We start from the raw sequence: 71,417 nt of genomic DNA on the forward strand, positions 1-71,417 counted from the left end.
CAATGAGGGAATTTCCAATTTCTCAACCGATCCTAACGGGCAGTAGCTGCAAACGTGTCCTGTAGGAGGTTAAGTAGGAGGTGCTCCAGACTGTGGGGCCACACCTGTTCACTGCCGTTCAGCCGCTGTAGCAGCAAGCAGCCACACTGCCCGGCCACGCATCAAGGACAGAGCGTGAGCTGGACAGTCACTGGTCACCAGGAAATGGACAATGGTCTGCAATTACCCTTGGAGCACCTGGGTGGCTCACTTGCTTAAGTGTCCAGACTTCCACTCAGGTCATGATCTCACGGTTTGTGAGTTCGAGCCCCGCGTCAGGCTCTGTGCTAACAGCTCAGAGCCTGGAGCCTGCTTCAGATTCTGTGTCTCCCTCTCTCTCTCTGCCCCTCACCCACTCGTGCTCTGTCTCTGTCTCTCTGTCTCTCAAAAACAAATAAAACATTTAAATAAATACATAAATGGGGCACCTGGGTGGCTCAGTTGGTTAAGCCTCTGACTTCAGCTCAGGTCATGATCTCATGGTTCATGAGTTCAAGTCCTGCGTCGGGCTCTGTGCTGATGGCTCAGAGCCCGGAGCCTGCTTTGGATTCCGTGTCTCTCTCTCTTTCTGCCCTTCCCCTGCTCACTCTCTCTCAAAAAAATGAATAAACATTAAAAAAAAATTTTTTTTTTTAATTTTTTTGTTAACGTTTATTTATTTTTGAGACAGAGAGAGACAGAACATGAACGGGGGAAGGTCAGAGAGAGAGGGAGACACAGAATCTGAAACAGGCTCCAGGCTCTGAGCTGTCAGCACAGAGCCCAACGCGGGGCCTGAACTCACGAGCCGTGAGATCATGACCTGAGCCGAAGTTGGACGCTTAACCGACTGAGCCACCCAGGCGCCCCCTAAAACATTTTGTTAAATAAATAAACGTTTGGAATTACCCTTAACCAGGGTCCCAGAGTTCTTGTCTGTGGCCTGACATGTAAATTAGCTCAAACCCTTTCTTTAGATGTCAGTGGAAGTTTATCAGTTGTGTTTGTTAGAATATCACAGGAAGGTGGTGCCTTATAAAATTGTTTTAAGCCGTGCAAGTAAAATGAAGCAGAAGCCCACACTCAGTTGGCTGAGGTTAAGATGAACATCTCCCCTCGCTGAGTGAGCCCGATGGGTGGTCTCCTATGTGGGAGCAGATGTCTTAGGTAATTGCTGGCCGCCCCCTTCTCCCCCCCACACACTCCCTTTTGGCTTTGACTTGGTGTTTTTAGCTTAAGTCTCCCTCTGAGGAGAACAATGTGGCATTAGGGAGATTAACACGAAATGCTAAATGCTTGGGACTTGTTGAGACCCGTTCTCAGTAGATGAAGGGACTCATCCAACTTGCCCAGGAAGCGCCGGGCGGGGACAGAAATTCTAGCATCTTTTTGGCACGTGTGCGCTTGTGCCCTGTGTCCAAAGAAAGCTGTGCCGACCATGAGATGGTTCGTGGTTCTCCTTGCGTCCCCGGCCTCCTCCCGAGGGAGATGCAGTGATGCTAGAACAGACAAAAGGGGAAAGACACTTGGCTCCCTGCCCGAACAGAGAAACTAACACTCAGAGGAAGAGAATCTGAAAGCAGGCTGAGATACATACACACCCACCACACCATCTTTGAGCCAAATACGGAAACACAGCGACGTGGTGAGAACATTATGGTAACATTAACACATAATGAGAAAATTATGGAAGAGATGCTCCTCTCCTTGGAATAGGGAACCGAGAAAAACCAAGGGGAGATCGAGGATTGTATACGCATCTGGGCAGACGAGTGAGTCATGGCAGATGGTTCTCAGTCCTGCAGTTAATTGCTGTACACAAGCGTGAGGGCTTTGTCCTTTAAAATTTTAAATTCTGTCTTGTAACCTCCATATGGTCGCCTGTCATGTGCACAGTTTTCTGTTAAGTCCTGCCTTATTTATTACACTCCAAACAATATTTGCAGAGCGTGTAACGAATTGGTACCAGGAAACATACTCATTAGAATCTTGTTTCTGAAAGCGATTGCTGAGTGTCCCAGAGCATCACCCCGCATTCCTGAAACCCCGACACTCACAAAATACAGATGTGCCACCGAGCAGATTCGCTCTCATTTCCCAACATCACACGATGATGACGCTCTGCGCTCGTTCAGGCACACCTCGTTTTATGGCTTCGCCTTATTGTGCTTGGCGGAGCACGTGCTTTTTACAAATCGCAGGTTTGTGGCAACCCTGAGTCCAACAAGTCTGTTGGCACCATTTTTTCCAACAGCGTCTGCTCACTTCGTGTGTCTGTGTCACATCGTGGTAATTCTCACAATATCCCAAAGGTTCTCGCTCTCGCTATATTTGGCGTAAGGATCTGTGATCAGGAATCTTCGATGTTATCACTGCAGGTGTTTTGGGGGCATCACAAAGTATGCACGTGTGACAGCAAAGCGGGTGGATAAATGCGTGTGTGTTCTGACGGCAGACGTGTGGCAACAGGAGAGCCGGAAGCAGAAGGGGGGCCTGAAGACGGCAGGGAGCTGGGCCACCTCAGGATAGAACTCCAACGGATGGGGACTTGCTTCCCGTGGATGAACAAAGAAAGTGGTTTCCTGAGACGGAGTGTGCTCCTGGTGACGATGCTGTGAAGAGTGTCAAAATGACAACACAGAATTGAGAATATCACACGAACTTAGCTGACAGAGCAGTGGACAGGGTGTGACAAGATAGACTCCGGGTTTGAAGGAAGTTCTGTGTGTAAAATGCCAAACAGCATCACGTGCTACAGAGAAATCGTTCTGAGAGAAGAGTCAGTCAACGTGGCAAACATCACAGTTGTCTTATTTCTAGAGATGGCCACAGCCACCACTGCCCTGAGGGGTCAGCAGCCTTCAACACTGAGGGAAGACCCTCCACCAGCAAAAAAGATCGTGGCTCGCTGAAAACCCAGACAGATGATGGCTAGTCCTTCTTAACAGTAGAGTATTTATTTATTTTTGTTTTTTTAAGTGTATTTATTTATTTTTGAGAGAGAGAGAGAGAATTCCAAGCAGGCTCTGCCCTGTCAGCACAGAGCCCAAATTGGGGCTCAATCCCACAACTGTGAGATCATGACCTGAGACGAAATCAAGAGTCAGATGCTCAACCGACTGAGCCACCCAGGCGGCCTAACAATAGAGTATTTTTAAATGTTTTTTTTTTTTAATTTGTTAAAAAATGTTTATTTATTTTTGAAAGAGACATAGACAGAATGCAAGAGGGTTAGGGGCAGAGAGAGAGGGAGACGCAGAATCCAAAGCAGGTTCCAGGCTCCGAGCTGGCAGCACAGAGCCCGACGCAGGGCTTGAACCCAGGAACCATGACATCATGACCTGAGCCGAAGTCGGACGCTCAACCGACTGAGCCACCCAGGCGCCCCTGTTTGTTTGTTTGTTTTTTAAGTAGGCTTCACACCCAGCGTGGGGCCTTACACAGGGCCCAACATGGGGCTTGAACTCACAATCCCGGGATCAAGACCTGAGCCGAGATCAAGAGTTGGACATTTAACCAACTGAGCCACCCAGGCGCCCCAACAATGGATTATTTTTATTTTTTATTTTTAAATTTATTTTTACTTGTTTTTTATTTTTTGGAATATTTTTAAATTAAGCTATGAACACTGTGTCGTTAGACATAATGCTATTGCCCATTTCACAGACTACAGTACGGTGTAAACATAACTTTATGTGCACCAGGAAAGCAAAAAGTTCACTTGACTCTCTTTATTTCAATATTCACTTTATCCCAATGGACTGAACCAGATCCACAACATTTCCAACGTGTGCCCACCATTTTTCCCAATTTTGCACACATTGTAAAAAAGCTTTGCAACATCATTATAACTTACGTCATCTCACCAACGGCAGCCCCGCACACAAGTTCCTATTGGTGAATCTTTGCTTGTGGTTCCGCTGGTTGCCTCGGCCCCACAGAGGGCAGCGTGGCTCCAGAGAAACTGCCTTCTTCTGTTCCCACAGCATGGTGCCCACAGCTCTGTTCTTGTTTCCTGTTGCTTCTTTAGACTGGTAGTTTGTGAGAATCAGGGTCCTCCTTGATAAGACCCACAGCAAGGCTGTGCCTCTCCCATGAGTCACTGCACTGCAATTTAAAACAAAAACAAAAATTTTTTAATTTAACTTTATTTTTTATTTTTAAAAATTTACATCCAAATTAGTTAGTATATAATGAAGCAATGATTTCAGGAATAGATTCCTTAATGCCCCTTACCCATTTAGCCCATCCCCCCCCCGACAACCCCTCCAGCAACCCTCAGTTTGTTCTCCATATTTATGAGTCTCTTCTGTTTTGTCCCCCTCCCTGTTTTTATATTATTTTTCTTTCCCTTCCTTTATGTTCATTTGTTTTGTCTCTTAAAGTCCTCATATGAGTGAAGTCATATGGTTTTTGTCTTTCTCTGACTAATTCCACTTAGCATAATACCCTCTAGTTCCATCCACATAGTTGCAAATGGCAAGATTTCATTTTCTGATTCCTGAGTTATACTCCATTGTATATATATATGCCACATCTTCTTTATCCATTCATCCATCGATGGACATTTGGGCTCTTTCCATACTTTGGCTATTGTTGATAGTGCTGCTATAAACATGGGGGTGCATGTGTCCCTTCAAAACAGCACACCTGTATCCCTTGGACAAATGCTGAGTAATGCAATTGCTGGGTCATAGGGTAGTTCTATTTTTAGTTTTTTGAGAAACCTCCATACTGTTTTCCAGAGTGGCTGCACCAGCTTGCATTCCCATCAACAATGCAAAAGAGATCCTCTTTCTCTGCATCCTTGCCAACATCTGTTGTTGCCTGAGTTGTTGATGTTAGCCATTCTGACAGGTGTAAGGTAATATCTCATTGTGGTTTTGATTTGTACTTCCCTGATGATGAGTGATGTTGAGCATTTTTTCATGTGTTGGTTGGCCATCTGGATGTCTTCTTTGGAGAACTGTCTATTCCTGTCTTTTGCCCATTTCTTCACTGGATTATTTGTTTTTTGGGTGTTGAGTTTGATAAGTTCTTTGTAGATTTTGGATACTAACCTTTCATCTGATATGTCATTTGAAAATATCTTCTCCCATTCTGTCGGTTGCCTTTTAGTTTTGCTGGTTGTTTCCTTCACTGTGCAGAAGCTTTTTATTTTGATGAGGTCCCAGTAATTCATTTTTGCTTTTGTTTCCCTTGCCTCTGGAGATGTGTTGAGTAAGAAATTGCTGCAGGCAAGATCAAAGGGGTTTTTGCCTGCTTTCTCCTTGAGGATTTTGATGGCTTCCTGTCTTACATTGAGGTCTTTCATCCACTTTGAGTTTATTTTTGTGTATGGTATAAGAAAGTGGTCCAGGTTCATTCTTCTGCATGTTGCTGTCCAGTTTTCCCAGCACCACTTGCTGAAGAGACCGTCTTTATTCCATTGGATATTCTTTCCTGCTTTGTCAAAGATTAGTTGCCCATATGTTTGTGGGTCCTTTTCTGGGTTCTCTATTCTATTCCATTGATCGGAGTGTCTGTTCTTGTGCCAGTACCATACTGTCTTGATGATTACAGCTTTGTAGTATAACTTGAAGTCTGGGATTGTGATGCCTCCTGCTTTGATTTTCTTTTTCAAGATTGCTTTGGCTATTCGGGGTCTTTTCAGGTTCCATACAGGATTATTTGTTCTAGCTCTGTGAAGAATGCTGGTGTTACTTTGATAGGGATTGCGCTGAATATGTAGATTGCTTTGGGTAGTATTGACATTTTAACAATATTTGTTCTTCCTATCCAAAAACAAAATTTTTTTTTAATGTTTATTATTCACTTTTTGAGAGAGACAGAGTGTGAGTAGGGGAGGGGCAGAGAAAGAGGGAGACACAGAATCCCAAGCAGGCTCCAGGCTCTGAGCTGTCGGCACAGAGCCCGACACGGGGCTCGAACTCACAAACCGTGAGATCGTGACCGGAGCCCAAGTCAGACGCTTAACCGACTGAGCCACCAAGGAGCCCCAACGATATTTAAAGTGAGCTCAGAGTTACGTGACCCCAATTTGATAGCAAGATGCAGAGAAAGCTACTTAGAAACGTGACCCAGGCAATTCCTGGTGTGGCTCACTTTCCTCCCAGGGGTCTTACCAAGCAGGGCTCCCTCCCTCTGCGGCAGTGCTGACTCACTTTGCCTACAGTCTCCTGCTGCATAATTTTCCTTTGAGGAGGGGTGAGGAAGGCGGGAGAGTGGGAGAAGAAGGGAAGGAGAGGAAGTCACACCATGTTGCTTGTCTCTCATGTTGGGCATGAGGATGGTCCTGCCCAGGACATGACTTATTTTACATCTTGGGTGTGGGTGCTACCCCGAGCCTCCTCCGTGGGCTGGAACGTCACCATGGCACTTCTGGAAAAGAGATTCGATGTCGCCTCTGATGGCAAGTAAGCGAGAAACACAAGGGCAAAGATGATCATCAGGCAGACGATGAGGACAAAGGGCACGGGAAGCCATCATTTCTGAAGTGATGCTCAGAGAAAGAAATGAGGTTCTAACCTCAGAACACCCCCAAACAAGGGGGGAGGGTTGGTGAACAAGTCCCTGTTCCCATCACGTGCTGTTGAGAAAGGGCGTGAAAGAGCGGAAGACACAAAGGAAGGGAAGAGAAGAGAAGCCTGAGCTCTGCTGCAGGGGGAGGGCGGGAAGGGGTCCCTGGGGCCTCCAAGCTCAACCGCTTGTGTCTTCAAGCTGAGAAAAAAGTAGAGAAAAGGCAAAAATCTATGAAGTCTCATGAATAAATAGACGCTTAACGGGAGGGAAGAGAAAAGAGAGACTCCCAGACTTCTCCCTGGAAGAAGGAGGGATGGGGGAGAAGGAGAGAGCCCCACTGGCAGGAATGAGGTTCAGCCCCAGTCCAGGATGAAGTGAACCCCAGAAGCCAAGGCAGGCGGAAGTGAGGGATCCCCAAGCAGGGGGAGTGGAGGGTACCAACCCCCAAGCCAAGGATGAACTGGCTTTGGCATTCAATTTAACTTGAATGTGAGCCGAGCTGCCCCACGTCCACGTGGCCACAGCCCAGGAAGGCAAGGACACAGAGGTGGCCATGCCCCGTGGTCTGGGGGTGGGGAGGGATCCTGGGGTCCTTTCAGAGATGAGGGCTGTCTCGGGGCAGCAAGACTTTAAGATGGCAAAGTGGAGGCTTCTCAGACCTCTCTTTTCTCTTCACCCTTAAGAAAATGGTCAGGCAATTAGGAACAGAAACGGAAATCCCATCACATAAATAACATAAGAGAACTGAAATAACGGAAGAGAACACCTCTACTGCCACACCCTGACGTCCTTGAGGCAGGGCGGCCAGAGGCAGGGGAGCTCAGACACCATGAGAACACGACAAGCGCAGGGGAGTGGGGAAACGGCCCAGACAAGCCGCGTTCCTGTGGTATGCCACCCAGCGAGGCTTGTTGAGTTTCAGAGTATTTGATGAGAAACCTTGGGGTAAATAGCTATACTGATGTAAGTCCTTTGGAAGCAAATGCTGTGATGGCTACTAGGAGCGTGAGCAGAAAGGAAGGAGAGCGGTTGCCATGGGAGCGCTAGGAGCCAAGAAGAAGCCTTGGGGCCTGGGCTCACGCACATCTAATTAGTCTTATCTTTAGTGGCTGCAGGCAGAGCTCCCAGGTCAGGGGCTTTCAACTTGTTTGTTCTGGACCATCAACAAGAAATACATTTTTTTAAAGTTTATTTATTTATTTTGAGAGAGACAGAGAGAGAGAGAGAGAGAGAGAGAGCGAGCGCACACAAGCAGGGGACGGGCAGAGAGAGAGGGAGAGAGAATCCCAAGCAGGCTCTGCACTGTCAGCACAGAGCCCGACACAGGGCTCAAACTCAGGAACCATGAAGATTTATGACCTGAGCCGAAGTTGGACACTTAACTGAGCCCCCCAGGAGCCCCTAAAAGTGCACACTCTTATGACATAAGATTCATTCTGATGTTTTCTACATAGTTTCATTGTGCTTTATTTTTCAAACACAGCTGTGGTGATAAGACGATCCCCAGTGATCTCCACCTCCTGGAGTCCACACCTTTTGATAATCCCCTGCCCTGACTGAGGGCAGCACCTGCAACTCAACATCTCTAACCATTGGAAACACAAACCAAAAGCACAATGAGATACCACCTTTCACCCATTAAGAGGGCTATCATCAATACACTACAAAGTACCAAGTATTGGCAAGGATATGGAGAATGGGGACACTTTGCACTGTTAATGGAAACGAAAATGGTTTAAAAACTTCTTACCAGACACGTCACCAGAGGCAAGGGAAACAAAAGCAAAAGTGAACTACTGGGACCTCATCAAAATAAAAAGCTTCTGCACAGAGAAGGAAACAATCAGCAAAACTAAAAGGCAACCAACGGAATGGGATAACATATTTGCAAATGATATATATGATAAAGGGTTAGTATCCAAAATATGTAAAAAATTTATACAACTCAACACCCCAAAAACAGATAATCCAGGTTTAAAATGGGCAGAAGACATGAATAGACGCTTTTCCAAACAAGACATCCAGATGGCCAACAGACACATGAAATGATGCTCAACATCACTCATTGTCAGGAAAATACAAATAAAAACCACACTGAGATACCACCTCACACCTATCAAAATGGCTACAATTAACAACACAAGAAACAATAGGTGTTGGTGAGGATGTGGAGAAAGGGGAACCATCTTGCACTGTTTGTGGGAATGCAAACTGGTGCAGCCACTCTGGAAAACAGTATGGACTTTCCTCAAAAAATTAAAAATAGACCTGCCCTACAACCCAGCAATTGCACTACTAGGTATTTACTCAAAGAACGTAAAAATACTAATTCAAAGGGATACGTGCACCTCAATATATATAGCAGCATTATCAACAATAGCCAGATTATAGAAGCAGCCTGTGTCCATCGACTGATGAATGGGTAAAGGAGATGTGGTATATATACACAATGGAATATTACTCACCCATCAAAAAGAATGAAATCTTGCCATTTGCAATGGCATGGACAGAGCTAGAGAGTATTATGCTAAGTGAAATAAGTCAGTCATAGAAAGACAAATACCATATATTTTCACTTATATGTGGAATTTAAGAACAAAACAAATGAGCAAAGGTGGGGGGCGGAGAGAAAGAGAAACCAACCAAGAAACAGACTCTTAACTGTAGAGAACACAAGGATGGTTACCAGAGGGGGGTGGGGGCTGAATTAAATAGATGTGGGGCTTAAGGAGGACACACGTGATGAGCACCAGGTGATGTGTGAAAGTGTTGAATTGATATATTGTATACTGAATCTCATATTACATTGTTTGTTGACTGGAATTTAAACGAAAACTTAAAAATATATTTATTAAAAATGGCTGAGATATTAAAATTTGTGTCTATGTATTTCACTGTAATTTAAAACAATTTTTAAAAACTCTGATAGAGCCACTCACCTGGGAGGCTCAGTCGGCTGAGTGTTCAAGTCTTGATTGTAGCTCAGGTCATGATCCCAGGTCGTGAGATCGAGCCCTGTGTTGGGTGGGCTCCTTGCTGGACATGAAGCCTCCTGAAGATTCTCTTTCGCCTTCTGCTCCTCTCCCACTCATGCTCTCCTCTCTAAAAACAAAACAAAACGAAAACAAACTCAGATGGAATCACAAAGCAAAACCCAATGTGTATGTCCCATAAAAGAGATTGGCCTAAAATAAAGTAACTAACATACTGCAGTAAAGGATGGGAAAAGTCACACCAGACAAATGAAAATAAAGAGAAAGCAGAGGTTACAATGCCACCGTCAGAGGTGGTTGCATTTAGGACAAAGAGTGCTCACTGTGATGAAGGAAGGCCATTTGTAAATGACAAAGTAGCCCAGCATCAGAAAATATTATTCAAATGCTCCAAGAAAGACAAGAAGCCACTGACAGAAATGTTTTGGAAGTAGGAGGCTTTCATTTACTCCTCTTGGTCCATGGTAAATCAGATAGGGAAAAATAATAATTAAATCTAAAAGACCCTGAAGGATATAAAGAATAAGGTAGACCTGGGGTGCCTGGTTCTACCAGTCAGTTATGCGTTTGACCTTGGTTTCTGCTCAGGTCACGATCTTAGATTCACGTGATGGAGCCCTGCGTCAGGCTCTGCGCTGACAGCATGGAGCCTGCTTGGGATTCTCTCTCTGTTCCTCTCCTTCTCTCTCCCTCTCTCTCTAAAAATAGATAAATAAACTTAAAAAAAAAAAGGTAGACCTAATTGATTCACATAAACTCCATTCACTATTAACAAAGAATACTTCTTGTTAAGTGCTTATAAGACAGTCAAGCACGTTAACCATATATTTGGCTAGTCCATCAATTAGAAGTCTTTTCTCACAATTTATAACTACTTGTTCATAAATAAGGTAATTGTACTATTGACAGTTTTTAATTATTAAAGTAAATACAGGGGTGCCTGCCGGCTCAGTCGGTAGAGCCTGCAGCTCTTGGTCTCGGGGTTGTGAGTGTGAGCCCCATGTTGGGTGTAGAGATTGCTTAAATAAATAAACTTAAACAATTTTTTAACACAAAAAGTTTTAATCCTTTCTTTTTGCTTCCTGAGAACACATCTTTTGCATCCTTCTGTGAAAGCTTACGCGCTGAACACAAAGATTCATCAAAAACATCAAAAACCTCAAGAGATGGCCTCAGGAAAAAGACAAAGGCTACACATGGCTTTCTCTGATCTCAGGTCAGGACAATTAGAATTAATTTTAAAAATTAGGAAAAAAAAGTGTTACCTGTATATTTTCTAAAATCTCTTAACACATTCGGGCCAAAGAAGAAATTGTGATAGTTGATAACAATAGCCCTGATACTAAAGCTAAAGCATTACTCAGAACAATTCATAGTCAAGTATTAATTTTAATAAGTGAAAAATAATTTAAACATTCAACTCTAGGAGTTAGAAAAAGAACAATATTTTAAAACTAAAGAAACTAAAGGGTGACTGGCTGGATCAGTTGGTACAGCATTTAACTCTTGATCTTGGGGTGTGAGTTTGAGCCTACAATGGGTGTACAGGCTACTTAAAAATAAAATCTTTAAAAAAAATGAAAATAATCAAAACAACTAAAGAAACTAGAAGGAATAAATTAATACATATGGAAAAGAGGAAAATGGTAAAACTAATAAATCTAATATCAGCTAAAGTATATAAAAGAATACTCATAAATAAAACAGATTATTTCTAAAAATGAAACCCTAGCCTTTCTCTCCTGCTTTAGGGAAGAGCCTCAGCTCTGTGTCCTGTGCGTTTCTGCCCTGGGGACCTCCTGACTCACACCTCCAGTTGCCAGATGTGTGGACATTTCCCCCACACCAACAAACAATTCTCAGACACCAGCAGGGTGTCCTAAAATTCAACTCAATTCTGTCACCATCTACCCCAAGGTGGCATCAGATCCCACAGCCTAAGGGCTCCCCATCCCCTACATCAGACGCCAGAGTAGGTCCAGGTTGTCACCTGAGCTTCTGACCGACAGGATATAAATCAGAGGTTCCCATGAGCCCCCTCCTCAGGTTCCATTAATTTGCTAGAGGGACTCACAGAACTCAGGGGAACACCTACATTCACCAGCTTATTAAAGGCTCTGATAAAGGATACAGATGAACAGCCAGATGAAGAGATACTTAGGGTGGGGTGAGGTCTGGGAGGGTCCTGTGCACAGGATCTTCAGTGCTGTGTTCACCAGCCCAGAAGCCCTCTGAACCCTGTACTACTGGGGTGTTATGCAGGGTTTCTCATGTAGGCATAATGGATCATTAACTCCATTTTCAGTCCTTTTTCCTTCTCAAGAGAATGGAGGGCAAGACTGAAGATCCCAAGCTCTGATCATGGGGACCAACCTAGGAGACACCCAAGAGCCCACCCAAAGTCAACTCATTAGAACAAAAGATGCTCCAATCACCCAGGAAATTACAAGAATTTCAGAAGCCCTGCGTCAGGAACCCGGGTCAAAGACCAAACATTAGAACAAAAGATGTTCCTACTATTCTTATCACTTAGGAAATTACAAGAGTTTAGGAACTCTGTGCCAGGAACCAGGAGCAGAGACCAGTATACATTTTCCATTATGTCTCAGTTTCCTAGGAAAAAAATAAATAAATGGAAACTAGAGAATATAAACTATTCAAATGTCAAGAAAAAATGAGAGAATGGTTTCAGGGGGCTATCCCTTGGGGAGAAAAGGGCAGAGATGGTTTCACAAGTGAAGTCTACAGACCTAAGGAACAGATAAACCAAAGATATGCAAATGTGTCTCAATTCGGGAGGTGGGGGGAAAACATTATAACAGTGTTATGTAGTCAGCGTCATGCAGATACCAAAATCTGAAGTGGATAGCACCAAGAAATATCACAAGCAATCTCATGTAGAATTACTAATGCAGAAATTCGAAGGAAAATACTAGCAAATGCAATCAAGCAGCATCTGAGAGCATGATCAATTGTTTTCATAACTGGAATATACAAGAATGACTCAATATGGAAAAACCTACGAACGAAATTAATTGCCTGTATGGATAAAATTGGAAAAACAAGACCATCTCCATAGATGTTGGAATGAGATTGGATAGTTTCAAAATCTATTCCTTAAAACCTTTTCATAAAAGATGGAAAGAAGAATAATTAACCTAAAACCCAATACCATAGTTAGCAGAGAAATAATGAAAGTTTGTTAATAAGGTGAAACAAGACAAGGATGTCCACCATATTTCAGTGTTGTTCTGAAGTATTTGAAGACGAAAGAATTTTCAGCATAGAGGAAAGGAGATACAGATTTAAGATGGCAGTTAAATGAGAACTTTATTGCCCCCAATTTGAATTGTAAATATAAACTTATGACTTATGTTTTCTTAAGAAACAAGAACAACTAAACTTATCTCTTAGCTCTGTCCACTGATAAATCTGGAAACAATGACCAAGCCAGAAGCAAGGAGCTTCCCCAGCCCCCAGGCTGTGGTTGCTATGACCAATTCCCACCTTGGGGAACTAGAACTTCTGCAGAGGGCAGATCCCTCGTCAGGGGTGGGATGACCTGAAATGTCTCGTCACATCAGATAGCGAAGAAGTGAGGTTGTGTCGAAAGGACTCAGAAGACAATCTGAGGAAACTCTCACTGGCCAGCAAGAGGACAACCGGATCAATAACGCAGTGGAGGGCTGCCTGGGTGGCTCAGTCAGTTGAGCATCCGACTCCTGATTTCAGCTCAGGTCATGATCTCACGGTCACGGGATTGCGCCCCTCGTGGGGCCCACGCCCAGCGTAGAGCCTTCTCGGGATTCTCTCTCTCTGCCCCTCCCTCACACGTTCTCTCTCTCAAAATAAATAAATAAACGTTAAGAAAAATAACACAGTGTATTGAAGCACACCAAATATGTTTAAAATGTTAGTTCATAATAATACTAGATAATACTAAACACACCCAACACCACCCCCACACCTAAAAAAGAGGAAAGAAATCAAGAAAGCAGAAAGCACATTGGTTACCTCTGGAAGATGATGAAGGGGAAAAAAATTGGGCTTCCAAGCTTTTATTTCACCTTTTCTTTATAAAGATGAGAAGCTAGTATTCCGGCTCGTAAATGAAGATAAAGGCTGAGAGAATATCACTATTCTGCAATCCCTAATGAATTAGAGGATCTAAGCAGCGGGCATCAGTGGCTGCTGACACCACAAGAAGAGAGAGATAGCCAGAGATAATAGGCTTTCCAGTGGAGGAGCATCGCCCTTATGACACACGCCTGTCCAAATAATCAAGCCAGAATCCAATTAAGTCCCTAGATCCTACTTACTAGTCATCTGTGGGAAATGCAGAGAGTAGAGGAAGGTGTTGAAAAGGATCAAGAGAACAACAGACTGATCCCACCTAAAATATTAATGCAAAGTCTTAGTAAGATATTAATTGTTAGCAGAGTTCATCAGTACATTATAAAACCATAGCCAAGTAGAGAATTGCCACATTGATTCAAAGATGGTTCAGTATCAGGAAATCTACCAGTGTAAATAACCGTATTAAAAGTCAAAGAGAAAAACCAAATGATCATTTCAAAATTTATTCTTGATTGAAGTCACAAGTGCATAGGAATGGAAGAATATTTCAATTACCCACTAAGATAAATGTATGAATATATACTACTTAATGGTGAAATGTGACATTAAAATTGGGCACATGTGGTATGCACTTTTTCCATTATTTAATATCATTTTTATTATTAAATTATTAATAACTATTAGACAAAAGAAAGAAAATATAATCATAGGAAAGAAGAAGGCAAGAATATGCTTATTTGGACGTGATAAGATTATACGCCTAGAGAGCCTAAAAGAATACAAATTTTATTATAAGGAAAAAGAAGTCAGCAAGATGGCTGGATCATGACTGTCATGTAATTGTTAACCGTGTGCCAGGCACCGTGCCCAGTACTTCTTATATAGGAACTGGTTTCATTGTCATAACAATCTGTGAGGTAGACATGGTTCTCACCATCCCGGCTTTACAGAACAGGAAACGGGGGCACAAAGAAGTTAGTAATTTGCCCACAGCTGGTAAGTGGTGCAGCCAAAATAAGAATCGTTGATGTCTTTATTTGCCAGCAACACCCACTTTTGAACATGTCCCATTGATTATAACCTAATTAGAAACATCTAGAAATGTGCTTATCAAGAAATGAAGACGCCCCAGGGGTGCCTGGGTGGCTCAGTGGGTTGAGCCTCCTGCTCTTGATTTTGGCTCAGGTCACGATCTCATGGTGGTGGCATCGAGCCCCACATCAGGCTCCACACTGAGAGGAGCCTGCTTGGGATTCTCTCCCTCTTTCTTTGCTCTTCCCCTGCTCGTGCTCTCTCTCTCTCTCTCTCAAAATAAATAAATAAACATTAAAAAAAAAAAAAAGAAATGAAGAAGACCTGTATGAACAAAACTTTAAAAGAGAAGAAGAAAGATGATAAAGGGCAGAAGAGCTGAATTTTTGGTGACCTCTAACCTGACTGGTGTCTAGACCACTGGTCTCCAAAGTCACATGTGAATACCAGACCTTCCCATTGGGATAAGTGTTGATGTGTCTGGGTCACTGTAAGGCAGTGGGCATGTCCAGAAAAATAAACAGAAGCTCCCTAACGAGAGCATTACCCCCTCCCTTCACACACTTGCTTTTAGCTCATTGTAGCTCAGTACGCTTTGCCTCCACCCAAGTAAGTAAATATATGGGTTCTATTATTAAATTGAGAGTGTTTTTATTGCAAATCATTGCAATGAGATGGAGAACAACCAGGAAAGTCTTATGTCATTTATGGCAATTTTCAGATGATCGCATAATAAAATACTTAAATGAGGTTTTTAGCTTAGACATTACAGCAAAGAGTTAAAAATGTTGTTAAGTTTCTCAATGCCTAGAAGTGTCTCAGAGTAGTTACCTAGCAGATACTCTCAAAAAAGGATTAGGCATAATCTACTCCTTCCTGGTAAGTTTCAGGTTTTAACACTAGGATGTTCAAAAGAAAAGTGTTGGGATGAGAGCATTTTTGCTGCTGTAATTTTGTGTCGTGAGAATTCTTACAACATTCTTAAAAATTGGGGAATTTTTTTTAACTTGTTTTGAAATCTTCCAAAAGAAGAATCCACTTGATAAAAATATGAAAAGTAAAACATCTTCTAATTAATATGCAAAATTTCCTGACCCACATCAGGAAAGATGAAACTGACTCCCTTAAAATCTTTCTAGAATGAGTGTAAATTCTTGAATTACTGAGACACAACCCAGGAGAGCAGCCCAGGTCCTACCTGCTCCACCTGGATTCATGCTTATTCTGGAGAATCATTTCATCAATGATGGATGGAAAACCAAGGGTCAAAATAAATGGAATCTAGAGCCAGACTTCACATGTCTGCATCAAAAGCTACAAAACAGATTAAAAAAAAAAATGATGCATGGGGCGCCTGGGTGGTTCAGTCAGTTGAGGGTCCAACTTCAGCTCAGGTCATGACCTCACCATTTGTGGGTTTAAGCCCCGTGTCAGGCTCTGGGCTGACAGCTCGGAGCCTGCAGCCTGCTTCGGATTCCATGTTTCCCTCTCTCTCTGCCCCTTCCCTGCTCATGCTCTGTCTCTCTCTCACAAAATAAATAAACATTAAGAATATTTTTTAAAAACAAAAAAAAAATGATGCATAGCCTATCACACTGCTCTATTACTAATATTTTCTACTAATATTTTTGTATCATTAAATAACATGAAAATATTTTAAAATAGTGTTTATTTCCTCTTCCACTTATCATTTTAACTTCTATTTTTGCATATGTGTGATAATATACATGATAGATTAATGCAGTTACATATCTACATACCTTAAAAATAAATCTATATAAACCCATAATTAAGAGAAATAAATATACTGGGGGCACATGCTGGCCTAAGGTACATGTTACAACTTGGAGACTCCTATATTGACTTTCCAAAGTTGCAATAATTTGATGATTGAATAATCTGCCTTTTTTGGCTGCTTAGCAGAAAGTTCTTCAAAGTCTGCCCCAGCGAGACTTTTCACTCTTATGTGGATCCTGAGAAACTTAACAGAAGACCATGGGGGAGGGGAAGAAAAAAAAAAAGAGAGAGGGAGGGAGCCGAACCATAAGAGACTCTTAAAAACTGAGAATAAACAGGGTTGATGGGGGGTTGGGAGGGAGGGGAAAGTGGGTGATGGGCATGGAGGAGGGCACCTGTTGGGATGAGCACTGGGTGTTGGATGGAAACCAATTGGACAATAAATTTCATATTAAAAAAAAAATTTCTACCTGTTGGTTCAGTGGATAAAAGCAAAGTGAGGCCTTAAACACACACAGCGAGGCTCTGCTGAGACGTTTGCGTTTGATGATAGGAAAAAAGATCTAGCTGATCTCCTGTCAGTGTTTTAAAGGAGAATTTAAATTAGTAGTTAATGGTCTGAAAAATCAATTTCTTTATGTATTTTTTTTCTGATTCCCAATACGGAAAGTAACTGGATTCCTGTGTGAGGCCGCCTGACTCCACCTGTTACTGGTACTGTCACTTACCTTTGCCGCTTGCGGCCAGTAGAGTGGCGGCTCCCCAAGTCACCCAGTTGGCCATTTCTGTCAGGAGAGATTATTCACCAGCAGGACAATCACGTCATCAGGAACTATCTTCTGTGAAGGGACAGTTTAAGTCATGGCTCTCTACCTCAGCTGCATGGCACAATCCCTGGGGGTCTTCAGGAAGGTCTGAGGCTCCGGTCACCCCAGCCCCTGGGGGTCTGAGGTCACTGGTCTGGGAATTGGGTTTTCAGAACCCCCTCGGCTAACAGGAGTCAGAGCCCCAGGGCCTGCCGTGACCCCGGGAGCAAAGGTTGCAAAGGCTGAAGGCCGAAGCGCGTGTGTCCCTGTGGGAGCTGAGGCCCCACCCCTGCCAATGGCTCGGGGGTCCCCGGCACCTGCCACACGGGCAGGGGCCCCATCTCGCTTCCGCCGCTATTTTCAGACGTTGTTATTTTTTATCTCAGGGCTAAGCTCTTCCCAGAGTTTAAAAGAGTTGTGCAGAGTTGCCCTTTTCTTCAATAAAGTGGGAAACATATCATGAGATGCTTCCCGCAGGCGGCAGAGGTCATAAAATGGACTTGGACGTTGGACACACAGAGATCCTTGTCAGTGGATAAAGAACAAAAGATCTGTTGCCTCCATCTCCGTACAAATAGTCAGCAGGTAAGACCTTGGAAACACAGATGGAAGCACAGAGGAAAACCTGGCCGAGGAACACGGGTGCCTCGAATCACTTCAGTTTGGAACCCGGCAGGATTTTCAGGAAGATGCAAAAGGGAATCGAGACGGTGACAAGCTGTGATTTGCCCATTTTTACATGTGTAGCTAATAAAGCAAACGCTCTACGAGAGTGTCACCTCTTGAAGTCTCACCACTTGGACACTCTTGTAAGTTGGACACGTGGAACAGGGGGCGCTGATGTGACCGGTCCGGGCGGACGTTTGCAGAACCACCGACCAGAGATCAGTGCGACCATCCAGCGGCGAGAAGACAACCCGAAGGCAGGCAGCTGGTAGGCGGGACACAACTGCGGGGTACCCAGCTATCACAGTTCATGCGACTGCAGGATGAAGCTGAGGCTGGAGAGTGGGTTCCCGGGGTTTCCCCTCGAGTGACCTGGTGGCAAAGGCCCAAACCGGGGATCTCAGGTGCGCAGAGGGAGTCTGGGGGGGAGACGCAGGTCCTGCTCCAGGAGAACATGGCTTTGAGCAGCAAAGGGGACACCTGCCCTGGGGACCGGGAAGCCGTGTGCAGACGGGTGTGGAGCGCTCCAGAGAGATCGTTCTAGAGACAAGCCTGGCAGCGTCTGCGTGTGGGCTGGCCGAGGCCGGGACGTGGGCCAGACTGTCCAGGGAGAGAGAAAGACCACAGGAAATATTGGAAGTTCAGGTGATGACAGAGACACGGGGAGTGGGGACCTTCCCTCCTGCAGACCCAGCAGTCTGAACAGCACCAGCAGGGAGAGCGAGAGTGGGGCAGGACGTGTCCAAGGACTTATTACGTCCAGTGATATTGGGGTCCGGTGACCGGTGGCTTCCCACAGGGAGGCTGATTCCAGGAGGGCTGAGCCAGACGGAGGATAGAGGGCCATGAAAGAGGGGAAGACGGCCAGAAGCGTGTCTGTGAGGAGAGGAGGATGGGACAAGTCTCTGTAATTCTGCAGATGAAACGATGTGATCACGTGTAACCTGCCAGCGAGAAGCTGCTGGGGGAGGACAGAGGAAGTACCGAGAGGACCCACACTGCTCCAGCCGAGGACAAGCAGGTCCCTGCCGGGGACACGGCCGCTTGGGCTCTGGAGAGACGGGATGTGGAGGAGCCTTCGGCGGAGTGGGAGCACCTGCACCCTGCTGCTGGGGAGGAGGATGGCAGTGAGGTCAAGGGGGGAGAGAGAGGGACACCGGAGAGGGTGTAACAGAGAACATGGGAGGCTGCGGGAGGGGTGGTGAACACCCCCAAAATAGGAAACTTAAGTGACATTACTTCATGTGGTACCAGGGTCCATGGAGGGTCCAGGAGGAGGGTCTGGTGAGGGTCCGGGAGGAGGGGGTTCCATGGAGGGTCCAGGAGGAGGGTCTGGTGAGGGTCCGGGAGGAGGGGGTTCCATGGAGGGTCCAGGAGGAGGGTCTGGTGAGGGTCCGGGAGGAGGGTCTGGTGAGGGTCCGGGAGGAGGGGGTTCCATGGAGGGTCCAGGAGGAGGGTCTGGTGAGGGTCCGGGAGGAGGGGGTTCCATGGAGGGTCCAGGAGGAGGGTCTGGTGAGGGTCCGGGAGGAGGGGGTTCCATGGAGGGTCCAGGAGGAGGGTTCATGTGGTTGCAGCAGGTGTGTTGATGAGGGTACAGGCCAGGTCTATTCCAGGAGCTGTGGCTGTGGAGAGAATGTGAGCATTTGCCAGAACAGGGAGAAAATGCATAACGTCTGGAGAAGAGTTGAGCCACGGAAGAAGATCCGCTGGGGGTCCTGTGGGTAGTTGTTGGGGCAGCCCTGAAGGCAGGCCCGGGCTGTGGGGTTCACCACCCCCCTCAATACAGGACAGAGCATAGGACCTTCTCAAGGGCTTGCCCAGATGTGCGGGCACAGGGAGGGGAGGAAGCTGCGGGCAGCCAGATACCAAGTAAGAGATCAGACTGAGGTCACATCAGAGAGATCAGATAAGTCTCTCAGCCCATGAATTTTATTTTTCCTCAAACCTCAAAACAATGTCTCATCAGAAAAGTAGATGAATGACATCACTGGGACGTTTGAAGAATCATATCCAAAGCTACCGTGAACCTGGATACCTTCAGAACAAAGGGTAGCCACGTGTGTAATCATTAGGTGCCGATCATCATTATCTGGCTTGTAGAACAGCCACCTTCCGGGACTTGTTCCCTGGTGGCGGACGGGCCCGGCAGACATAGTCTCTGAAAGTGTGGGTCTCAGCGCAATAAGAATGTCCCCAGCCGTCTGACAAACCAACAAGGTGTTGGCGATGGTATCACAATTTATCCCTATCCCTATTGCTATTCTAATTTATAAAAAAGAAGAGCGAGAGAGACAGTACCCGAGAGCCAGGTCCACAGTCGTCATCTCGACGCCCACGCCAGGCAAGGACCATTATCAGCCTCAAATGTCTTAGTCAGACTTTTGTGGATGGAGTCCAGATGCGTGTGCCCCTCTCCCCTTGATCATATTCGCCAGCTAGGAGAGGAAGAGGGACAGGAGCAGGCTGTAAAATACTACTCAATGCGGCTGAGGGACACCCCAGCCCCGATGACCACACGGGAGCAGAGAGCAGTGAGCACGAGAGGCAGAGTGTGCAATGACGTGCAAGGGCACACCTGCGTGATTCATCCCATGGGGCTTGGGGTTGCTGGGGAATTGAAGGCCTGGTGCCTGGAAGGCGGGAGTAAGAGGCATAGACAGGAAAACAGTGGAAATCCGGGTGAAAATCTGCCAGGACCCCCAGACCTGCATGTGCACCGAGGGAAGCCGTGCACCTTCCCTTTGGTGGGAGGCATGTTCCCCAAAGGCTGTAACCGCTTCCCAAGCCCGGGTCTGCCTGGAGACTTGCTTTAACCTGTAGAATGTGGAATTGGTGATGGGCCAAGTCTGGGCTCAGGACCTGAGGCCTCCTTTAGCGCCTGCTCCTGGCTCCCTGGAAACCCCACTGGGCTGCCACGTGACCCAGCCGGGCCACCCCCAGGATGAGGCAGACAGAGGGTGCCCCCGCCCCACTGGCCAGTCTTGGCTACAGATTCGTGAGTGAGCGGGATGAACTGCCCAGCAGAGCCTGTCCTCGATTGCTGACCCACAGCATCTCAGGCCTAATTAATGCTTGTGTTTCTTTAAAACCACTATGTTTAGGGGGTGGGTTTTTTGTTTTTTGTTTTAAATACAGCAAAAACTGGGGCGCCTGGGTAGCTCAGTCGGTTAGGCGGCCAACTTCGGCTCAGGTCATGATCTCACGGTCCGTGAGTTCGAGCCCCGCGTCGGGCTCTGTGCTGACAGCTCAGAGCCTGGAGCCTGTTTCAGATTCTGTGTCTCCCTCTCTCTGACCCTCCCCTGTTCATGCTCTGTCTCTCTCTGTCTCAAAAATTAATAAACGTTAAAAAGAAATTAAAAAGAAAAATAAAATAAGTACAGCAAAAACTGACAGGCGCACCTTCGTGGGAAACTACAAACTGAACCAGAAAGCCGCGTGACTCAGGGTCACAGGTGGAGCAGTGGGAAGGGATGAGACACACACTTCTACCTGGTTCTCAGCTGTTATTCCAACCGTGAGCCGCCACCTGCATCTGGGTGCTTACGTGCCAGGAAGGGGGACAGAACAGCCTTTCTGCAGGAACTCAGGGGCCCAGAGGACCCCAAACACGGACATAACGTGGGAGAACCACATCAGTCTGCTTCCAGTGGGGTAGTGCATTACCAAACCTGTGGTCACCTTCTTCTTCTGGCAGGAAAAGTCACAGAGAGGAGAAAACCCAGCTTTCTGCTGTCACACACCACCCTCCCCCGTCACCACGCAGAAAGGTCAAGCCGCTTTGAGGGGCCTTACTCCCAAATACGAAAGAGCATCCAAATGCAGAGAAGGAAAAGTTCTTCCTCTGCTTTCTCAGGCTCGGTGGTTGGGGCTTATACATCAAATGGATAAAAGACAGATTAACAGGAGAAAAAACCCAAGAGTTTGTTTGCATGTGCAACGTGCATACACGTGGGAGGACTCAGCGGTGAGTGACTCAAAGGGGTGGTTAGGATCTGGGGCTTTAAACCATCTTAACAGAAGGCGACAAATCGTGGAGAAGAGACAAGACAAAGGAGAAAGGGTGTGGGTTTGTAGGGGTGGTGATCATGGGCTGATAAATATCTGGGGAAACGAATGGAATATGAGGGATCTTTTAGCAAGCTCTGTTAGGGCCAGTTTTCCGTCTCCAGTGAGACAGGTTGCATCACATGGTCTCTTCTGGAACTGGACAGGAGTGGGGAACATCTTCACAAGGGAAAATGTATACCCTGCATTCAGGCAGAAAGGGGAGGATAGAGAGTTTTTCCTGAATCCGCTGTTTCTCCATTGCCTTCCACTCAAAATAATCCTTATGCCAAAGCGGTCTATTTTGGGATGGTCTATTCTGATCTCCTTCACAAGGATAACCAGATACTTGAAAAGAGTTATAACATGAAAAGCAAAGAATAAGACCATCATACACGAAAAAGAACACAAAATAAACATCAGCATTGGGGACAGTAAAAATCAACTTCAAAAAGCCCCTGTAATTAGTATGTGCAGGGATATAAGAGAAAATATTGAACCTGTAAATCAAGGACCAGATGCTGTGAAAAGAAAAATCAAAGAGTAAGTGAAAAGCTAGGAAATTAAAGCATGATAGTGAAAATTAAAATTTCAGTAGAAGCATGGGAAAATAATGTTAAATCTGTCTTTGAGAAGGTGAAACCATAACCGATGGAGACTTGGAAAGAAGTAAACTGAGTGGATCAGTTTGAGGTTGACTGGTGAGCACTTGAGAAAGCGAGACCAGGGGAGGCAGCTGGGGAGGCTCTCGGCACCTTACACACAAATCTCCCCTGGAGGGAAGGACTCTACTTTTCAAACGGAGAGGATCACCACGTCCCAGCAAAATGAATGGAATAAGCCAAGGCACACGGCCATAACCGTGAGTGGTAGAGCAGATTGTGAAACATTCTGAGGGAAGGGAGTTACTTTACAAGAGAGAGGGGATAAGATGTTAGCAGACTCCTTACCATTATTAAAAATAGAAGAAAAACTGGGATAGGCCCTGAAGAAAAATTATATTCAACCTAGATTTCATACTGAGTCAAATTATGAAGGATGAGAGTAAAAATGTATCACTCAGGCACCATTTTCCAGGAAGCTGCTAGAGGAGGCCTTCTGTACAAATGAGAGAGGAAGCTCAGAAAGACAATGACAGGGATTGAAAACCAGGGACCCACCAGAGGGAGGTGGAGAGCAGCCCCAATATGCTGCTAATGGGAGGCCCCAGGACCACAGCTGGACGGCAGCTGCAGGGACAGCAGGTGCACATTCCAGGAGCCTGAGCGCGAGGGGAGGGAGAGAACAATGGCGCCCACGTGTAATCGGGTATTTTGGCAGAGTAGACAAGTGCACTGGAGAGGTTGGGGGGTAGAACAGAGATACAGATTAAGAAAAGCTGGAAAATGAAAAGGATGTGGCAATTATTAACTACAACCAAAAAGTATGTAATAAAGGAACTTGGAGTTTCTTGGATACATCAATTAACATGTTTTTCCCCCAGTTTAGGGGGGAATTAGTTGGCCATTTTTCTTCAAATATTCTTTCTTCCCCTTTCTTTCCCTCCTCTTCTCCCGTGACCCGTTATGTATGCATTGGTGCAGCTGATGGTGTCTCGCAGGTTTCTGGGGCTCTCTTTTGTTTTCTATTTCTCAGACTAAATAATCTCAGTTCGCTGAACCTTCTGGCTGCTCAAATCAGGTGTTGGGTTTAGTGCCCACGGTGTTCACTTCAGTTATGGTACTCTTCAGCTTCGGAAATTTTATTTGTTTTCTCAGCCTTTTAACACCTTTATAATCTCTATTTGGTGACACACCGTTCTCACTCTGTTATTTCTTCAGACATGGTTTCCTTTAGTCTTTGAACATATTTATAGTAACTGATCTAAAGTCTCCATCTTGTAAGTCCAGCATCTGGACTGTTGTAGGGATACTTTTTATTTCCTGTGTTTGGGCCACACTCAGCTGTTTGCACGTCATCTAAACTTCAGCGTGCATCAAAATCACCCAAAGGACTTGTTAAAACAGAGGCTGGGCCTCATCCCCAAGTTTCTGGGGTCCAGGAATTTCTGACATAGTCCCGGTTGCTTCTGCTGTGGCTGGTCCACGGAAAACACTTTGAGAACCACCAGCCCAGGCTAGACCCACCACCATCTCGGCCTCAAAGCAGGGTCCGTGTCTTACGAGTCTCTTACTCCACAGGGTATCCAACACAGTGACTCACAAAGAGCCATTCTCCTAGCTTTATTGATATTGAATTACTGAATTTCAAAGGTGTGTCACAGAACATGGCATACACATCGAGGTTCTAAAGAAGAACCAAAAGAGAATGAAGAAGGGCGTGTGGCCCGTTCATAAGTGAGGCTGCTTCATCAGTGAACAAAGAAAGGGGAAGGCGTGAGCTTGGTGATCTCCAATAGCATTCCGGGCATCGAGTCGTTAATGATCTCAGTTTTCACACAAGGAAGAAAGACTTAATTTTTTAATCATAGCATGCTTCTAGTGATTAGTAGATTCAGTATGAGTGAACACTGATGTCTTTTTACTAATGGGAAAATTGTTAGTTACTAATGGGAAAATCATTACGATTAGTGCCCAGCTAAAAAATGCCAGACACAGAAACCGAAGCAACAAGCAGAGGCAGCCGTGTGCAGGACGGTGGGCAGGGGGCTGCCTGGCTTTGAGCCCACAATGTCACGTGCACTCAGGCCCTCAGTTTCTCCCTCTGTAGAATGGGCACCAAAATACATCCGCTTCAGAGGGTAAGTCCTCAAAGCAGTGCCTGCTACACAGTGAACGTTTGTTAAAAATGCCAACCGGTGCAGCCCCTGTGGAAACCAGAATGGAGGTTCCTCAAACCATTAAAAATAGAGCTACCATGTGACGCAGCAATTTCACTGCTGGGTACCTACCCAGGGAAAATGACAACACGAACTCGAAAAGATACCTGCACACCCGTGTTCACTGATGTTTCACTTACAATAACCAAGATATGGAAGCCACCTAAGTGACCTCGGTGGATGAGTGGAAACGGGCAATACTTCCAGCAGAATTCTATTCAGCCATCAAAAAGAAAGAAATCTTGTCATTCGTGACAACACAGAGGTCTTGGGGACATCACGCTAAGTGAGATAAGCGAGGCAGGGGAAGACAAACACCGTATGATCTCACTTACATGTGGGATCTAAAACACCAGCAACGATAAAACTGTGGAGTCATTGCTAGAGAGGGTATTGTAAGCCCTGGAGGGTGAACGGGGCGAGAGCTGAAACGTCAGCGATGTTCTGGTCCCAAGGCTGTCGAGCGCGATAGCACTCTGAGAACAGAGCCCCGTGACACCGCAGAGGACAATTAGATACAAAATCCACTGTGACCCCCTGACACTCCCTGAAACTACACGTACTCCCTTCACGTAGCCAGCAGGTGCATGTCTGGTTAATGTCTAAAGATCCTTTGTGTTCCCTACCCATGCTTTGATATCCTTTGATACTCATATCTAAGAAAATATGAAATAAAGACTCTGTGCAGTTTGCTGCTGCAGCTGTTTCACTGGTGGAAGCATGCCCGCACGTCCGCTCCATCCAGTGTCTGAGAACTTCTTTGGTGTGCGGCCACACAAAACAAAAAGCAGACCCGTAGACACGGAGGAGTGGGGGCGGGTGGAATCAGTGAAGGGGTTGAAAGGCACAAACTTCCAGTTATGAAATGAGTAGGTCCTGGGTGTGGCAGACAGCATGGTGATTGATGGTAGTTAATAATAACTGTGCTGTACATTTGAGAGTTGCCAAAAGAGTAGATCTTAAAAGTTCTCATAAAAGGGTTAATAATAAAAGTAAACCAGCAGAGAATCTTCTCAGGTTAGTCTGTGCTTTCAGGGATATGTTTCCCGGTGAAATTGAGAACGGGAGAGGTACTGGGGCCATGGAGGGGAAGAAAAGGCTCTCCTAAAGTCCGGTGGGTCCCAGGGGTCTCTAGGGTGATGGCACCCTGTGTAGACAAACCGTGGCTGTCCTGCACCCATATCTGTACATTCCCAGCTCCCATCTCCCACTTCTCCAGACATCCTGCATCTGCAGGAAAGGAGAGGAAGAGAGAGGACGAAAGGCAAACTCACGTCCCCATCCGCTTTTTCGGTCATGCTGTGGATGGGTGCTTCTGGAATGGAAGTGATTTCAGGTTCGTGACTCTCCCCAGAACCCGTGAGAATCCACATCCCAGCCCTGATTTTAGGCTGATGGCTAGTGAATCCAAACGGGATCAACCGAAGGAAACTGGACAAACATTCCTCCTCTTGTAGGGGGTTCAGATTTCCCCCGAGAGCCCTGGAATTGACTGTAAGTCTTGGCAAAGAGCATCACCCACCAGTGCGGAGCTCATAAAGTGTACAGGTCTCTGGAAGACGGGTTTCTCCAGCTGGATTTCGCAATGAGAAACACACCTCAGTAACACAGCCGGAGGCGAGGAACCAGTCCCGGATGACTGATGTGGGGACTGCACAAAGGCGGCAGAAGGGGCAAGAGTCGGTCATGCTACTGGCCTGGCTGCGGCCCCTCCTGCCTGGCGGTGTCATTCCCGCGGACTCTACATGCCTGGAGAGGATAACCCTCTGGGTCACCCTGTGCGCGCTCAGGCACTCTCTCCTCTTTCCCTTTCTTCCCTTCTTTTCTTTCTTCCTTTCATCCTTTTTGGCTGAGAGGGCCAAATTCAATTGTGTGTTCTCTCTTCAAGCTTTCCGTCACAGAGATTTCCAAACACACACAACGGGAGCGGTAGGCACACAACAGTCCCCGAGAAGGCTCTGTCACCAGCCTCCCATATCACATTGAGCCAGTTTTGTTCTCTTTGTTCCCCACTGATGGGGTTCTTGAGCAAACGGCTAAGAAAGAATTCTTGAGATGTCTTTGGTGCGAAAAGGTGGTTTTACTAAAGCACGGGGACGGGACCCGGGGGCAGAAAGAGCTGCCCTGGGGCTGTGAGGGGTGACTGATTATACACCTTTAGGTTTGTGGAGGGAGGGCGATAGAGATAAAGTCAGTTTCTAAGGAATCTGGAAGCAAGGGTTTCAGGACCTTGAGATAAAGTTATTTTCAGTCTTTAATAAAACACAAACACCAAGGGAGTAGAGCAGCCAGGAGTTGCCTGAAGAAGGTCTCGCTCTGCGTGTTTCAGGTGTCTGTCAGTGGGCTGCGGGCTGGAAGGAGATTTCATTTAAGCTACGTTTCTCTTGCCTTTGTTTCCTTCACCACCCTCTACTTTTCCTCCACCACCCAATGTTTTCCTGGAGCAGTTTACAGCAAATCCCAAAATTTCACTTTTTTTTAAACGTTTGTTTGTTTATTTTGAGAGACAGAAACAGAGTGCGAGCAAGGGAGGGGCAGAGAGCGAGGGAGACACAGAATCCGAAGCAGGCTCCAGGCTCTGAGCCGTCAGCACAGAGCCCAGTGTGGGGCTCGAACTCACGAATGGTGAGATCATGACCTGAGCTGAAGTTGGATGCTCCACCGACTGAGCCACCCAGGTGCCCCCAAAATTTCACTCTTAAATGCGGCATTTTGTCTCTCTAAAAACTAAGCACTTAAATAAAAAGAACCTATCCAAAATACACGATCACACTTTCCCTAATTAACAATCCCTCCATATCATCTAATATATAGTTTGTTTTAAAATCTCTCAAAAAATACCTGCTACAGTTGTTTTTGTTCCAATAGGCTCCACACAAGGTCTCCATGGCGCATCTGGCTGTTAGTCTCTTAAGCTCTCTCAGCGTATGACACTTTCGTCTGTCTTTCTCTCCCCAGGCCACATGTCCGGCCGGCTCAGGTTCCCACAGTCTAGACCTGCCCAATTGAATTGTCAAAGTTGTCAGAAGTTCAGAGATAACAGAAGTAAAGCCAGTGAATCACCTAAGTAGCAATGAGTAAAATTTATCGCGCCCACGCCCACAAGACGATTTGCATGCCAGGAGCACTTAGACCAAGCACCGCGTGAGGCTTGGCATATTGTCCTAAAAAGTGGATCCTGTCGTGAGAAGGCAGGGACTGCATATTCTTCCCAGGGATTGGCTATAATGTTAGAATGTTCCCGAATTAAAGGGAATTGGTCACCAGTTACCTCATATCAGCTTCAGGGGACAGTTTAAATTTCACTTACGATTTCCAGAGGCACCAGCAAGAAGTAACCCAGGCAAGTGAGCCTCCCTTGTCTGGCAAGACAGAAAAAAAAAAAAAAAATGCTAAATTGAGCTTTGTGTGACTAAATTGGTTTTGTCTGCACAGGGAATTTTCAAGTATGGTTGCCATTTGTGTTTCATTTCACCAGTGTAACTAACACATTCCTTTGCTCCCCAAGCTCCTATAAACTGGTGTTTGGATCTGGAGGCTTGTTTACACGTGGATTTGAACTTTTCAGCCTGGATATTCTAGGATATTCTACACACGGTGCTGGCAGTTCCTCCCACACCCCTAATGTCTGGTGACCCAAGTCTGCTGGACCTGATATTGGTAGGAGGCAGGGGGAAGGTCAGGTCAGCCTGATTTCACCCCCGCCCAATGTTCCCTATTAGCCTCTTGGTTTTAGCATTTATAATTGCCAACACTCATGTGTTCATTGGTGGTTGCAAACGATGGCTGTCCATTTTGATTTTGTTGTTGTTGTTCTGCACTGATCAGCTGTAATTCCTCTGTTGCTACTTTCTAACCCGAAATACAGTGTGTAGAGGAAAGTATATTTGAAAGTTGTATTTTTTTTTGAAATATACGTGACACTTTTCTCTTTATAAATTTTCAGAATAATTGGGAACCTACAAGGAGACCAGTAAGACTTTCTTCCGTTTTCCTGTCATCACACACATACAGCAGTTCAAGCACCTGCTTTGTTCCAATGGCGGGGTCTCCTCCAGACCGGCCCCCGGACACAGCCCCCTTGGTCTTGGCTACGTCCCTATTTTGGACCACAACACCGATGTCTCAGGATCGTCTCGTACTGTGCCTGCCTCAGAACGGCGTTCCTTCTAAGAGCCTTGGTTCCTTTCAGTAAAAAGTAGCTGTTGGTGCGTGTGCTTGTTGTGACCATCTTGTCCTTGAGTCTAGGCTTCTTCTGTGTGTGTGGTTTTCTCTGAAAGATCATGTTGAGCTTATTATACTCTCCTTTCCAAACCAAATGTAAAATTTTAGGGTTTTTACTTAAGTCTGATTATAACGCTGTACTGCTTAGCGTTGAAAATCTTGGTCCCTAAGGAATTTTCCGTGATTATTTTTCTGCTGTCTCTTCTGCCGTCTATGTGCTTCACCATGTGGATGGTTCGAATAACAATATCAGTATTAGTATTCCAAGTAGGAAGCTAGGATGAGGGAAAAGCTTGCCACCTGCATGGCAAACAGCCACAGACATGAGAGGTACAAAGTGGCATTGGGGAGAGTTTCAACCACAGTGACAAAAGCAGGAGGAATCAGTGTAAGGAGAGTTTGCCTGCCTGTGAGATTGCTCTGAGATGGGAGGTCTGACACAGGCTCCCCCAGGAGCATCACAATGACACTTAGCAGTAGATGGTTGTTGGTGGCAGGGTTTTAGGGAAGAAGGGGACGGACAGAACTTTTAGCTGCCGCGGGCTTTGGGAGGTTTCACACACGGTACATTTGAGCCTCTGGATTTTTTTTTTTTCGTAATATTTACTTATTTTGAGAGAAAGGGAGAGAGAGAGAGAGAGAGAGAGAGAGAGAGAGTGCATTAGTGAGGGACCAAGAGAGGGAGACAGAGAGAATCCCAAGCAGGCTCTGCTCTGTCAGTGTAGGGCCCAACGTGGGCCTCGAACTCATGAACTGTGAGATCACGACCTGAGCCGAAATCAAGAGTTGGATGCTTAACCAATTGAGCCCCCATGAGCTCCTGGAGCCTCTGGATCCTAACGGCTTCTTGTAGGTCCCTGGCGCCTTCCTACGGGCTTGGACCATGGGGGCAGCATGAGAAAGTAGATGTGAAAGATGGTGTCACTTTACCAGGTTCCCTCATTTTTCTCTGAGTTTCGTCCCTGCTTCCAAACTCAACATGACTTGTCTGGAGAGAAGAACATCCTAATAAGCCTGGCAAAAAGTCAAGCCATTTGTCCCTCTGCTTCCTGGAATCTCTCTGGAAAACACTGCATATTTCCTTGTGGTGACGCTGTTCACTGTGTACCTGGGTCTCATGTCGGAGAAAAAGGACTCCATGCCCACAAACCCAGCTACGTTTCTATTGAACAACCCTCGATTCATTTAGCACCTGAGTTGCTAATGACATATTTTACTAAGTTTATGACTTGATAAATGCAATGATTAGCACTTAATTTTAAGCAATGGCAACTACTCTTACAGGATATTAATTCAATGTTTTAATAAAAAGCTGTTTGGGAGTATGGACCATGGCATTAATCCCCAGATTCTCCCAAAGACGAAGGCGCAGCTCTCTGGGCCTGGCCCTGGCTGCTGAGGGGCTGGCCGGCCGCTCTCGGGGGAACCACTCTTCAGACCTGCCTGCAACCTCAAACATGCACACCCTTCTCGATAAGAGCACATGGCACCTCCGCCCTGGAGGATTAGCTCCTAAAGGGGGATTGGAAAAGTAGAAACATCTGCTCAGTCACAGCTAACGGGGACATGAGAGTTCTAATCCTGCCTCTGTCCCGCACGACTCCTCTGTCCCCAGCCCCCAGCCCCCTTTCCCTGATCTAGGCGGGAACAGCCGACCTGAGCTGAACCTCAAAGCCAGAGGAGCCAGTTAAAGATTTGGGGCCTGGGAGCTCTGAGGGGCTGGGGAGCAAGGGGCCCGGGCTGTGTGAAAAGGGAGGAAGAAGGGGAAGGGGTATAGGGAGCGGGTGGAGCAGGGGTGCAGGGGTACAGGGGGAGCAGGGGTGTGGATGCACACAGAAGCCAGGGTATGAGGTGTGCACCATGGGGTGTGGGAGAGGGCAGGTGCGCAGGCCATGGGGGCTGTAGCAGGGATTTGGGGGCGCAAGAGGGGTGCAGGGGCGTGCTGGGGAGGGGGCAGGGGAGCAAGATGCTGGGGGTGGTGGTGAAGGGACACACAGGAGGTGCAGGGGAGCAGTGATGCAGGGAGGGTGCAGGGGCACGCAGAGGGGTGCAGGGGAGTCCTGGAGGGAGCGGCGATGGGGGAGGGGGAGCGGGAAGGGGAGCGGAGGGAGGGATGCAGGGGCGTGGGGAAGGGCACGGAGGGGAGGGGCTCCTGAGGGCAGGGACTCAGGGCAGGCGTTTCTGTGCCCCCCTCTCCACACAGTACCTGGCTCCAAACGTGTTCGCTGAGCTGAAGCGGCTGGCGGAGGCCGGATTGTCGGGACCTTGGCGCACCTGTGGCCCCAGATCTCAGGGGCGCGCGTGCGTTCTAGGTTTCCTCCGTGACCTTGCCAACCTTGGTCAGCCGTGGAGCTCTAGTCCTTCGTGTTTCATCTTTTTCTCGTCGATAGAAATTAAAGACAGAAAAGATAGTAAACATTTTAACATTTCTTGAATTGTGGAAGCATCAAGAAGATGGAAAAGTTAGCGATTTACTCACAGTGTAGACATTTCTTTGCAAACTGGTGTCAACAATCTGCCAAAGCCTCGTTTGCTGGGAGCATGCCTGAGGGTGTAGCATTTTCTGATTTAGTGATGTATAAATATTTGTAAAAGGGAAGCTGTGTTTTTTTTAATGTTTATTTATTTTTGAGAGAGAGAGAGAGAGAGAGACAGAGCATGAGTGGGGGAGGGGCAGAGAAAGAGGGAGACACAGAACGGGAAGCAGGCTCCAGGCTCCGAGCTGTCAGCACAGAGCCCGACATGGGGCTCCGGCTCACAAACCGTGAGATCATGACCCGAGCCAAAGTCGGACACTTAACGGACTAGGCCACCCAGGTGCCCCGGGAAGAGCAATTTTAAAAAGAGGCTACCTGGGACTGAAACTGCAGGGTCATCTCTCCTCCATTTTTTTCTGTACCCTTAAAACATTCCCCTTTGGAGTCTGGGGCAGGAGAAGGGGTGCAGCCCAATGTCACACAGAAACAGCAGTTGAGGCTGGGAGAGTCACATGTTCAGGGCCCTAAGCAGACCGGTGGCTGGCCTAGTGGAAGGTGCTGGAATCTCTCTGCACCCGGATCATGGGTGGAGATGAGCCCCCACACGTGAGCGTGCCCGCTCAGCATGGTGCGCGGGAGCCCAGAGCCAGGTCACTAATCTGTGGTCTGGTTGGAGCCACATACCTGTGGTTCTGGATGAAACTGCTTCACAGGGAGACAGCCTTGTCCCAGGGCACCCAAGAAGGAAAATTTCCACAGAGGATAAGTTCACAAAGATTCCAAAACATATCAGAAGTCCAGTGTTACGAAAAATAGTCACGAGGAGAGACCGTGTCCTGGAAGTCATTCTCTTCTGTGGCCGTGTGTCCCCAATGCCCCAGCAGGGACCTGGTCACAGTGTGGACTGAAACCACCCAGGTGGTTGGCACGAGGTGGGACTCAGAGAGACACCACCAGCGTCCATGGAAGGCCGTCCGTGGCCTCCTCTATGACCCCACGCGGGGACTGGCACCGCCTGTTAATGAGGATTTCATCCAGAAAGGAGCGCCTGCAGTCCACCTGACCAAGGGACCCGGGAAGTTTCACCAGATTTCATTAAACACGACCCACGGAAATGACCAGCCTTTCCCGTGTTTGCAGTGAGTTGACAGGGGACGAGGCCCCTGGAGCCCTCTGTGCTGAAATGGGCTCCCGGATCCATAAGGGAGAGAACGTCCACACGGTACATAGTTCCCAGCCCCCGCAGCTGAGCTGGGAATACGGGAGCCTTTGGAACATGCCAGACACTCCACAGAGGACTGGGGAACCAGGATCAGAAACCTCGTGGGAGCCAGGGCACCAGAAATGACACGCTTCTGGAACAGACCCCAACCCTCTCCCTCTGTTTGCACTAGTCCAGTGGGGGCAAAATCCCAGGGGTGGGCCGGACTGGCCACCATCAAGGCACATGCCTGCCGCTGACCAGTCTGCTGCAGGGACCCCTCGGCTTCTCAAGTGGGAGAGCAGAGCATTTCAACTTGCAGTCCCACCGAAACATGCGCAGAGGAGGAGAGGAGTCCCCCAAATGGAAAACGGCATGCCGACAGACGGGGAGAGACTATTTCCACGCAGGCAAACCAATCCAACCCAGCCCTGTCCGCGACTCCATCCTCATGGCCGTCCACGGAGCCGCCGGTCCTCGGCCAACGTCCACACCACCAGTGGCGGGCTCTCCACCCTCAAGCCCCTGGCTCCGCTTGCTTTGCACTGGCTGGTCTCACGCCTGCCCAGGGCTCAGGGATTTCGGGTCCAAGCCCCGCTTGGGTCCCCTGCCTGGAAGGGCTGGCCAGATTGGGGCCAGATCCTGAGCAGTAGGAGAGAGGGATACCCAGGAGGGATGAGGTTGGTGGGGAGACGAGGTGGTGGCAGACAGGGAGGTGGGGCGGCCTTGGGTCACGGGTGAGTGGGCCAGGGGCTGCCCTCAAGGGCACGGGCTCTAATGGGGTGAGCCCCCTGGGGAGTGAGGGCTAGAGGGTGGCCTTGAAGCCAGCCGATCCTGGCAGATATTTGTAAACAGAAAGTGTTATCCTGACTTCCTCATGAACTGCCACTGTTTGTTCATTCCTTATTGTACTTGACGTTGAACGTGCCTCCTTTCTTCTACAGGTTTTACTGATTAAAACCCAAATTAAACCTGCAGCCAAGGAAAACTGTGCCCACGTAGCACTTAACCAGGAAGATTTCAAGTATGGTAAACGTGCAAAGTGTCAGAAGGAAAGACCTGGGCCGAGGAGAAATGAGAAAACCATCAGAGGGAGGAACAAATATTTTTAAGGAAACGACACTTGTGTATTGTGATATGCTAAACTATCGATGACAGCTGGAGTAAAGAACTGTATTATTATTTTTTAATACACTTTAGCTTTTGGAGATTTAGGATTAGATTCACAGCAAAATGGAACAGAAAGTACAGAGTACCCCCCACGCCCCTGTGCCCCTCCAGAGCCGTCCCCGCCATCAACATCGCCAGCAGATGGTGCACGTGTTACCCTGCACGGATGCGTCACATCACCCGGGGTCATGGCTCACGTCAGGGTCACACTTGGTGTTGTATATTCTGTGGGTTTGGACAGATGCATGCTGGTACCCACCATTAGAGTGCAGTGGTAGTTCCAGTCCCTAAAGATCCTCAGTGCTCTCTACCTCTCCCCTCCCCCACCCCCAATCTCTGGTCTCTTTCCTGTCTCCATAGTTTTGCCTTTTCCAGAATGTCTTGTAGCTAAAATCATACAGTATGCATCTTTTCAGACTGGCTTCTTTCACTTAGTTACATGCATTAAAGTTTCCTTCATGTCTTTTCATGGCCTGATAGCTCATCTCTTTATAGTGCTGACTAATATTCCATTGTCTGGATGGACCACAGTTCATTTATCCATCCACCTACTGACGGATGTCTTGGTTGTTTCCAAAATTTGGTGATTTTGAGCAAAGCCGCTGTAAACACTCATGAGCAGGCTTTTGCGTGGATATAGATTTTCTAAATCCCGAGGCGCATGATTGCCGGATCCTATGGTAAGTGGATGTTTAGTTTTGTAAGAAACAAACTCTCTTCCAAAGCGGCTGCACCAATTTGCATTCCCACCAACAGCGAGAGAGAGTTCCCGTTGTTCCACATCCTCTCCATCAGTTGGTGTTGTTGGTGTTCTGGATTTTGACCATCCTGATAGGTGTGGAGAGCTGGATTATCTTCAGTGCTGGGATCAGCATCCGAGTGTGGGCATGGTAGTGGTTGTTTTCATCTCTAATACTGTTTTTATGATTAAATACCTAGAAACATCTTCCAGTTTAGAGGAAGCACTTGTCATTATGAAACCAGGGTTGACTTGTGCAGATCGGAGCGGGAAAATCATCCTTTTACTGCACAACAATCAGCACTCTTGTCACATGGAAATGAAACATTACAACAAAAGATGATATTGAGATATATATATATATATATATATATGTATATACACACACACAGATATATATATATATATATATATATATGTAAGATGTTAAGATGTTACATATTTTTAAAAACTCAAAATGCAATTTTAAGTTTTTTTCTTAAATGTTTCTCTTTCCTTTAATGCATGCATTGCCACACCCCATAAAGCGATGGGAAAAAAATCAGATTTAAACAGGAAAGAACAGAGGCTACATTCGATCTTAGCCAAAAGGCCAAGAGGCAACTGCACATATAATTCAGAGTAATGATTTTCAGTGATGTTTTAGGGAGTTACAAATATAGAAAAACAGGATGTTGTGACAAACTCATCAAGAGGTGCTAGGCGCTAACGAGAAATTCCTTTGATTCAGGGAGAGGGAGAAAGTGCCAGTGAGTTCAGGATCAGTGGCAGAGCTCTTCACTGAGTCACTTACAGAGACAAGACAGGCTTCATCTTGGAAAAGAGGCTCAGGCAGGAAGCCCCTGGAGCCCTCTGGACCCCAGTTCCCTCTTCTGGAACGAAAAAGAGGGGGCTCATGATATGGTAGTCATTAACTTTGCTCCCCTGTTAGATAAATACAGACTAACTTCTTATCTAAAACCAGGTATGACATTATTAAGGTACTTGAGACAATGAGAAATGGTCAGTCCAGCCTCAGACTCTTGTAGAGGACACACTGGCCCTGGCCGTGGGGAAGGAGGGTGCAGCAGTCCTGGGGTCACCACACACTGTGGGCTGAAAGGAAACTAGAGACCCCTTGAGATGCCCCCTTAGGCCCCTAGCGTGCTTGCTCCAGCCTTCGGGCTTGCTTCTTAGCTTGGTGTTTCCGCCATTTGGAAAGCTCCTAAAAAAGAAATATTCCAGTATTTTGACATGGTTATTTCAGAGATAGCCTGGATGCTAACATTTTTTTTTTTTTTTGAGAAACATTTACTTTCACATAATCAGAACTCCATCCTGGTATTATCAATCACTTTGGAGAAATTGTGGCAAATTTGGTGCTTTTCTTACAAAACCATGCAAGCTTTGTGAAAACCTTCCTTCAATCATGATCTGCTGAAATGGTGTTTGTGGGTCACTTCCATACAAGAAATGTAAAAAAAAGAATTAAATGAATCATGTTATCCTCCTCCATGACCCCAACCTTCCCCACAAACAATAATTGGAATTGTTTCAAAATGTCTCCACCCCTACACAATGAATTTTTGACAAAGTAATTTTATGGCGCTTGAACTTGATCAATAAATTCTGGTCAATACCATTGAAGGTGAGTTTGCCTAATATGGCGGCCACATCATTGGATCCCAAATGTCACTGGGTCAGTGGGGGCTGCACACAGCTCATCTTTGTGACCACAATTGAGTCCTCAGACAAGTAAATCAAGACAAAATCATTTGCCAAAGACACATACAGAAGGTCTTTTGTTTGTTCTTGTTTTTATCTGGTAGTTTTCTGATCCTGAAGCTTCAATTTCTGAAGACATGAATTTTATCTGTTAAAAACACCCATAGATTTTAGAGCGTAAGGTAAAAGTTCTTATGTTACAACATGCAACTGGGTCTAATCTATTTCAATACTTTTTTTAATCATGGGAGAAGCCAGGGGATTTATGAGATCTACCTAAGACATTAACCAGACTCCCCCTCTTCAGTCTCTGACGTGCACAAGAGAGATGTATAACTCCCATCTGCTTGTAATAAGAATAAAAGTTTAAAACCTGAGGTTTTATTGTTACCTTAAAGAATCAAATCTTTTATTTGAAATAAGAAAACTGAAAACCAATTTAGGGAGGAAGTCTAACGTCCCCTGGAGCAAATGTGAGTTTCTTTCAGCTTAGAAATAATAATAAGCTGTGGTGTCTGAAAGGCAAACGCTTTCTTCTTTTAGAGAGAGCATGGCCATGACCACGAAGGAGCACCTCTCAGCTCAGTCCTGCTGCCCTGACCTGTCACCTGGAAGTTACCTCTCCTGTGACCACCACTGGTTTTCTTGAAACTTCGAGTCTGAAATTGGCTTGGAAGGTCTACAGGCGAACACATATGTATTTTGCTTTCTTAAGAGAAATTCCCATGATCTGAGGGTGATGTTTTTGCAGGAGTCTGTGTCCTTGGCCAGATTCCCAGTTCCTAGATTTTCTTATGCTGAGATGCTTAGTCCAATCTCATTAACTACTTTATTCACCTGTGACCAAAACTAGTTTAAATTCTTACCTCTCTCAGAGAGGTTCACAAATTGATGAGGGGGAAATTATTTGTTCTTTAAAAGCACTTGAGAACCTATCAGAAATGTTAGACTGGGCCACTTTTATTAATTAATTTATTTAATGTTTATTTATTTTAGAGGGAGGGAGAGGGAGAGAGAGAGGGGGAGAGAGAGAGAGGGAGACACAGAATCCGAAGCAGGCTCCAGGCTCTGAGCTGTCAGCACAGAGCCCGACGCGGGGCTCGAACCCACCAACTGAGAGATCATGACCTGAGCCAAAGTTGGATGCTTCACCGACTGAGCCACCCAGGTGCCCCAGGATTAGGCCAGTTTTAAAAATCTGTATACTGCAGAATACGATGATATGCAAAATATTGGAAGAGACAGTCAAACAAGTTGGGAGAGACTGGGTTACGATGGGATTAAAGGACATTTTAATCTCAGGACTTCTCAGACTCTTCCTTTGCCTGCCCCACAACCCAACATCCTCAGTCTCAGCCATCAGGTATATACAGTGGGAATTTGAATGTTCATCCAAAAACCAGAAGATGAAAACATAATGGTCCCAAATCACCAAAGCTATCACAGATCTTCCCACATCCATGTAGGAGCAGTTCTGTAATAAAGACCATAACAATGGATTGCACAAATTATTAATGAATTAGGAAAAGGAAAATGACATAAGTCTTCAGAATGAAACAGTTATGCCCTTAGCCACTTGGTGAGATTTCCAAAATACCAAGACTGAAGGGTGGTGTGCATAGCACCCCCTGGTGAGGAGACATTGCACCAAGGCTTTATGGAGAGAGAGTAGACTGGACAGACATTTGGGAACAGAGCACACCAGGCTGTGGAACCAGCTGTGGCATTGCCCCACGTGGGACCTCACTTGGCACGCTTGAGGATGTGTGAAAATTGTCTAAGTATAATGAAGGAGATGTTTCAGATCAGTGCAGAGAGGATGAACAGTCCAATGAGTGGTTTTGGAACAAATGAGTATCTCTTTGGAAAATATACACTATCTTATATTCCTAGTACACACACACACACACACACACACACACCCCATAAGTTCTGGATAAATTAGGGAACTAAATGTAGTGACTTCCAGTTAGAGATAGTGGAATCAAGCACCTCCATTTATATTCTCTCCTTCCCCTGACCTCAGTAAAACTACATGAAAGGATTTTTGAAAACATAAACCCACAAAGAGAAAAGGAAAAGAGACAGCAACAGATTTTCAGAAGCTAGAAAGCAGGGATGAGTAGAAACTGACTAAGCAGAACATGGAGAGCCAAATCATGAGCCAGCAGTGGGGAGGTCCAGGAGAAAAGGCAGCAAAAAATCCTCAAAGTCTCAGAAATTGGGAGCATCCGGGCCCTCAGGAGGAAAGACAGTGGGCTATGAATTAGAAGATCATTTAAAATCTGCTTAAGGAGCAGTGGACACTCATCTTATTCACCGTTCCTCACAGATGGAGACTCCTCCTCCCCCTAACAGAAAGCTGGAGGTTTGTTCCTTGGAGAGGCCAAGGAAAACACGTCCATGTGGGGGGGACCCCAACTGGTTGACTTGAGATTCTTGCCCTTCTTCTCCAATGTGGCCCCAGGACTTGGTCTCTAGGAGCAAGTCTGAAGGTGTGCCTTTGGTGATTTGGAACCAAGCCAAGCAGAAGGACCTAAATACATTAGAAACAGGGATCCCTCCCACCCACACCCCAGACATCTCATCCCTCCCACCCTACAGTGAAGCTCACTGGGCACAAAGAACTCACACATCAGCAGACAGCCAAGAGGCACAAATGCTTAAACAAACCCACCAGATGAATGACAGGGATGGGAACAGACAGGAGGGGCACCTGGAAGGTGCAGAGGCTGCATATGAAAAGAAAACTAAAAATCATTAATGTCCTCAGAAGGCCGAGAGGAAATATTACACTTTGGGGGGAAAGCATCAGCAAAGGAATAGCTAGAGAACTATAAATTTAAACTAGGATATCAGAAAAGTCACACTGGATGATATATTTGACAATGCTAATCTTAGGGACTCGTGTTCATGGAAACACATCATAGGAGTGAAAGGCAAGCCACAGGATAGCAGAAAATATTTGCAATCTTATCTCCAATGAAATAATAGTATCCAGTACACATAGGGAATATCTATAAATACAAAAAAAGATAGAAAACCAATAGAAAACTGGGCAAAAGGTTTGGTAGTCACTTTATAAAAGAGAACATTCAAATGGGTATGAAAAGGTGTTCAACTTCAAGAAGAAGCAACTTAAGACCACCTGATATACCAGCCACCAGAGTAGCTAGTGAGAAACAAACATACTAACAACCCAAGTATTGGTGAGGATGTAAAGTGATCAGAACAATAACACTCTGTTGCAGGAGTGCCAGTTGCTAAAACCGCTTTGGAAAACTGTTTGGCAACATCTACTAATGTTTGATGCATTCAATAATTCTACTCCTCGGCATATACCCAACAGAAACACACACATATATTTACTAGAAGACACCTACAAGAATGTATCTATCTGCAGCAAAATGGACAAATAAACCGTGGTATATTCATTCAAAAAATACCATACAGAAATGAGAATGCACACAAGATAAACGAATTTCACAAACATAACGTTGAGTGAACAAAGCCAGACACAAAGGAATAGAATTCTGTGTGATTCCATGTGTATGAAGTTCAAAACCAAGTAAAGCTAATTTATAATGTTAGAAACAAGGAGCAGCTGTTTCCTTTAGGAATGGCAGTGCCTGAGAAAGGCACAGAGGCATCTGGTAATGTTGTCTTTCTAGACCCGAGTGCTGGCCACATGAGTGTTTTCACTTTGTGAAAATTCACACAGTTGAACACTTGATTTGTGTGTTTTGCTATATTTAATAGAAAGTTACTTATAAAACCATACTAGAAAGGTGGAAGATGAAGATATGGCATGCTCTCAGGAAATACAAAACAATGACCATGATTACAAATGGGGAGAAAGATGAAACGAGACAAAAAAAATCTAGAAGACCAACTTCAGAAGGGCCAACTTCAAATGAAGTGAGTTTCTGAGGAACAAATTGAGAAATGGTGGTGGGGGTAGGAATTAAAGAAATACTTCAAGAAAATATCTCATGACTAAATATTTGAATTGCCAAATTGAAAAGATGCACCAAGTTTGGACCACATTAAATGATAATAGTCCCCCATCAAAGCACATCATCACTGATTTTCAGAATTCTGGGAACAGAAAGATAATTTCGTGTTCCCATAGAGAAAAAGTAGATCAAATACAAAGAATGGGAATCAGAATAACCTTGAAATTCTCAACAACAACGGAAGCTAAAAGACAATGGAGGAATGTCTTCAATATTGAGATTGCCATCTTTTATACCCAGCCGAAGTATCAAATATGGAGCTGGATAAAGCCATATTTAGATGTGAAGTGCTCAAAAAATTTACTTCCCATTCCCCAGGAAGCTGAGAGGATGTTCTTGACCAAAATGAGGAAATAAAACAAGAAAAAGTATGATCTAACATTCAGGAAACAATAAGCTCCAAATGAAAGAGGTGAAAAGAACCCCAGGATGATACAGGGGGAGATTGCAGGATGCCACATGGAGGTAGGTCTGCAGAACCATCAGCCTGGCCACAGATCAGAACTCAGGACATAGTTTCAGGAAGATGATATTGTGCTAATGTGTATGAACACATCAAGAGAAGCTCTTCACAAATGGAGTAGAACTTGAAATTAAGTGGTAAATATATATATAAATAATCAATAAGAGACTGTTAGTAGCTCATGAAAAAACACAAAGTTTTAGGGTTTGTAGGGTAGCAGTCGAGAGTACAGAATATAAATCCAGAATATCTGGGGTTCAAATTCTAACAAAGACTGACTTACCTTGATCAAGTCACTTGACCTCCCTGGGCCTCAAGTGTAAAATCGGGGTTGTTATAACAGTCTTTGGAAGAGATTTGTGAAAACTGAAGTCCTTGGAAGCCTGCCCAGCCCAAAGAAAGCGCTGTGTGAGCGTTAACTATCATCATTGTTACCACCAGCACCACCATAATCATTGTGGTCCAGCTGGTGGTTCAGCTGTGAAGGGTGTGACTATAATAGAATGCTGAGATTTTTAAAAAATTCTATTCAACTAGATAGGGAAAAAGAGAAGACAGACATTGCTTTGGGATCAGGGAATGGGAAGAAGAAAACCATCATCTTCCCCTTGGCGAAGTCTTAGATACTTTTTACAACTAAAAAATAAAGAAGTGGCAATATACACATGCTTGTTTGAGATAGGGGTGGATATCAAAAGAAATAGCTAAGAGAATTGCCGAGAGCTGCTTTGTGAGGGCAGAAAATGGGGGAAGTGTTATTCTTTGTAACAATCTTCAAAAAATATGTGCAGATATACTTTCATTTTAAAAATTAAAATTAAATTTTTCTTCAAAAAAGAAGTCTCCAGGACAGATGGTTTCACTGGAGAATTCTACCCAGTATTTAAAAAAGAATCAATGCCAATAATGCACAATCTTTTCCAGAAAACATGAGAGAGCATTTTCCCATTTCATTTTATGAAGCCAGTTTTATACTGACACCAGATCCAAAGCCAGGACCAAAAAGGGAAACTGCAGACCAATATCCCTCCTGAACGGAGATGTAAAACCCACTGAGAGTACTGGCAAATAGGATTCAGCAGCACTGAAAAGGGATTACACACCGTGACTGAACAAGGTTTACGCCAGGAATGCAAATGAGTTCAATATTCAAAAGCCAGTCAATGTCATTCACCATATCAACAAGAAGAAATTTCATGTGATCATGTCAACTGATGCACAAAAGACATTTGAAAATTTCAAAATCCATTCATGATAAAAAAAAAAATTCCAGAAAACAAGGAATAGGGAGGAACTTTCTCAACTTGATAAAGAACCCACCTGCAGGAAGCCCATGGCTAACATCTGCATAACGGTCAGATGTCCCCCACAACTGGGCACAAGACCGGGATGCCCACACTCCACACTAGTAATCCACCCAGTTCCGGAAGGTGTAGCCAGAACTCAGAGCAAGAAAGGAAATACAAGGCAAACAGAGTGGAGTCTCATATTTGCAGGAGTGGTGTTCTCTAAAGATGCCATGAAGCCCGAGTTTGCAAACACCACACCACCTCAACATTCAGCATTCTGGGGGGAATGCGGGGTTTGGTTCCTGAGAGCCTCCAGTCACAACAGTTTCAACAACCCAAATGCTATTTGTGTTACGGGGGTTTGTTTACTGATGTCCTAGTGAAACCAGCCCGTGTCTTCAGGCTGAAACCCTACCCTTCCACGTAACCCTTTTCTCGTTAACACTTAGCAGGCAGTTTTCAACTTCTTCCCCAGCATCCCGATCTGCACAACCTGTCCACCTGCAAGCTTAACATTTTTATCCTGTACCACTTTCTACCACGTGTGAGCCAGATCTGCTGAGAAGAGTTTAGTGTCTTCCTGACCCTAGGTAATGTGACTGTCCATTGCTTTGGCTTTCTTCACAACCATGCCACCCACCTCACATTCTTTTATCGATGGTCATTTTGTGAATCCACAAATGTAGCCTCTTTTCCACTTTCTGTGTAATGTCTTCATGCAGTAGAGATGTTACGTTAGCACTTTCCAGAGCAGCCTCGTGTACAGTTTGGGGAATTTCCTCTTCCTGTTTCAGGATATCCTGTATTGTTGACTCACTAATGTTGAACTTGTGGCCAGTAGCACCATAACTTGTGCGTGAACAAAGCTTGTCTCGTACGTAAACTTTCTTCTGAGGCACATCACAACTTTTTGTGCTAGAAACACTAGACAGGACATCAGCACTACCCCTGGGGCCGTTTTAAACAGCGAAACCACCAATAAAAAAGCACAAAAATGCAGACAGTACGGCACTAAATGGACCGTGAAAGAGACATTTGTTCATAAGAAGGCAGAGCATTGCTTTGTTCAACATCAACAGGGAGCGTGGGCACTCAGCAACTGAATTTTTTCACCACTCAGGGCATGTTTGCAAATGACCATGAAAAGCACTGTGTGCATTATTTTTGGGTTACAAATAGATTTTAGTGAGTAGGTGAATTTGCAAATACAGAATTCATGAATAATGAAGATCAACCAGACTTGCAAAACACATTGCTGATAAAGGACTGCTAGCTAGAATACATAAAGAACTCTCAAATTCAACAGTAAAAACATAAAGGATCCAATGGATGTGAAGAGACATCTCACTGGGGAGAGGTGTAAATGACAAATTAGGCACATCAAAAGATGTTCGACATCCCTCGCTGTCAGGGAAATTAAAACCACAGACAGATATCACTAGATATACGCAGACACCTGTCAGAACAGCCAACACAAAAATTTCCGAGAGGGCCACAGGCTGGAAAGGCTGAGGACGCACCCTGGTAGAATGCACGACGAGATCACCGTTCTCAAACACAGTATGGCAGTCTCTGGAAAGACCAAACATCCACTTACCATGAGACCCAGACCCAGCAGTGTTGCCCTGAGCATTTATCACAGAGAAATGAAAATCGATGTCTGTGCAAAAACCTGTCCGTGACTGTCATAGTACCTTTATTTACAATAGCCTGAAATTAGAAAACAAGGATGTCCCTCCGTGGGCGAACACTTCCACCCCGCGGCTCGTGCAGACCACGGAACGTGGCTCAGCTGCACAAGGAGTCCACTGTTGGTGTGCCAACCGCTTGGATGGATCTCAGGGACCTCAGGCTGAGTGGAGAAGCCAACCTCAAAAGGTCACATACCGTATGCTCCCACTACAGAACATTCCCAGACAACCAGTTTTAGAACTGGCACAGGTGGGGGCGGCGGGGTAAGGGGCAGGGGCAGCACAAAGGGCCACATGGGGGAGGCCTTTGTGGACATGGCGCCGTCGGGCATGTTGCTGGTGGGGTTGCGGGAACCTGCGTGTGGTGAGGTGTCACCCGTGTCGACTTCCTGATTTGGATAGCACACCATAGTCGTGTCAAAAGTCACCACCAGGGAAAACTGGGTGAGGGCGTATGAGCCTCCGTCTGTATTACTTTTGCAATATGCTGCAAATCTATACTTATTTCAAGATGAAAAGTTTTGAAACTTTGTGGGAGGCATGTCAAAGAACCTGCAGACGTGTTTTAAAGCCACCACACGCGCCGCAGACGCCTTACCCATCGGGTGAAAGGTCACATGATATCAGGCGGGGCCCCTGGGGGCCTTGAAAGAGGGCTGGAAAGAGTGTGGTACTGGGGTGGCGACTGGGAGAGCAAGCGGACAGCCCTGGGTGCGTCGGTAGGGAAAGGAATAGAGTGTGCAGCATGGGGAACTGCCCGGAGCCGCGGGTACCCACCTTACGCAGGTGCTCTGGGCAGCAAACTGCTCCAAGCACGGTTTTGTGGGCCAGGCACTGGGGCAGGACTCAGCAGCACAATCCAATTGCTGTGTAGACGGGCCACGTGGTGGAGCCCAGCTGCCGGACAGGCTGGTGCAGAGGGTGTGGGTGGGCCTCCCTCACAGGCCTCCTCCGGAAGGAGGGGCTCAGCAGGACCCTTCTCCCCGAGGACTGGCGGCCTCCCCAGCAGCGTGGTGCAGCTTCCACAGGGCAGCTCGGGGCTTTTTCTGTTATATAGCCAATGACGCACATGAGGCATTTCAGACAAGTTTTCAAAGCATAAGGACTGGAATAACCACACGAGCACGTTGGTTTCCAGCCTTGCATGACACACACATCCCCCGTTTTACAAAAACGGGATCACATCCTAGTCACCGTCACACTCACCCCTCCTTTAATTGCCCTCTTTTGGGGTCCTTCCTCTAAACTCATTACCACCCCACTCCTCGCCAGGGAAGCCCATTGCTTCCTCTATGTAACTGTATGCTAAAATACTTAAACACTTTTTTATTTAAACATATTTAAGTGTTCCTAAATTTTTTTTCATTTCACCAGAAAGGATTAATATTTTACACACTTTCCTGTCTCTTGCTATTCTCACTAATAATTTGGAAATACCTCAACACCGCTTGGTATAGACCTCATGCATTCCTTCCGAAGACTGCGTAATATTTCATGCAATGTGATTCCCACAATTTACGCAAGCATTACCCAACCGATGGGCAATTTGTTCTCAGGGGTTTTACCACGCGATATTTTTAGAAGAATGCTGCAATAAATATTCTTTAAAAATTTTTTTTAATTTTTTTTTTTTTTTTAATTTTTGAGGGAGGGAGAGAAAGAGAGAGGGAGACACAGAATCCGAAGCAGGCTCCAGGCTCCGAGCTGTCAGCGCAGAGTCTGACTCGGGGCTTGAACACAAACTTTGGGATCATGTCCTGGGCTGAAGTAGGACGCTTAACCCACTGAGCCACCCAGGTGCCCCTACAATAAATATCCTTTTTTTTTTTTTTAATTTTTTAATGTTTATTTATTTTTGAAAGAGAGAGAGAGAGACAGACAGAGTATGAGCAGAGGAGGGGCAGAGAGAGAGGAAGACAGAATCCGAAGCAGGCTCCAGGCTCCGAGCTGTCAGCACAGAGCTCAATGCAGGGCTAGAACCCGTGAGCTCATGACCTGAGCCGAAGTCAGATGCTTAACCGACTGAGCCACCTAGGTGGCCCATTATTCTTATGTTTATGTATATGTCAGGTTTTTCTACTGCCTGGGTCCTCACGTGTGGGCTAGCTGTGTTTTTAATTTTAATACATATCTCCAGATTATTCAGCAAAGAGCTTCAGCAACTTACAGCAATGAATGAAGATCCTTTTCTACACATTTCTAGGAGCTATAGAGATTATGGTCTTTGGTAATTTTTGTAAATCTGCATATGCTAATTTTAGCATATCCTTGTCAATTGTTTCTATTTAAAAAAAAATTTTTTTTTACATTTATTCATTTTTGAGAAACAGAGTGAGACAAAGCATGAGCGGGGGAGGGGCAGAGAGAGAAGGAGACACAGAATCGGAAGCAGGCTCCAGGCTCTGAGCAAGAGGTCAGCACAGAGCCTGATGTGGGGCTCGAACCCACGAACTATGAGATCATGACCTGAGCCGAAGTTGGACGTTCAACTGACTGAGCCACCCGGGTGCCCCTATTTGTTTCTATTTAATAGCTATTTATGTCTTGCTATCTTTCCATTTTTCTTATTATCGCTCAAGCGTTATTTATATATTATGCCATTAATAATTTATCTTTTATATGCATTGCAAATATTTTTCCAATTTAACATTAGTTTTTTGACTTATTTGGTATCTTTTGTTATTTACATGTGTATATTGTATATGTGTGTATTTTTATATACTGGTATATATTTTATAAATATATCAAATATATATTGTATATAGAAACATATATTTTGTATACAAATATTTTTAAATTTATGTATTTTAAAATATATATTTTACATTTTTAAAAATTTTTATGAAGTTGGGGCAGTTGACTGGCTTAGTCACAGAACACGTGACTCTTGATCTTGGGATTGTGACTTTAAGCCCCACGTTGGGCATAGAGCTTAAAAAATTTTTGTGTGTGGGGCACCTGGGTGGCTCAGTCAGTTAAGTTTCTGACTCTTGATCTCAGCTCAGGTCTTCATCTCAGGGTTGTGAGTTCAAGCACAGCATTGGGCTCCACACTGGGCATGAAGCCTACTTAAAAATTTTTTTAAAAAAATTTAAGGGGCACCTGGGTGGCTCAGTCAGTTAAGCGACCAACTATGAGTTCAAGCCCCGCGTCAGGCTCTGTGCTGACAGCTCGGAGCCTGGAGTCTGCTTTGGAGTCTGTGTCTCCCTCGTTCTCTGCCTCTCCCCCGCTCACACTCTGTCTCTCTCTCAAAAAAAAATGAATAAATGTTAAAAAAAAAATTTTTTTTTTTATTTTTTTGTGTGAAGCCAACTATGTCTCTCCAGAGTTTCTGGGTTTTAGTTTGGGTTGAAAAAAGTCTCTGAAGCTCGGGTTTGCATACTTTGTAGACGTCGTAGTATTTTGCTGTTTACCTTACCCCACCCCACCTGTCATTTGTACAGAAGAACAGGACCCAGAGCGATGGCCGTGTGCCCCCGCCATTTACAAATGAAGCCAGCTTCTTGCTCTGCGCTGAGACCCCCTTTGGGACCAGCCAGCTGCCCGTGAGCCAGCCTCCAGTCCCACAGGTGGCTGCCCCGCTCCACGTCCAGGGTCACCACCGCCCTGTCCTGACCGCAGACCGCTTTCTTGGGTTTTTGTGCAAATGCTCCTTTGCAGCAGCAACGGGCTGGTGCCAGTGCACCCCTGCTCCTCCTGAGTACAGGTGGCTGCCTCTGTCTGGCACGTGCCTGGTCCACGTAGCCACGTGGCTGGTCCAGCCAGGGAACCCCAGCAGAAGTGGGGGCCTCGTCCCCCGAACGACAGAGAGAGGGGACTCGAGAGACCACGGGGCATGGCGGCAATGCCTGGGCCAGCGAACCGCAAACCTGCCGTGCGTACCCTGAGCTCGGCGTCAGGAGGGATACGCTTCTTGCTTCCAAGCGTCTGGATATCGGAACCTCTTTGCTGCTGCAGCCTAGCACACCCCGACCTGAGCAAATGCTCCCGGGACCAGGGGACCAAACCCCACCCAAAGCACGATGCAAACAGCAAGAGGGGGTGGCCCTGTCCCATGCCATCCCCACTGGACGAGTTCCCTGGAGCTTCTTACTCAAAGTGCGGTCCCTAGAGCATGACACCGCCCACAAGCTCAGGCCTCCCCAGGCCAGCGGGACGGGAGACCCCGGCCACCATCACCTGGCACCTGCTTCACCCGCTGCGCTGGGGGCCCCTCCCTCGATCTGCAGCATTTGCACACCAGCTATTGGCTTCCAGCGCTGAAAGTTTAGACTCGTGTGCACTGACCCAGCTCTGCTCTCACTTCCTGACTCCTAGACGAGGGCCCTCCAGGTCAGCCCTCCACAAGCCCCCCCACACACAGGGGCAGAGCTGGGGGCGTGGGGGAGGCCGGATGTGGCTGCCGCAGGCACCTGCCCTCCCTGCCACCCGCCTCCACCCTGCAGACTTGGGGTTCCACGAAGGTCCCCCAGGCAGGCCCTGCACTTGCATTCTGCCTGTACGTCCGGCTCCTCCTCCAACATTGCCACGGTCTCCTTTCCAGCTCCCAAAACTACACGGAAATTTCCAGATCTACCATTAGTGCCCCCTCCCCCATTCTCTTCACTCTCAGTGGACTTTTTTTCTGCAGGATTGTGTTTTCATGTATCGCTATTGTCCTGAACCATTTCGGTAACAAGGCCTCAGTGATGTTCAAGACGGTGGTTCCCAAACATCAGCCCACGATACTGTGTAAGTGCTGAGAACGGAGGCCTCGAGCCGGGGCATCCACCCCCCCTGGACGGGGTATTTGCCACAGCAGCCTGAGGAGACCAGCAGGCACGCTCCTCCAGTGTTCTTCACGGAGCCCAGAAGTACAGGCTGGGCCCCGGCCCTGAGTCACCTCCTCCTCCCCCCGGGGCCTCTGCCTTCCGGATGGAGCCATCTGCCAGGCCAGCACAGGGCCCGTGTTTGCTCGTACCCCAGCTATGAAGCGTCTGCAACACTTGTTGCTGATGAAGCAGAGCAGACCATCTATAGAGGGATACGGGTCGTTACCTTAACCTTGAAAGAAGCCGTGTTCGGAATCAGCAGCTTTGCAGGATTTCTGCTCTTGAGGGCGTTTGCTATGGAGTGTTCCTCAGACTCCCCTTCACCGGAGCTATTCAGGCCCACAAGTGGATGCTGGGCTCTGCTGGCGTTTCTTTTTTCAAGTCACTCCACGTGGTATTGAAATGATTTCGATGGATCTACATCACCCCTGGCCACTGGGCACACGATCCGGGCCAGGGAGCTGCAGGACGAGCCGCAGGAATTGCGGGAGCTCCAGAAGCTGGGGCAGAGACAGGGAGGCCAGGATGGGCCCCGGGGGAGGCAGCGCGGGAGTGGGGCCCCTGAGTGTGCCCGCACCGGGCACCGCGGGCCCTGGGGGTGAGCTGAGTGTGGCTCAGCGGCCAGAGTCAGAGGCGGCAGAAATCCTGCGGCCCGAAGTAGGGAGGACAGGACGGAACCCCTCAGCTTGCGGCACATCCTGGAGGCCCAGAAGCACAGCCCCGTGGAGACGGTGGGGATGGGGTGCCGTGCGGGGTGCCTCTGCCAACGTGCGCTCCGTCAGGAGACGTTCCGCCCTGGCTGACAGCGCATGTTGCCGTCAACATATGTAAACACATGGCGGTAAGCTGAGGTCAGTAGGCCGAAAGATACACCCACAAAAATGAGCATCAGAGATCTGTTTGTGGGTGGGAACAGCTCTGCCCCCACCGTGCTGACGGGGGTGTGGAGAACCGCCAATCTCCCCTGCTCACCACCTCCGGCCACGTTGGTGGTATCTACGTCCACTGCCCTGGCCACAGCAGCCACAGCAGCTGGCTGAGGGACGGTGTGCAGCTCAGATCACTGGGGTTTTCAGTGTGGCCACAGAGGGAAAGGTGTTTGCCTCCAGTCTCAGGGTCAGGAGGAGCGGACGCCGGGTCCACATGTAGCCTCGTCCCCACTATGGTCCCAGTCAGGAAATGAAACCAGGAAGACCCGAGCAGAGACGGGAGAGAGACCCTCCTTTGCTCAGGACCGGTGGCCCTGAGCCCCATCCTCCCTGGACATCCCAGCTGTGTGAGCAAGTGAGTCCCCTGTTCGTCCCAGCTGCCCTGAGCTGGGATTTGCTCACTAGGGTGGTTTATAACTCACACAGGGTTTGGAACCTGCCCTGGCCTGAGGCTTGCGCCCAGCACGAAAATCGGGGGAGGTGAAGGCAGGGGCGTTGTGGAGTCAGCAGCCCTCCATGGGGACCTTGCCTTCACTGCTGTGGGACTGGATCCCCTAGCTGCTCAGGCTTCATCCGCAGGGTGGAACATTCCAGAATACCAGGAGGGGCATCAGCCCTGATGGCTTTGGCAGGTAGGGGCTGAGACTCAGAGGCTGCCCTCCACAGGACTGCCCACAGGACTTGGCCAGGACCAAACTAGCATAGAATGTGCTAGACTTCCCCAGTTCTCCGTCTTTGGGAAGGAGGTAGGCAGTGCTGTCCTTGGCATAGTGATGTCCACTGAGGAACTGTACTGGAAATTTCTCTGTCTGTTCCGCTTGTTACGGGCTCATCTACAGTCTCCTGCACTTTGGCCTGGTTGGCAGATGGGTCTCCTGTTGCTGCGTGACAAATCAAATATATACAAAGATTTACAAAGGCGAGGGCCGCATGCCTCTCTCCACGAACATCCATAGGACGTCCGCTGATTCTCCTGCCCAGGGCTGGGAACGGCACGGCAGGTAAAGTATGCCTGCTGAGGGCCACCAGCTGTGTGTGAGGTCCTGTGTGAGGTGCTTGCACTGTGGGCCACGTGCAAGCCGGGGCTCACTGACCACTGCTGCCTGGGATAGCCGAGCAGGACACAAAACGCCAAGGTGACAAAATCGGCCCCCGGGGGCACTTGGGGGCGGGGGAGGGAATTGTGAGGAACTTGCGTTCTCTTACGCACAGCTTTCAATATTTTCTTGAGTGTTTTGTAGCAAGAGTCACTTTTATAATCAGAAAGGACAGTCAGGATCTCTTCCTACCTCTCCTCCAAAAGCTGAGTATTGCCGTTCTTTTTCATGTGTTCACCTGATTGACCAACACAGAGAAACACAGAGAGAGAAAGAGAGACAGAGAGAGAAACAAAAAGAGGGAGGGAGAGAGAGACAGATATAGACAGAGAGAGAAAGAGAGAGAAAGAGACAGAGAGAGAAAACCTGTGAATTTACGGATCTTTGATGACTAGTGAGGTTGATAATTTCCACGGACGGTCCTTAACTTCTGGCCCTTCGTTTCTGGCTTACATCACCTTTCCCTTGGGGTGTTTCTCCTTTTCTGATACACGTGTAAAGCCTACTTATATATTTAGGTTTTTAATCCTTCGCCCATCACTTATGCTGCAAATGTGTCTTTGTCTTTAAACTTTGTTCACTGCGACACCACGGGCACACGTCTTTGCAGGGACGAACCTAGCAATCCTTCCGTCTGTGATTTTTGCCTGTGCGGTCGGACTCAGAGAGTTCTTGCACCTAAAACAGTACGTAGACATTGCTTTCGTGCTACGTGCATAGTTTTATGCTTGTTTTTGCCACTTAAGTATTTAAACCACCTCAGGTTCATTTTGATCTAGAACATGAGAGAAGAAGCTTTTTCCCCCGATAATGGTTGACTGATTGTAAATCACAGATGAGGGACTACTTTGCTGCTGGTGTGAAATTCTCTGTGACGGTTTAAGAAAGATTAATAGTCAGGCATGTTTCTGTGTGATTCTGGACTTCCTCACTTGTTCCACTGATTCGTTGGCCCAAACAGCAGTATCACACTAATTATGAAAAATTTTACCATATATGTTAAAAATTTGCTAGGAAGAGCCATCCTCATTGTTTTTGTTTTTTAGAATTTTCAAGCTATTTTTCTATATTCTTTCTGAATGAGCTTTAGGACTTTTTGTCAACTTACCCTAAATAAACTTCTAGTTGAATTTTTTTAAATTTCCAAATGTACAAAACAATACTTAGGCTTTACGTCCAAGGACGGAGCACGAATTTCCATTTCAGTGAAAAAATAATGGCTGAGAATACAGACTTCTCAGCTACATGGCCTGGGTTCAAATCCCAGCTCAGAAAGTTTTTTACTGTGTGACCTTCGGGGGGATAGGAGGCCTCTCTGGGCCTCAACATTTGTATACATGCAACATGGAAAGTATGAGTAGCGACTTGATAGGTTGGCTATGAAAAGTGACTGGTTTATACATGGCTTGTCTGTGGTTAGAATAATGCGTGCCACATTCTTAAAGGATGCTGACTTTTCTTACTTGTTACTTTCCCCACTAATATTTTGCAGTTCACTGCATGTTGGGTCCACATGAGAAAGTCGGGATTCAGTGAGTTTACGTGTAGAAAATACGGAACAGCTCGCACCCACGGTAAACGCTCAGTTATGCTCTTTAACACCAAATGGCAGAACCACCTCTTTCTATCCTGTCACCTTTCAGGAACATTCCACCTTCACTGTGGGAACGAAATCAAGGAGAAACACTCGTTTGGGACAATGGTCCACATTTTCTGTTCACTAAAAATCTGTTACGCACTTTCATGTAATTCAAGCCAGAGATCAAGTCTCTCTGAGAATATATAGTCCTGCTGGCGGGGGAGGGGGAGGAAGGCCTTTAGCTTTCTAGTTTTGTTTTAAATTTCATTCCCAAGCTAAGACTGCTTTATGAGTTTCAGCTGGAATGAGTTTTCCCATCTCGTCACGAATCCGAGCGAGAATGTTGCCACAGACACACTCCGGACGGTCGAGGCCGGAGGTCTCACTACAGGAAAACCCAGCCGTGGTTCGCCAAAGTCAACAAACCGCAGGGCCGGATGCGTGATGCCACGGTCGGCACTGGCGCACACGTCCTGCCGGTCCACCCTGACACAGAGACCAGCACACCTCCGTGTCCACGTCCCAGACGTTCCCCGCCCCCGGCCCACTTTCCACGTTTCCACGGGCCACATCTAAGGATGTGTTGGAAAACAGGTCAAGAGCGATAGCATCCAGCCACACACGCCTGGACCACCCACCCCCCCCCAGAGACTTGAAGGAAGACTTTTTCCTCTCGTTCATTTCAAACAAAACAAAGACCAGAAATTCACCGGAGAAAATACCGGCTGTGGCGGGAGGGATCTAGATGGGCAGGGTCAGACTACACGGACGGTGATGATGCGGTGTTAGGGAGGGCGGTTGGCTGTGCAGACCGAGTCATACCTGCACGGAGCACTGAAGGATGAGGGAGAGGGTGCAAGCTGGCGAGCGGCAAGCAGGCTGTCTGGGGAGAACATTCCGGAAGGTGCCGCAGGCACAGTAATATGAAATCATAAAACCCCCCAGCACATTCTAAGAGTTGTGAGTGCTTCGCAGTTGTTGGATTTACAGAATACAAGGGGGAAAGTCAGACAGCAGAAGGTATAAACCACAGCTGGGCTCATGTACATGGGAAGGAATAAGGATTCTTTTTTATTATTATTTTAAGTAGGCTCCACGCCCAACATGGGGCTCGAACTCATGACCCTGAGGTTAAGAGTCACGTGCTCTACCCATTGAACCAGCCAGCCCCGTTTCTTTTCTGTAGACAACAGGCCTCTTTTGGGGGCCTGGGAACAAACCGCTGAGGATCTGGGCAAAACTATGGCCATTGTCCTCAAAATAGTGCTCACAGTACAAGCGTGCCCGTAGTTTCAGAGGGTCCGCGGGACCCCGGGAGCGAGGACACGGAGCCCTGACCAAGCTCACAGACCACAGCTGGAATTCAAGCTGAAGTGAGGGGGTCAGAGGCTGTGTCACAGGTGCTCTGGGCAGAAAGGAGAGCAGAGCAGAACCATCCGGAAGCTGCAGGACACATCTCACACATGGTGGAGGGCCAGAGCCCAGCATGCGTCCCGAACCGGGATGTGTCCTTGCTGCTTTTTTTTTTAATGTTTATTTATTTTTGAGAGACAGAAAAAGAGAGAGCGCACATGCACCCACAAGCAAGCGGGGGAGGGGCAGAGAGAGAGGGAGACACAGAATCCGAAGCCGGCTCCAGGCCCTGAGCTGTCAGCATAGAGCCCGACGTGGGGCTCAAACCCATGAGTTGTGAGATCATGACCTGAGCTGAAGTCAGACGCCCAACCTGCTGAGCCACCCAGGGCCCCTGCCCCCCATGTCCCTGCTTCTAACAGGTCATATGCCCCATCAATTTCTCAATTTCTTTTATTTTTTTTTTTATTTGAGAGAGAGCAAGCTTGAGCTGGGGAGAGGGAGACAGAGAGAATGCCAAGAAGGTTCCACACTCAGCATGGAGCCTGATGTGGGGCTCGATCTCATGACCCTGGGATCATGACCTGAGCTGAAATCGAGTCGGACACGCACCCGACTGAGCCACCCAGATGCCCCAAATTCTCAATTTCTTAACAGCTGCTCAGGAAAAAGACGTCCTCCACATCAAATGTACACTATTTTGTAATCTCGTATTTTTCAGCTGGTTGGGGCAGTGGAAACTCTGATGAACTTAAACCTGACAACAATGGTTCTCACCCAGGGAACCCCAGGCATCCCATGGGGAGACTTGACCTCCAGGCGTGGGGCAGGCAGGGGGCAGGGACACCAGGGCTCTGGACTCGTGGGCACAGAGGGTCTTTCTGTGCACCTGCCCAAGACGTTGTCCCCAGCAGGGAGCATGGAGCCGGGGGACTTGGGTCAAATCCCCAGGCCTGTGGTGGGCGGGCCCACCTGAACCACAGGGAGTGAGGAGCAGAGCCCAGGGGCAAGGGTCAGCACTGTTGTCAGAAAAGATAAAAAAATTTAAGAATGGAAAGAATCGTGCCAGTGAAAAACAACAGATTGGCGCCAAACTCAGAAAATTCAGTCACTTACGTTTTCTTCCTCATTATCGGGCCTTCCCTTGCTCACCAGATACTTACTGAGCACCTAGTATGTGCCAGGCCCTGAGAATGACGTCATCGGAAAAAACACAGGCAGAAGCCTTGCCCCTCGAGGGCCTTGCGTTCCTGGAGGTCGGTCGGGCTCACGTTGCTTCAGGGTGACCTTCCTCTGAAGGTCCTGGTGCTTCAGCGTTGGCCGACCCTGCCTGGGGTTGCAAGCCACCTTCCCATCTATACCAGCCCTTGGCCTCTTTGCCACCATGAGGACCGACAGTAGGGGCCGCCTGGGGGCTCAGTCGGTTGAGGCTCCCACTCTTGGTTCCAGCTCAGGTCATAATTGGACGGTTTGTGGGTTCCAGCCCCACTGACAGTGCAGAGCTTGCTTGGGATTCTCTCTCTCCCTCTCTCTGTCCCTCCCCTGCTCATGCTTGTGCGCTCTCTCTCTCAAAACAAACAAACAAACAAACAACCATTAAAAAGAAGGATGGACAGTATATTTGAAGTCACTGGAAAATACCCCGGCTTCCCCCATAGTTCCTGTTTCGATGAGGCCGAAGGCTCGTTCCGCTCGTCCCTGAATCTCCCCGGCAGGCGGTCACCTGCAGGTGCCCGCGCCGGGCATTTCCGTGTGGGGCGTGAGTCCGGGCAGAGTGCACCCGGGGGCATCGGGAGCACCGGAAGTGGCTTTTCCTCCGCTTCAGGAACGTGGCCGTAGCTGCATCGTGACACGGACGCCCACATGTGACTTCAACAACGCAAGTGGCAGAGCTGGGTTCCCGCAGCGACGTCGCCGTGCACCTGCCGGCTGGTCTCAGACTGCGAAAAATCGCGCGTCTTAGCAAAGGTAGGGCAGGACCCCGGCATGTAGCCAGAGGCTGGGCTCAGGGCTGACCTCAGGAATGCGTCACACGGGGCCCCCGCCCTCCAGTCCCAACCAGGGCGGAGCCTTCCCGCGTTTCCAGGCTTCCCCAGCCACAGGGAGTGGGCGAGCGGCGGGCTCTGACCCCACCCCCCCAGGCCCACCAGTGCCCGCGATGCCACGTGCGCCAGAGGCAGGGCTGCGCCCCCCACCACGCCCGCCTGCGGGGGCCGCAGCCCCCTCCCGAGGACCCCCGAGCCCGGACCGGGACATGGACCAGGCCCAGGCGGTGCAGGGGCAGGTTCCCCTGGGGAATGTGGAGCTCCCGATCGTTCGCTCGGGTCAGCGGCAGGGCAGTTTGGGGCCAGAAGGGAGACTGGTATGCCGGAACATTCCTCTGCAGGCTCCCATGACGGCCCTGCAGCGCTGGAGCAGATCCACAAATATTTGTCTGGTTGCATAGTTCAGGCATGTGAAAATCAGACCCGAGAAACACACCCTTTCTTCTCTTTCCAGAAACGCTGCCTGAGCTCTGACCCCTGGCGCTCCCGGCATCCACCCCGATTTTCCATCTGGTCTCCATTATCTCACTTCGGTGCCTTCACAGACTTTGCTGGAAATGAGAGCAGTCAGTGTTCCTCTGCCCGTCTTCGGTGCTGGCCGAGGCGTGCCTCCTGCCACAGGGAGGAGAGCCCCCGCGGGTTCGGTCCACACGGCCCTCGCTCGCCCCTGCCCTGAGCCACCGGGCCTCTGTTCCTCCCTGGAAAGGCTCTGGAATTCCTGATTCCACATCATCTGTGCATGTCAGGCCCAGTACACTGTTCCAGTCAGCTGTCTCCAACCCCCCGGGGTCCCCTCCTGTCTGTGGCCGGGGCTCCCCTGACCCGTGGCTGCTGCTTCCTCGGGCTGCAGGCTCCAGAGGAAAGCAGACGAGCCGGGTCTGGACCTGCCGGGTGGTGAGAGCCAGCGGGACCCGGGGGGAGGCCGTCTGCAGGGGGGAAGTGAGGCGGCACGGGGCTCCCGCACCCCCTGCATTATGTGGTCTCTTCTGTGTGGGCTGGAGGCTCTGCCCTGAGGTCCACGGGCAGAGTTCAGCCGCCCAAGAAGGTGGATGGGAACGACTGCGTCTCTGTTTTCACTAACTTCTAACTACAAGTCAGATTTCCTTCCTCTGAATGTGGGTAACACAGCACGGTGGCGGCAGTGCACCGGGGGCCCCGTCGACAGCAGGAGCCTCGTCCCGGACACTGTTTAAGCTCATCGCTATGTAATATCACGGTGCCTGTTAGGCCCGCCACTGGGGCTTATTGCCCGTGAATAAAGAGGCATCCGTACTGCGACATCGCAAATTTATTCTTTAGACTCTAACCATGCTTTTCAATCAAGTGGATTTTCTTTGTTCTCCTAAGCGTTCCCAGCGTTCTTCTGAGAGAGGTCCTGCAGCAGCCCCCACCCGTGCCCCCTGTATCCCCAGGCCTGGCCGTCCCGGCACCACCCCCTACTGTCACAGAGCCCCCCCCCCCCGCCCCGCACCCCGAAAGCCACTGTGAGGCCGGACCACAGACGGCGTGGGAATTACAACGTCGACCCTGAGAGCCCGCACCTCACCTCTTCAGTGGGTTTCCCCAGGACTCACCCCATCCTGCCCTGACCAGCCCCCCACCCCTCACTTCCCTGCCCCAGGCTGCTCCCTGCCCTCCCGAATACCCCAGCTGTGCTCCAGTTTCTGTCTCCGGGTCGGCTTCTGAGGGAACGCAGACTTCGTGTGGCCACTGCTCCAGGCCACGGAGGGGTTTCAGGTCCCAAATGAGTCAAGGGCCCCAAGCGAGAGGCCCCCCCCCCCCCATCCCCAGTCTTTAGGCTGAAATCTTAACCTTTCTCCAGGGGCTCCAAAGTGGTATTTCGGCAGCCGGGGTAGGGACGACATCAGCTCAGATTCGTAGGTTCTCCAGAAGGACCTTTAAGACTTACCATCTTTTCAGGGGCGCCTGAGGGGCTCAGTGGGTTGAGCGTCCAACTTTGACTCAGGTCACGATCTCACAGTTCGTGGGTTTGAGCCCCACGTCGGGCTCTGTGCTGACAGCTCAGAACCTGGAGCCCTATTTCGGATTCTGTGTCTCCCTCTCTCTGTCCCTCCCCCGTTCATGCTCTCTCTCTCTCAAAAATAAATTAAGTTAAAAAAAATTAAAGACTTCTCTTTTCAGTGATCATCTCTGGAAAAGGGATATCATGCGTGTATTCTGAATCACTTACGACCCACCCCTGGTTACCCGGTACTGTGAGGAGAGTCGGGGCCACATCCGCACGTGTATTTACCACCGAGGTGCCACAGAGCAGGGACGCTTGGACTATCACAAGGACAGAGACAGGTAGGCGGCGCACAGCACAAACACATCCTGCACCCATAATGTGACAGCTGGTTTGGGGACGTTCAGGGAAGTGAATAACCACACGTGGCCACTGCCGGCTGGTGTGCGGGCCGCAAATACAGCCACCAGCGCCCTGGGGACCCAGCCGCTCTGGAGTCCTGGCTGAGGTGGGACAAACATGTCTCCCCGGAGAACAATTCTAATGTTGTTAATTTAAAGTTTCCTCTTTTCAGGGGTGCCTGGGAGGGCTCAGTCTGTTGAGCATCCAACTTCGGCCCAGGTCATGATCTCGCGGTTCCTGGGTTCGAGCCCCTCGTCAGGCTCTGTGATGACAGCTTGGAGCCTGGAGCCTGCTTCGGAATCTGTGTATGTCTCTCTCTCTCTGCCCCTCCCCTGCTCATGCTCTGTCTGTCTCTCTCGGTCTCAAAATAAACATCAAAAAAATTGTAAGTTTCCACTTTTCATTTTGTGTCCATTCGGTCACACGTTGTGGGGGACCTCCTCAAGGACAGTGAGCATGGGGTGACCCACCAGCTACGTATACCCTGCTCTCATTACTACTGCCGTGTGACCAAGCACTGGACTCTTGGGGCTCAGAACCCCCTCTTTCATCCTTGACTCTGTGGGTGGGGATTCAGGAAAGGCTCTGAGGAGCGGCCACGTGGGGGCCGGAGCCTGAGTCCACATCCACAGCGGTGTGCTCACGAGGCTGACAGGGATGCCCCCAGGTCACCTCTCCAGCATGGCGGGCTCTGTGAGGTCAGGCTTCCCCGGAGACCCAGCCGCTGTGACCCTGCATCACCAGCCTGCAGGACTCGGGGGTGGGGCACAGATCCCACCTCTTTGTGGGAAGAGTGTCCCAGAACGTGGGGTGCATGGTTGAAAAGTCACAGTATCGAATAGTATACTAAACATGTTTGCAGTGAGCATGGAGACCCTTGAAGGCCATCCTGACTCGCCCTAACTTGGAAAGCAGGGACTGGAGGTTGGGAACGCCGCGGTGTCCCTAGGGCCAGATCTGCTAGAGCTCAGCTGAGCTGAGGACCCATGTGCTGACCAATTCCGGAAAAGCCTTCTGTGGATCCTCTCGAACGAAGAAGTGGATGGAGCACAAAGCAGCTGTGTGGGAACAGACTTCAAGGGGAAACAGCAAGAGGAAACCACACCCTCAGATATTTACTGAAAACTCCATGGTTCGTTAAATACTTTCACTCGGTTTGTCTCATTGGGTTACGTTTCATACATGACTAAATGTATCACCAAAAATATAAGCCAAGTGTCAAGATGTGTATGGAGACTACTGGATAGCATCTCCCGCTAATATGTAAGAAAAAGAGAGGGAGGAAAATTAATCAGGAGAAAGAAAGAAAGAAAGAAAAGAAAGAAAGAAAGGGAGGGAGGGAGGGGGGAGGGAAGGAGGGAGGAAAGAGGGAAGGAGAGAAGGAAGGAGGAAGGAAGGAAGGGAGGGAGGGAGGAAGGAAGGGAGGGAGGGAGGAAGGGAGGGAGGGAAGAAGGAAGGGAGGGAGGAAGGAAGGGAGGGAGGAAGGAAGGGAGGGAGGAAGGAAGGGAGGGAGGAAGGAAGGGAGGGAGGAAGGAAGGGAGGGAGGAAGGGAGGGAGGGAGGAAGGGAGGAAGGAAGGAAGGGAGGAAGGAAGGAAGGGAGGAAGGAAGAGGGAAGGAAGGAAGGAGGGAAGGAAGGAGAAGGAAGGAGGAAGGAAGGGAGGGAGGGAGGAAGGAAGGAAGGAAGGAAGGAAGGAGGAATGAAGGAGGGAAGGAAGAAGGAAGGAGGAAGGAAGGGAGGGAGGGAGGAAGGAAGGAAGGAGGAAGGAAGGAGGGAAGGAAGGAGAAGGAAGGAGAAGGAAGGAGGAAGGAAGAAAGGGAGGGAGGGAGGAAGGAGGAAGGAAGGAGGGAAGGAAGGAGAAGGAAGGAGAAGGAAGGAGGAAGGAAGAAAGGGAGGAAGAAAGGGAGGGAGGAAGGAAGGAAGGAAGGAAGGAAGGAAGGAAGGAAGGAAGGAGGAAGGAAGGGAGGGAGGGAGGAAGGGAGGGAGGGAGGAAGGAAGGGAGGGAGGAAGGAAGGGAGGGAGGAAGGAAGGGAGGGAGGGAGGAAGGGAGGGAGGAAGGAAGGGAGGGAGGAAGGAAGGGAGGGAGGAAGGAAGAGGGAAGGAAGGAAGGAGGGAAGGAAGGAGAAGGAAGGAGGAAGGAAGAAAGGGAGGAAGAAAGGGAGGAAGAAAGGGAGGGAGGAAGGAAGGAGGAAGGAAGGAAGGAAGGAGGAAGGAAGGAAGGAAGGAAGGGAGGAAGGAAGGGAGGGAGGAAGGAAGGGAGGGAGGGAGGGAGGGAGGGAGGGAGGAAGGAAGGGAGGGAGGAAGGAAGGGAGGGAGGAAGGAAGAGGGAAGGAAGGAAGAGGGAAGGAAGGAGAAGGAAGGAGGAAGGAAGGGAGGAAGGAAGGAGGAAGGAAAGAGGGAAGGAAGGAGAAGGAAGGAGGAAGGAAGGGAGGAAGGAGGAAGGAAGGAGGGAAGGAAGGAGAAGGAAGGAGGAAGGAAGGGAGGGAGGGAGGAAGGAAGGAAGGAGGAAGGAAGGAGGGAAGGAAGGAGAAGGAAGGAGGAAGGAAGAAAGGGAGGGAGGAAGGAAGGAGGAAGGAAGGAAGGGGGAAGGAGGGAAGGAAGGAGAAGGAAGGAAGGAAGGAAGGAAGGAAGGAAGGAAGGAAGGAAGGAGACGGAAGGAGGAGGAAGGAAGGAGGAGGAAGGAAGGAAGGAAGGAAGGAAGGAAGGAAGGAAGGAAAGAAGGAGGAGGAAGGAAGGAAGGAAGGAAGGAGGGAGGGAGGAAGGAAGGAGAAGGAAGGAGGAAGGAAGAAAGGAAGGAAGGAGGAAGGAAGGAGGGAAGGAAGGAAAGGGAGTCTGGGTGGGGACGGGGTGGGGAGAACGTGGATTCTGGAATCCCAGCACTCTGGCCGGGGTCTGCAGCAAGGAGGACAGCCCTGGCCTGGAGGACCAGAGGCTGGGGCTGGAGCTTCAGAGGAGGGGAGGGGTTCTGGAGCAGCAGCCTGTGCGGGGGGAGGGGAGGGGGCAACCTGGGGCAGAGCGGGCGGGATGACCCGGCACACGGTCATGGTCACGCGCTCAGCTCAGCTGGATACCATGAGTGTGAAAGCAACACTCTTCCTACAGACCCAGAAAAATGACCTCACCTGTGGTCACTGTCATATTGCCTGTCACTCTGTGCCTAGAACATAATATGGCCTGGAAACTTCCGTATGGACAGTTGACCCACAGTCATTAGACCCCTTGTGTTGAATTTGTTGGTAGGCTCCTGGTTATTAATAATTCACTTATTTTTAAATTTACATCCAAGTTAGTTTGCACATAGTGCAACAATGATTTCCGGAGTAGATTCCTTAATGCCCCTTACTCATTTAGCACATCACCCCTCCAGTAACCCTCTGTTTGTTCTCCATGTTTAAGTCTCTTATGTTTTTGTCTCCCTCCCTGTTTTTATATTATTTTTGCTTCCCTTCCCTTCTGTTCATCTGTTTTGTCTCTTAAAGTCCTCATATGAGTGAAGTCATATGATTTTTGTCTTTCTCTGAATGACTTTCACTTAGCTTAATACCCTCCAGTTCCATCCACGTAGTTGCAAATGGCAAGATTTCATTCTTTTTGATTGCCGAGTAATACTCCATTTGTATAGATATACCACATCTTCTTTATGCATTCATCCATCGATGGACATTTGGGGTCTTTCCATACTTTGGCTATTGTCGGTAGTGCTGCCATAAACATGGGGGTGCACGCGTCCCTTTGAAACAGCACACCTGTATCCCGTGGATAAATGCCCAGTAGTGCAATTGCTGGGTCGTAGGGTAGTTCTAATTTTAATTTTTTAAGGAAACTCCATACTGTTTTCCAGAGTGGCTGCACCAGTCTGCATTCCCACCAGCAGTGCAAAAGAGATCCTCTTTCTCCGCATGGTAGGCTCCTGATGTTATGCTACCAAGTGTGCTGTGCCATTGGTTCAAATCGATTAGGCAGGGAGGCAAAGTCAGTGATGAAATAGGCCTGGAATAGGAGAGGGAGTCTGTTTCAAGAAAGGCGGAGAAGAGTTTATAATGAAACTCGTCAGTCTTAAAGGATGCAGCATTTGTTCTTTTCTATTTTGGGCTCAACCGAACAAGCGTCTGTTGACAAACTATTTTACGTGAGGAGGTAGGGACAACCCTGGAGGAACACACGGTCTCATGGAGATGATGAGGATCCCATGTGATCATTTCACCAGTGGAGATGTGAAGTCAGTGTTGTGGGAACACGGCAGCAGTCAGGACAGGGGAAGACTTCCTACATCCTCGGGAAAAAGTAGGAAGGTGTATCAGTCAGCTCGGGCTACATAACAAAACCCCACAGCCTAAGTGGGTTAACCAACTGAAATTATTCCCTCATTTCTGGAGTCTAGAAGTTCCTGATCCAGGCACGGGCAGGGCTGGTTTCCTCTGAGGCCTCTGTCCTTGGGGGTACCGAGCTGTCTCCTCACCATGTCCTCACGTGGCATCCCTCTGTGCTTGTCTGTGTCCTGATTTCCTCTTCTTAGAAGGACACCAGGAAGATTGGATCAGGGCCCACCCTAGTGACTTCAGTTTACTTTACTCATTTCATTAAAGGCCCTGTCTCCAAACACAGGAGCGTTCTGAGGTGCTGGGAGTTAGGACTCCAACATAGGAGTTTTGGGGGACACAGCTCAGCCCATCACAGAAGGTACCCAGGGAGAGTGACAGTAAAGTGAACCACTGGCAGTGCTGGTTGTTGCGTGTACCCAGACTGAGAGAGGACCCCAAGTCCAGGCTAGATCCCCAGCTTTGCAGAGTCAGAAGTATACATGTTGCACATGTAAATAAATTCTGGGGTTTTTTTTCTCTCCAGTTATCCGTCTTTTGCCACTTTAATTTGCGCACCTTGGTCACGGAACCTAAGAGGGTAGAAGAAAGACGAGGGTGAAGGTAATGTTCCAGATCTTGATCTGGGTGGCAGTCACATGGACATGTATACACAGGTAGACATTCACTGAGCTCTGTGTTTCAGATTTGGGCACTTCATTGTACGGAGGTGATGTGAGTTTAAAATACGTCAGGCTGATCCTTTCCACCATGACCATACCATAATCGCCAGTAAGCTCACGGTCTGTGAGGGGACCTCTGCTCCCCACTGCGGGTGTGTGGGAGTCCATGGCCATTTGCCTCACGGTGGCCTTCGCAGGGCTACTATTTTGCGGGAAAAGGAAACGAAGCACAAAGGGGCACCTTGTGCGAGGTCAGGCGGATTATTTGCATTCAAGATGAATTTCATCCCGCTCCGAGTCTGAATTCTCTTTGCTGTGCCTTCCAGCCCCTCCTGGGTTAAGGGAGATTCTGCCAGCTTGCCGATCTCAAATTACTGTCACTTGAGTGTGACGCTTGGTCTGCAAGTGCTCCTGACTGAGAGTCCCCGACAAACAGTCCAGTTTGCTCGGAGCAGCGTGGGTTCCTCGTCCGTGGGGGTGCGAGGCCTCCTGCCAGCTAGAACTCCACACGGGGCCTGCGGGTGCCTCTGTAGCTTGTACAGGAGCCATCGAGGGGCGACCTAAGGCTCCCAAAGTCTCTAAGCTCCTGGAGAATTAAGAAGGCACCTTTGGGGCGCCTGGGTGGCGCAGTCGGTTAAGCGTCCGACTTCAGCCAGGTCACGATCTCGCGGTCCGTGAGTTCGAGCCCTGCGTCAGGCTCTGGGCTGATGGCTCGGAGCCTGGAGCCTGTTTCCGATTCTGTGTCTCCCTTTCTCTCTGCCCCTCCCCCGTTCATGCTCTGTCTCTCTCTGTCCCAAAAATAAATAAAAAACATTGAAAAAAAAAAAATTAAAAAAAAAAAAAAAAAAAAAAAAAAAAGAAGGCACCGGCCCACACCACCGTCTCGCTGGGCAGGCGGGAACGCGAGTCCGTGGCGGGGGCTTTCCCCACGGTCACTGGGCCAGCTGGCAGCGGTGGGGTGCTCCAGCACTTTCCATAGGGACGTGGCTGGGAAACGGTGCCTTTCCAGAGAGGGGCTGGCACTGGGGGGGGGGGGGGGGCGGGGTGGCAGGGGGGTGGGAGGGGGAGTGGAGGGGGGAGGGGGGCAGCCTGCTGGCCTGCAGCCGGGTCTCCCCAGCCCAACATCCCGAGCACCAGACAGCGGTGTGATTCCTGCTTCCGTGCCTGGGACCCCAGATGTCTGTGTGTGTGTGTGTAAGTGGTCACTGTGTAATGGTGACAGAGCACAGGGATGAGACGTCACGGTTGGATTTTGTTTGCCTGAAGCGTCCGTGTCACCCAGTGGAGGCGCAGTTGGTCGTGTGGGAGGAGATGCCGTGTACACGTTACCCTCTGTGCGCACGCCTGGACGCCTCGGGTCACCTACTTCTGTCCCCGAATTGCCAGAATCACCTTCTCCCCTCGGCCGTGGCAACAGAAACCACTCCGATTGGAAGATGGGCTTTTGGCAGCCGGAGCGAGCTACTTGCTCCCCAGAGGCCCCTGCGTCACTCCGCGGCCTTTGGAACCCGCTCTCTGGTTGGGATTCGGGAAACATTGGCCTTCTTAGTGCTGATTCTGCACTTCCTGCCAAAAGTGAGCTCTAGGCTCCGAGCCGCCACTGAAACCCGAGCCCGCTGGAGTCGGCTTCCTTTCCCGGGGAGACGGGGAGACGACCGGTGAGGTCATCGCACACGGGCTAGCGGAGCAGAAACCCAGCCTCCCACAAACCGAGACCAGACATGTGCCTCACAAGAAAACATTTTGGAAGCCAGGTTTTAATCAACAGCATTAAATGAGTCACGGATTTTTAAAGACTGGTGAATTCCAACGGCAGCCTGTCTGGATACGTTTTAAAACTGAAGACGTACGTTTTGCTTGAGAGATGAGAAAACCCTAAAACACCAGCATGAACGACACAGCGAATGCAAGTAAAAGTAACAGGAAAAGGTAAAAGTTTGTAAAAGTAAATTAAACACTTCATGTTTGTCTTTGACAAGTTGTTTTACAACAAACACATGCACAACTACTCTGCCTTCTGCACGGGGCTGGGGGGGACAGGGTGCGTCTCAGACCCCAGAACAGTGTGTGGGCTGGTGCCACTTCCCCGCCCGCCATGTGACCCCCGACCCCAACCCTAGGCGACTGGGCAGCACTCCTGCGGCCTGGGGACAGCAGATCCCCCTGTCAGAGAGGACAGCACCATCATCCCAAGGCTGCAGAGTTGGGGCGAGGGTCCCATGACACTGTGATGCCTCCAACTCCCTCGTCCTTGTAAGACAGATGTGGAGTTTGGGCATCTATAGGGTGGTCCCAACAACCCTCACGTTGCCAAACACAGACCCTCACTGTCACATTGCTTGTTGTGTGTTTTATTTGTCTTTAATTTTTAGACAAGATTCTATTTTTAATCTTTAATCTTTACTTTTTAATCTTTTAATCTATTTTGAATCTATTTTAATCTTTAATAGACAAGATTCTATTTGTCTTTAATTTTTTTTAATGTTTATTTTTAAGAGAGACAGAGAGAGAGAGAGCGTGAGCAGGGGAGGGGCAGAGAGAGAGGGAGACACAGAATCCAAAGCCGGTTCCAGGCTCCGAGCTGTCAGCATGGAGCCTGACGTGGGGCTCGAACTCACAGACTGTGAGATCATGACCTGAGCCGAAGTCAGACGCTTGACCGACTGAGCCACCCAGGTGCCCCTCATTTGTTCCTTTTCCAAGATGAAATTGGAATCGTTTTGCCGTTTGCCCAGAAGACTCTCCCAGTGACATGACACGGAGACCACAGTGTCTGAGTATGTGGCCGTGGCGCTGGGCTCTGTGGCCCCAGGCAGCTCTCCCTGCTCCTGTTTTCCCCGTCCGGTGTGGAGATGCCAGGGTGCCCAAAGAGGGTCTGTGGGCAAGACCTTCCCTAATTACTTGGCCACCGGCCTCCAGCGGGGGTGTCCCGGCCCTGCTCCCGTGGCCTCTGACCCTCCGCGTCAAGCACAGCACGGGCCTGGGCTTCAGCCGGCACGGCAGGACCAGCCGCGTCCCCTTCCCCCACCACCAGCCACGCCCACTGCCCAGCTGGAGCCCCCCACTGCCCGCCACAGTCCTGGGCTCCCGGCCCTGGTCTGCACCTGCACCTCAGCCCTGCGGTCCAGCCGTCAGTGGCCCCAGACCCGACTGAGAAGCACTGTGGCCAAGTACCACACTTGCCTCGGTCACCATGCTGAAGCCCACGGGCCCTGTTTCCTGTGTTTCCGTCACTGCGCCACAGACATGACGGTGGACAGCAGCCCTTGTTTAATTATGCGCACGGGGTCCGCGGGTCCGCAGTTCGGACAGGAAGCCCGAGGAGGTCTGGGGCCTCAGCTACGAGGACTCAGAGGCCGGAGGCCAGATTGGAGGCTTCCCCGCTGGTGCTGGGAGTGGGCGGCCTGTCTACAGGGCTTGGGTTCCTCGCGGGCGGCAGCTGGGCCACGAGAGCGAGCGAGCACGCCAGGAGACTCGGGAGAACTCCGCGTGGGCTTTTCTGGCTGCCGGGAGCCAACCCATCCAGCCTTCCTGGTGGCACAGCCCGGGTGGTTGGCGGAAGGGCAATGCACAGCGACCCTCCGAATGGGAAGCCACTGGTATCCGTCCTCTTACTCATCATGGCCATCCCCATGGTCCAACTGGCACTGATGATTCAAAAGAAACCCATGGGGGCAAACTCGGGGATATATTCTGGGGATGAGGGAAAAACCCTGAGAATCCGAAGATGGATAATGAAACCTTATATCCAGCCGGTGCCACCCCTGCCCGCCCGTCCCCTACCTAAAGGAAGGATAGCCCCATATATCTCTCAGCCAGGGAGGGGGGCAAATGGGTTCGAAAGCCCCACTCCGGCAACAAAGGGATGTCTCTAGGGACACAAGTTACTCCAACCCCTAGGCCCACTTGCCCCCAGGAGGCATTCCAGATGGTAACTGGACCCGGCGGGTTAAGGTACAGAATGGTTCATTAGTTCCCAGGTATACATTGTCTCTCTGGGAGCGTATAAGGCGCGGGTTCCCAGGGCCCTCTTGGCTCCCTCCCGGCACCCAGACCAAAGCGAATACTTTTGTTCCTTGTACCGCAAACCGTTCAAAGGAACAATCAAGAAGCCAGGTCCCTGTAAACGTTCCACTTGAGGTGTTGAGAGCTAGATGACCTTCCATGAAAATAGCAAAGCAAATGCTTTATAGACTATAAATAAACGTAGATACATAATGAAAGTCGCATGAAGAAATCAATCAATAAGCAAAAGGCAGGAGGAAACGTTACAAAGAAATAACCGTGAGGTTCCTTAATGGGTGATCACACCAAGGAACGTTTTTAGAATCAGGTAAAGCTGAGAAACATAGATGACCACACGACAAGGAAACTGCTAACAAACATAATGCCACGTTTGCCACAATAAAGCGGCCAGTCGAACACACTGCTGTTGTGTCCATTTGTTATTTTCGCCGACGCCGTTCATCCTTCGGGAGCCCCTGGACCTACTGGGGCTGGACCTCGGCATCTGGCCTCACCTCCAAGTCAGCCAGCATCGTGGCTCCTACGTTCTGCTGGTTCTGACAGGTCCCTGGGGCTTCCCGGACTCACGGGGTGGGATCAGATGCCACCCTGCCCGGGTCCCGACGTGGCTGCCTGCAGGGGAGCCGGTGGGCTAAAGATATTACTGTGAGCCCGTCTTCGGAAAATTCCATCTGCCAGAATCCCCATCTCAGAATCATGTTTTTAAAGAGTAAATAAAGTGCTTGGAATTGCAAAGGAAACCAATTATACTGGAATACAATTTTCAAACACAATTTGTGGAAGAGTAAAATACGTGCCCTCACGCATCGGAAATAGGGTCTAGCCGTGGGTCCCACTGCCACTAATAGCCAGTTTCAAGGTTGTGATGAGCTTGAATGATAGTTTGATAAATCTACCACGACCACAGTGTGCACAGACCTGTGACTTTCCGTTGTCATGAAGTCACAGATCCAGCAAAGCCCAGCGCCCGCGGCTCCGGAGCCAGAAGCAGGCCCACCGTTTCTAACAACCGGTCCAGGAAGCCAATCATTTCTGTAATAATTGGACCCAATGGCCAGGACTTGATCAGTAACTGACAGCTTCCCTAATTTTTGTCTCAATTGCAACTTAGGACCAACCAGAGGAAGCTGAAGATATTCCCCTGTCCAGTCGCACGGGACGCCCCTTTCCGGCTGGCCGCCCCAGCATCCCACGTCCACTGCCTCCCCGGAGCCCACCTGGATTTTCCCTTGGGCCACTCGGAAGCTCCCCCAGTCCTCCGGGGCTCTCCCAAGTGCGAGTGACGGTGGCCGAGTCTGAATAAATCGCTTTGCTTATTCTCGTTTCATTTTCGCAACAGATAAACATCCTATGGTGCCCGGGAACGTCCTCTACTTGGGTGTTACTGGTCTGGGAACAGTCTTCCCAAGAGCTGCATCCTGTGCTGTGCTGGGCCGGACCGTGTGCCCCCCCACACAAACTTATATGTTGAAGTTTTAACCGCCAGGACCTCAGCATGTGACTGTGTTTGCAGATAAGGTCTTCAGAGAAGGAATTAAGTTAAACTTGACTTTTATGGTGGGCCTTAATCCATTATGACTGGTGTTCTTATAAGAAGAGAGGATTAGGACACAGACACTCACAGACACGCACAGGGACGACCACATGAGGACTCGGGAAGACGGTATCTACACGGCAGGAGAGTGGCCTCAGGGGAAGCCAGCCCTGCCCACGCCTGCATCCTGGACTTGTAGCCTCCAGGTCTGTGCTGTGTGCACCACCCATCTGTGGTGTGTGTTACACAGCCCAAGCTGACAAACACACGTGTCCTGGTTAACGGTGGCTGTTCGAACCCGCCTGTCTCTTGGTTATTCTCTGACGGTTCATCTGAGGCCCATCCCGCAGGGTCTAGTTCTGCCTGCCCTAAGATCTCCAAGCATCTCACACTTGCCCCACAAGAAGGAAACCCTGCAGGGGAGAGGCCACACTGTAGGATGAGTGTGTACATTCAGCGGATGCCCGGGTGACCTCTCTGTGAGATGGCAGAGACCAGAGGATCCTGTGCATCACTGGCTTGCCCTACCCAGCCCCATGATGCTCCGGGCTTATCCCAAGCCCTTACCAGGCAGGCATTGGCCTGCAGGGCCCCTTATCCTCCGAGGGGAGGTCTCTGACACAAGTGCTAGGCCTCAGCACGTGTACTTGGTTTGACCTAATGACATGATGTGCGCGTGAGGACCTTCTTCATTTCACGCCTTTCTGGCACAAATCCTCTTTGGTATGTTGGGTTATTCTCTCACCGCACAGGACTTTGATTTACTCGTCTTGGAGGCAGAAATTAGCTGATCTGTGGAAGGCAGCCCTCAGGACGCCAGCACGGATTCCTGCCCTCTGTATTCACACCATTGTGCAATTCCCTCCACTCCGTGGGACCAGACCCGGAGACTCGTGCTCCTAAGGCACACACAGGCACAGGTGACAGTGCCGTCTGTCTTAGGTTCCAAAGAGACTCTGGCTTCCCTTGTGGGCACCCTCCTTCTTCTTTCCCTCCCATTCTGCAGATAGCTGGTGGCCGTGTTTGAGAGCCATGCCCTTTGGAGAGGCCAGCACGGAGCTCTCCGCCAGCGGGGACCTGAGTCTGACGGCCGCCTGAGTGAGCGCAAAGCAGACCCTGTCCCGTCTGAGCCCTGAGATTACCCCAACCCCAGCCAGCGCCCTGACTGCAGTCGAGCAGAGGACCCCACTGAGCCACACCCCGCTCCTGACCCACAGAGACTGTGACACAGCAGACGCGTTGAGCCACCAAATTTGGGGCTCGTTTGTTATGGGGCAAAAGTATTATGACAGTCTTAACTAAAATCGACCTACAGTTTTGGAGTTTGGGGAACTGCCTGCTTTAACTTCTGGTTCATACATTATCCATCACTGATGGGTGAGGGAGGTTTTAACTTTTCTGTGTTGAAATGATTTATTCCTTTAAGCTTTCAAATTAGCACTTGCAAAATCATTCAAGAATGGGAGCTTCTGTTTTTAAAAGAACTCCATTAACTATTTCAATTTTTATTTTTTAATATTTATTTATTTTGAGGGGTAGGGTGCAGAGAGAGAGGAGGAGACAGAGAATCCTAGGCAGGCTCTGCACTGTCAGCACAGAGTCCGACACGGGGCTCAATCCCATGAACCACGAGATCATGACCTGAGCCCAAATCAAAAGTCGGACGCTTAACCAACTGAGCCACCCAGGCGCTCCAACCATTTCAACTTTTAAATTGTTCTTTGTATATTCAGATATTTCTAAGTCAATTTTTTCTAGAAAACTATTCGTTTTATTATGATTTTTCAAATTTATTAGCATGGATGTACACGTAATATTCTCTTCTTAATCTGATTTTATAACTCCTTCAACATTTCTAATTTTGATGACTTCAGTTCTCTTACATTCTTTACAAGCTCTGTATGCATTGTTTTGTGTGGTTGGGGGACTGACATCTTCTTTCTTAATTTCCACCTAGCTTTCTTGTCTTCACAAAGGTGCCTTGCTTGTTGATGGTGTTTATTTAAGCGGAGTCGGCTTAGATTATTCTCGGTCACTATTATTGGTGACAAAATGCTCGGAGCTCTGTTACCATTGTTTTATAGGTTCTCATGGCAAAGACTCTAAATTGGCTCACTTTCTTCAACACACTTCTTCCACTGTTTCATAAATTCCTGAATCTTCAGTGAGCGTGCAAACGTGTGTATGTGTGCACGTGTCCATAGTCAAATTCCAGCTTTATATCCACTGTGAGGGAGGGTGACCATGGCCCCGGTTTGCCCAGGACCCCCCAGTTACACTCTGTGGGGAAATACAACTCCCCTGGACTTCTTGGAGCTCCTATAAGAGCCCTGTTTCCTGGCACTCCTCACCTCTCCTCACCTGCCACAGGGATGGTGTCTGTAGCCTTTTGTTTAATAATTTCTTTGATCCAGAAAGATAATAAAATTTCCCTTGTCTCCCCAGGATTGCTAAATGCTATAGCTCAACCTAGATCCCTAGGTTAAACCCCCCATGGGGCAAATAGAGGGGTAGCCATCTCCCCAGGTGGGGGTATTTCAAGGGAGAGTGAGCGTCAGCATTGAGAGAACTCCAAGTCTCAAAGCTGAGACACACACACAGCACATGCAAACACACACACACATCATACACAAACACACGCTTACATACACACATACGTACACATCACACCACACACACAAACACCCCGCACACGCACACAATGTACATGCACACACATCACGTGTGTACATGTGTGCAAGCACTTATGGACACGTCCAAAGCACATGCATGCGCACATCACACACACACACCCACGTACCCACATGTATACAGACACCCCCCACACACATACCACACATTACACACACATCACACCATATATACCCAAACACACACACACACACACACGCACAGAGGCACGCACACCACATGGCTATCTGGCTCCTGGAGATTTTATTTACATACCCAAGTATTGAACTAAGGATGGGCCCATTGTGCTTCCAAGGGGACCCTCTCAGAGGGGGCGG

The 71,417-nt window shown here is 48.5% G+C and overlaps 3 long non-coding RNA genes and 1 pseudogene across 5 annotated transcripts; 1 reads left to right on the top strand and 3 right to left on the bottom strand.

Annotated features, from left to right (window-relative positions):
• Positions 1 to 3,751: 3,751 nt before the first annotated feature.
• LOC109275553 (uncharacterized) lies at positions 3,752 to 19,171 on the bottom strand. Of its 2 annotated transcripts, XR_002084238.2 has the most exons (4): positions 19,091 to 19,171; positions 17,108 to 17,218; positions 9,480 to 9,642; positions 3,752 to 4,125 (listed from the first exon to the last, which is right to left on the bottom strand). It is a non-coding gene; the product is annotated as an uncharacterized LOC109275553 (long non-coding RNA). The 2 variants fall into 2 exon arrangements; XR_008424410.1 differs by having other exon boundaries at positions 17,108 to 19,144.
• A 171-nt stretch (positions 19,172 to 19,342) lies between these two features.
• Positions 19,343 to 31,544, bottom strand: LOC109275550 (uncharacterized). Of its 2 annotated transcripts, XR_002084232.2 has the most exons (6): positions 31,144 to 31,544; positions 27,985 to 28,075; positions 27,555 to 27,710; positions 25,049 to 27,057; positions 20,150 to 20,286; positions 19,343 to 19,473 (listed from the first exon to the last, which is right to left on the bottom strand). It is a non-coding gene; the product is annotated as an uncharacterized LOC109275550 (long non-coding RNA). The 2 variants fall into 2 exon arrangements; XR_002084233.2 differs by lacking the exon at positions 27,985 to 28,075.
• Positions 31,545 to 34,953: 3,409 nt separating this feature from the next.
• Positions 34,954 to 35,128, bottom strand: LOC128778752 (U2 spliceosomal RNA; annotated as a pseudogene).
• A 15,077-nt stretch (positions 35,129 to 50,205) lies between these two features.
• LOC109275549 (uncharacterized) lies at positions 50,206 to 59,143 on the top strand. The gene is made up of 5 exons (XR_002084231.2): positions 50,206 to 50,428; positions 55,956 to 57,054; positions 57,644 to 57,808; positions 58,042 to 58,174; positions 58,732 to 59,143. It is a non-coding gene; the product is annotated as an uncharacterized LOC109275549 (long non-coding RNA).
• Positions 59,144 to 71,417: the final 12,274 nt, after the last annotated feature.

This window comes from Panthera pardus, unplaced genomic scaffold, assembly GCF_024362965.1.
Source record: "Panthera pardus isolate Hobbes unplaced genomic scaffold, ASM2436296v1 HiC_scaffold_20, whole genome shotgun sequence".
Taxonomy (NCBI): Eukaryota; Metazoa; Chordata; class Mammalia; order Carnivora; family Felidae; genus Panthera; species Panthera pardus.